This window comes from Haliaeetus leucocephalus, unplaced genomic scaffold (assembly GCF_000737465.1).
Source record: "Haliaeetus leucocephalus isolate CR32 unplaced genomic scaffold, Haliaeetus_leucocephalus-4.0 Scaffold555, whole genome shotgun sequence".
Lineage (NCBI taxonomy): Eukaryota > Metazoa > Chordata > Aves > Accipitriformes > Accipitridae > Haliaeetus > Haliaeetus leucocephalus.
The window spans coordinates 14,419,975-14,492,063 of NW_010972991.1; the positions used below are offsets into that span (position 1 = coordinate 14,419,975).

At 38.4% G+C, this 72,089-nt stretch overlaps 1 protein-coding gene across 1 annotated transcript; it reads left to right on the forward strand.

The window, feature by feature from the left end:
* The first annotated feature begins 2,301 nt into the window (after nucleotides 1-2,301).
* On the forward strand, nucleotides 2,302-56,141 carry RSPO2 (R-spondin 2). The gene is made up of 4 exons (XM_010576999.1): nucleotides 2,302-2,486; nucleotides 13,070-13,213; nucleotides 14,237-14,425; nucleotides 55,301-56,141. Exons 1-4 carry the CDS (start codon nucleotides 2,405-2,407, stop codon nucleotides 55,408-55,410), a joined length of 525 nt encoding a protein of 174 aa, XP_010575301.1. The 5' UTR covers nucleotides 2,302-2,404; the 3' UTR covers nucleotides 55,411-56,141.
* Nucleotides 56,142-72,089: the final 15,948 nt, after the last annotated feature.

Below are 72,089 nucleotides of genomic sequence, written 5' to 3' on the forward strand. Positions count from 1 at the left end.
TAATGGAGGTCAGTGAGGGAAGGTGGACATGAGACTTACCTGGATACTACAAATGTATCTGCTCCAGAGCCTAATCCCTCCTCCCCAAGCCACACTATTGAGAATAGTTGCCTTTAGCTATATCCATGCTGTTCAGCAATGGGCAGGCCCTATGTAACAATCCTAAACATACTGCCTATGAGACCCTGACTTTAGCTGATTCAAACTCCAAAAAACATTTTGAGTGGTGAATAAATACAGGCATCTCGCATCTTTACTTTTGCTTTGCTCCTTTTAATTCTCTTCTTATAGTACAGGCTTCTATGAGGAACCTTGAATAAGCTGGAGGTACAGATTTACTGAGAGTGAGATGCAAGGAGACTAAAAGGGGATTCAGAAGTCTACAGGATTGCCCACCATGTGTTAAGCAACAATTGTTTTGGAGTACATGGTCACGTATTATTTGATGTGGTTACAGATAGGCAATCCCTGCCGACAGTGAGATGAGGGATGCATCCAAGCCTAGCTCATCATCTGTTTGTTTCTTTTCTTGTATGTCTTTGAAGATGTGGATTGTGAATGAGAATAGTTGCAAGATGAACCGTAGGAAAAGTTATATCTGAGTTCTTGTGGGCAACAGGAGATGGGAACTTGTGTAGGAGTATAAGGCAGTTGGTCTGGTAGGGTGTGTCATTACAAAAGGGTTAACAGAGAGCCAAAGAATCGTACATATACTGTAGAGGGTAAGGATGCTATTCCCATTAAGAGGGTCTCACCAGGTGAGCCTGGTGCCAGAGGACTCCAGCGCTCAGAAAGTCTCCCACTGGCTGAGCTGTTTCACACTGGATCACTTGGCTTCTCATCCTGCCTGCCACCCACTAGGATTATTTTGTACAAGATCGGAGTTGAATGCTGTCGTGCTGAACTTGATGAGGCATGTGTGGGGAACGGGAGCAGAGAGGGAGTGGGAATGTGGTGTGCAGATGTGTGAAGGTGAGAGTAAAGCTTATCAGCTACTGGTTCCGGCGGGTGGTGGGCTTTTCCTTTTTTCTTTTCCTGGCTCCGCTGGTGAAGTCATTCATTGAACAACCTCAATTATCCATTCATACAAGATAAAAGTACCAGAGTACTATGTTAGGGTGCGAATACTTTTAAATGCTTTAAAATAGAACAATTAAACATAGTCCTTGTCCTTTTGGCCAGCTGCTCACAGGGTGGCCTCTACTAAAAGCTTGAGACCCCAAAGACACTTTCCTTCTATTGCATATTTTTCTTTTGTTTCCAGTAAACCAGGTTTGAACTGGCAAATTTCTGTGAAGTCCTGCAGCCAAGTTAATATTTAAAGCAGACCTGTTAAGTTATGCTGGTTTCAGGAATGTCTTGAGACATCCTCCCTCTGCTAACCTGCTGTGCTGACTCAGCACCTGAGAAGTTGACAGCCCATGGGGACAAGGGAGTGTTCTGCAACTCTGCAGAAATGCAGGATACTAAAAACTCATAGGGGCAAAAAGTGATGCCGCTAAAGTTTGTTGCAGTTATCAGTCAAGTAATTTAAAAGAAAAAAAGAAAACACAAACCAAAACCAGAGAACAGAATTGAAGGTACAGCAGCTGGTAGCCTAAAATGGTAATCTGCACTAAATGCCCTCCTTTTGTAATGTCTGTGCATATGATTTTTCAGCCTATTTTGGGTAGAAACTTGCAGAGAAAGGCTCTTATAAGAACTGCTACTCTTCTTTTCCAAATAGTTGTCTTGACATTCTCATTAGAAAGACCAAGAAAAGACTGCAAGACGACAGCTGTTCTAGAACCCTGAGAGCTATGGGTTGCTAGTGCTGTACCTGTTCTGCAGAGAGTTCTTTACTCTTAATATTGCTCTCTTCAGAAGTCAGAAATTGCATTAGTGTGGTTGCTGGAGTTCCATGGACATATTCCAGCTGTATATATCAGGCTGCTGATGTTCTTATATTTTGTTGCTGTTGTGTGGTTATGTTCCCAGCTTCAAACTAGAATTCAGCACCTGGGTTTTACTTATGTTGTACTGGTAAACTTTATATAGCTTGGTCTCTGCTTGCCTCTACCTTTATTTTAAATGTGTGTAAATTCATTAAATTGCCCTACATACAGTTATAAATATAGAGATTGCATTTCTTTCACTTGCCGCTGCAGATGTATGAGAGCGAGTGTACTTTCAGAACCTTCCTTTCAAAATTACTTGTAATAATGCAGTAGATAAGTAACACTTTAGAGGGAAGAGGACCTCCAGCCTAAATAATTTCCAAATGATCTTAAAGTGTAATTTATCTTCTTATTTTGCAGCTAGCTATGGACCAAATCCAATTTGCAAAGGCTGTTTATCTTGTTCAAAGGATAATGGGTGCATCAGATGCCAACACAAGTTATTCTTCTTCCTACGAAGAGAAGGAATGAGACAATATGGTGAATGCTTGCATTCCTGCCCATCGGGGTACTATGGACTCCGAACGCCAGATATGAACAGATGTTCAAGTGAGTTTTTTTTGAACCCTTACATTCAGTTTTGTAGGAAGGCCATAATTCATGCTCAGTTCTTAAGATGATATGTTGTGGAACATGGTGATACTTTCACAGATGTCTTAAGATCATCATAAAACTTCTTTGCTAAAGAACATCCTAACTCATTCCAAGATATGTAACATTCAGCAGATTAAATAGTTGATGCATTAACCTAGTTTTTGTTGTTGTAATTTTTATTGTTATTATTGCTTTAGTTAGAAGGGAAACGTAGGAAAGAATGATGCTTTAAGCAGATATTCATAGTTTTAACAAACAAATTCCCAGTATATGAAAACAAAAAGGATTAAGTATTAATTTAACGGTGCCTCATGTAGGTACTAGTCAGTATATGCACTAATGTATGGGTGGGCTTCTTGTCATGCTTTTTGTTCCCACACAAATTTCAGCTGACCAGACACCTCACACCAGACATGCTTTAATATGTCAGTGTTGCTATTTTAATAAAACAGATGTACTATTAAAAACAAACAAACAACCTTTCACTTTTAGTACTGCATTTTATTTGGAAATTTACAACCTGCTAATGTTCAACAAGATTCCCTGTTTGCATGTTTGTGCCTAGAAGCACAACTGTTAAAATCAACGAGTGCTCTGGTATCTCTACACATTATTTCACCACTGTCTGGCAGTTGTGTCGCTTAGTATTGATTTTTCCATAAGCTCATATGTGGAGTATTGCCCATACGGATTATTAATCATTGCTATTACCTCTAATTCATATTTATGTGGGGGGTTGTGTGTGTGTCATAGTCTAACCAGAATTAGGTCACTGAACCTAAGAACCTGAAGTGAGAAATAGCTTTTCTTTGCTTCCTGGCATAATCAGGTGTCTGTTAAATGTACAGCACTCTCCCCGCAGTACTGTGGCATGTCACTGGGACGCAGCGCGTTGTGAGAAAGCAGGTGCTGGCTTCCACATCACCTTAATCTTGAGACCCACGTGAGGTCGCTCTGTGGCAGTCCGGGCTGGAGCAGGAGCGCTCACGGCTCTGCTTGGACCCGTCCCAGCCCACGCAGTGACGTCCCACCTCTTCCCCCCGTTCCCTGCGCGGGCTCTGTGGATATGGTGTTCTTCACGTTGTGTTTCCAACTGCTGTGTAATATTGCTGAGTGCTGCCTAATCTATACCAGGTGGCTAGGTTTTGATGAAAAATTAAACAAGACCAGTATATGGTTTATGCATCCCTTTTGTAAAGTAATTTAGGATTTTGGCCTTAATTTTTGTAACGTGTTTGTGAATTCAGCAACTTCTCCACTTTAAACCTTTCAGAACTGGGCTGTAAAAACTTGCCCACGTAAAAATGTTTTTTAGTATAGTTACAGCTTTGGGAAATAGATGAATCTATCTATATTAGCCTGTACTGTGCTTGTGAGATAGGAAAAGTAGTCCGTACTGGCAGTCTTTGTTTACTTTCTTAAAAAGAAAAAAAAACTATTTGCAGAAGGTGGATGGTGAATTCAGTATGACTTTTTTTCATTTTTACCACTTACAGAAAGTGGCCTTTTTCCCTGAATTACAGGATTGGTTTTGAAAAGCATAAATCCGAGTTGTGTCCAACCTGTATTGGCACGTGTTGAGAGCTGGATATTTAACTCACCCTCATGCATTTGACAGTCTCCCCCTGTGAGAATAATGATGCAGTTGCATTTACCGACCAGTCCTGGTTCTCCTCTAATGATTTTTGTATTGTATATTTTTATTTTAGTGTAACTGCCAACTCGTGTATTTATAAATCACATCTTCATTTTTTTTTGCTTGGTTTGGTGGTCTTGCATGGCATGTACGTTGCATTGTGGACACACAGACATTTTGTGGATTGAAGTTGAGTTAAAATAAATATTCTTAAAAAATAGAATAGGTTTCTTCCTACTTGATATTAGATACTTTTAAGTATGCTTAGTGACAGACTCCATTGCTCAGATAGTATTATCTCAGCTAAAAATAATAAAAATTCTGGCTGTGTTAAAATCCTTCTGGGAGTTACAGTGCTTGAATTACATAAGTTGAAATGATTTCTGCCCTATTAATGTCTTTATAGGCACAAAAGCTGTTTAACATTTTATTACTGGAACACTTGCCCATTTTTGTTAGAGAAGCTATAGAACATATTTTTATGGAAAATGTTGACATGATTTTAAAAGCCAAACATAGTTAGTGCCAAATGTAACACAATAAATACCACAGCCAAGTGCAGCAGCTCTAAAATGATGGAAATTTTGAATTTCAAGACTAATTTTCTTTTCTACATGTAAGCAGTATGTGTGTCTTGAATTTGCTAAGTGGTTCTAGGCTGTTTTTCTAGTAACAGTGAATAATGTAATTTTGAGACTGCTTGTCTCTAGAAATCGATGTAGAGTTTCCTGCTGGAGATGATTTTCATCTTGAACACTGCAGTATGAGAGTGCAGTACATTTGGACATGAAATTGGAAAGTGCTGAGTCTCTTCTGTAGAAGAATGCTCAAGAGTTACACTTTGTTAATTTTCCAAGAAATTTTAATAATGAGTTTGAACTGAACAGCTCCAACAAGAAATAATCTCATGAGAAAAAAAACCCAAAACTGAATTAAAGAATAAGAGGTAACCTGTCACCTGGGTGGTTGGTTTAACATTGTTCTGATTAATGGATCAAGCCTATCTTGAACCTTTCAACTTAGTCTGTATCCATAGTAACCTCTACAATATTAGGGGGAGGAAGCACTCAGAGTTTAGAAATTACAGCTCCCTTCAGCTTTGATTGGCTACTCCAGTTGTTTAGGTTCACCTTCTTTCTGACAGGAGGGCCTGACATTGCTAAAATTGTAATTTCCCCTTCCATGCACCTTCAGTAAAGACAAGATAAAGAGAATCTTTTAAACAAATTGAGCATTTATTAAACACATGTAGTTAATTCAGTGTATTAAGAAAGGTAATTTTTTTCAAAATTTTTTTCAAAATAGCAATACATCATTAATATATCATGGCTTGACTCTTTCTTACGTAGTATAGCAGAGCATATGACCTTCTGAAACTGTTGTAGTCAGTACGATTGTAACAGTCTGTCAGGGGGTTCATTTACCACAGGGACAGCGCTATTTGCTTTAAATAAAATAATTTTTCTGACTTTTTAGAAATAGTTTTCATTACATCTGTGTTTTTTTCCTTCAAATATGGCTTTATCTTTTAAAAACAAGCTTAATATTGCATTCGGGATTTTGAAAATGAAGTTGGATGGCCAGAAATTGAGATCTGCCTATCATTATTTTATACGCATTTATTTTTTTTCCTTATCTCTTCCACTCTCTTTTCCTCCTTCAAATGGATTTTTTTTTTTAATTTGGAATTTTTTTATTTTTGGCCTTTGTATTTTGACGGAAGAGTTTTGTTCCATCTGTCTGGCAACAAAAATCATCTTAGTACTTTGAATTAAGGTTTATTAAATCTATAGTCAATTTAGATTTAATAGGGCAATTGTATATTTGTAAAGTACTAATTGAAAACACTGTGGTTTGGCATTTATTTAAAAGATCTCAACTAATAATGAATCAAGATTAGAACATATTGGAAATGTATCGCTAAGTGTTTATTAAGTGAATTTATTTTAAAAAATATCCTCACTATGGTATTTTATAATTAGGATGTTGTATTTCAAACATTGCTCGCCATGAAATGGTAGACCTGTGGTAAACTTCAGGACCTGTTACGGCCAAGTGACTGTGCGTATCATTCTCTAGTGCTCATGTTCAGCCCCTGCCAAAGTTGCAGCTTAAAAATCTTTATTTGTAATAATAATAATAATAAAAAACCCTGCAACTACCAAAGCCACATCTGTTTAGGAGATTAAATAGCTAGCTATTATAGATATTCCCTTGTAGGCTAAAGCTCTTTTGCTTATGATTTTCCTCCTCTCCTTACTGTCTCCTCAGTGACTTTCCTGAAAGTTTTGATCTCTCTTCTCTTTCCATTGGTTTTTCAGCTGATACTCCATCCACTGTAAGAACTGCTCACATCATAGCTTTTCTCATAGGAGCATCTTGCCTCTGTCTCCTGCTCTTCTTGGCACTAGCACAGTCTTTGTCCCTTATGTGCCCTTGTGTCCTCAAGGTGTAAGCTGCCTGGATTTTTGAGGTCTCTCCCATCTTGGGAAATTCTGGAGAGGATTAGCACAGGAGGTGGTGCTGGTTGATGACAGATCGGTGCGCAGTGCCAGCGGACACATCAGGATGGCAGCGTGAAGTTAAGTCTGTGGCACCAATGCTGTTTTACTGAGCAGCAGAGGGATGGGAGCACGAGTTGGACGGAGTGAGTGTGATGGGCATGGGGACAGTCTGGGCATAGGTGGAGTTAGGAGGTTCTGGGGTAGAAGAGGCAGAGAGATCTGAGGCAGGAAGAGTAGGGTGCTATGAGTCGGAGCTCAGTGTGAAAGACCAAAGTATTAGGTGCTTTGGACCAAGCAACCGTTGTCACTCCCCAGGATAACTAACCTCACAAGTTACAGGCCCAGAGGCTCCTCTGGAATGATGCCTCAATGGAAAGACTGGTTTTGACCTTCAAAAGGAAAGCACGAACTGTAGTGAATCATCACCTCTGACTTCTTAAACACAAGGGGATGCCTCAAGCAAGGACCCGATTTCAGTGCAAAGATTACCAAGCCCTTCAATTTAGGAATGCCACGTTTCCTTCCCTGGCTTGAGTCTGCAGCATCCCTTTGCAAAATCTGATCATTAGCTCTCCGTCTCGAAGGTGTTCAGTACAGTTCTCTTTCTTATGCCGGTGGTTGCTGGTTTCCACTCATGCAGATGCCCTCACGTGTTCTCACTTCCCTTCCCCATGCTCAACTCTCTTCACTGGTGTCTGCGTTTCATGGGGAGCAGAACTTAACTGCGCATCGTCATTGTTATTAACATTACTAGGAACTGACCAGCTGTCTTTTCCACTACGTGCACTACAAGGTAGCTTTGTTATGAAGGGGGTTATGGATGGATAGTCAATCACATTGATTATGTTTAGAAAAGGACAATGTGACAATGGAAATGCTACAGAACATGAATCTTTCACAAAGGCAAAATAAGGCTCGTGTAAAATTTTCAAGATTATGCATATCAGTAAAAATACTTTACAAATGAGTAACTACTTTTTACAGTTGAGGTAGACATCTTTTGACCTTAAAGATTCATCATATTGCACTTAGTATGAGAAACTAATATAGTAAACCTTCTTTTTGTTAAGGTATGAAGCACATGCATCTCAATATGGAGCATTTTATGCTTTATTTTGAGCTTCAAAGGCATTATATTTCCCTACAATTTAGCTTATTCAGCATCACCTTATAAGCTGGTGATAAATTTACTATGGAAGGGTAGTATTTGTTTTGGTAACGTTATGCTTTCTGTAATTATAGTACAGAAAGAAGCTGTTTAAAGGAGCATATACTCTTTTTTTACAATAACAGGCACATGCACCTGAGTCTAAATTTAATTCAATATCTGAATTTGTTTGAACTCCTGGGTTTTTGATTCCTTCTCTAAAATGTAAGTCTGTCAATTCTTTAATACTTACTTTAAAAGGAGAATGAGTAGGAGTGGCTTATCATGACTGTCAGGAAGCCAAAGCAGGTCACAAAAATCTTTTAATATCACTGTGGTTCATCTGCTTAAAGTGTATCTCTAATTTGGGCATGATTTGTAATCCGGGCTTTCTCCTTCCACAGTTCTTTAATGCACCGTTTATGTATTTTTCTATAAATATTGTAAATTTCATCCATGTCAATCAGATTTGGTTTTTTGTGATAGTCATGTAAGTAGCAGAGGAATGTTTCGGTCAATATAAATGAGATTATAAAGCCTAAATGCAAATGTTTTATTGCTGGCTAGCTAAATGCAATTCTTATAGATCAGATTGGTTGCCCTAACCTTGACTGAAACATGGCTCATAGCTATTACTTTTTTTGAAAATCTGGTGTATGTGCAAAAACGCTTCAGAAGAAAATTATTTCTGAAGTGCCACAGGGTGCTAGAGCTCACTGAAAATTAAGGAAAAAGGGACTTTGGCTGCAAAGTCCTGTATATAACTTATCTTCTGCCACTCTGTTTCAGTAAGCAAAGTCAAAGATGTTATAAATTTCTGTCTCCGGATTCTTTTCTGATAATGGCCTTTTTTAAGGGAGATATTATGATCCTTTTTCTTTTTCTCGAACCAAAGAATTTGGTCCTTCAGTTTGGTAGGTTTCCTGGCCATTGACTGAGGAGTGGCACAGTACTAGTTCACGGAGTTATGTTTCTTTCTTGAGCGTATTCTGTAACTGCTCTCAAGCACGGAGGCACTTTTACATACTATAATCTACCCTCATGCTCTACTGAAATGTCAGTCATTCAAGTTCTTACTCTCTTGTCAGCCTAAATTAAGAGATTGTACAGTATCATTAGACTTTCCATTGAGGAAGTTATATATCTTGTCCCATAAATCAACATTTCAGAACTCTGTCAAAGGGATGAGTTTTTGTTTCTCTTTGTTTTGTCTGAACGCTGAAGATACTTGAGCAAAAGCACTTCTGTCTAATTTCAGTCCAGCTTAGCTTCACCAGACAAAGTAGTGATTTCTCTTCCACCCATTCCCTTGGGAGGTGAAGTCATGGAGCACTGAATTTATAACCACTCCTGTGACAGCTTGTGATTGAAAATAGACTTCTAGAAAGTTAGCTTTTCTAACTTTTGGAGTACTGCTCTTTTTCAGTTCTCACTTTTCACTTCATAAATATGTATTTATCATGAAAGATTGTGTCTCTTTAGGGTTTTTAATATTAATTTTGCTCATTAAAGTCATTGCAGTGGGCTGTTGTCTATCTGATGGGGTAAGAAAGTTACTAGTTTAAAACTGCCCTTGCTGAAGCAATTAGGACCTTTGCCATGGATTTCAGTGAGGTGAGAATGGTGTTCTTTTACCATCTACATCCAACTCTTGTGGGAAGTATGGTGTAACATTTTAAAAAGTGTCAACTCTTTAGAAATGGGCCGTGCTAATCGGACATACCAGCAGATTTCTCTGGGCCTCCCTGAGTGCTTTTTGAAGTCCACTTATGTGAGGATGGTACCAGAGGAAGATGTGTGGTCTTCATATGGGGGTGGCTTTCTGGGGTGTTTTTTACCTTTCAAGGGGAAGGATGGAAGCAAATATTTGACTTTCTGACTTTCGCAAGACAGAATCACTGGAAAGAAGATATGATACTGTGCTAGAAGAGTTGCGGTAAGAGTGTTATGAAGTCTGAGGGGTCCTGGCTATGAGTAGAGGGTAGTAGGGCCAGGGGGATATAAGGAGACGTGGTGCTGAGCAGGAATAAAAGGGGTTTGAGGTCTGGTAGGAAGCACGCCCTTGATGAGACACTGCAAATTGAATACAAGGGAAGGAAGAGGTAGGGACTTAAATGTCTGCCCCTGACCTACAGACCTCTTGTTGCCAGCTAAATGGGAACAGCAGCAGTGAGGCACCCTTTACTGCTTCACTCCCAGGTTCTGAAGATTAGGTTTCCAACTCTGTCGTTGTTGCCCTGCAAGTATGGTAGGCCTGCCAAAGGGAGGTGACTGCTCTTTGGGGTTCTTCTGCCAGGCTGAATTTATCAACTCTTCCTCCCCTCAACACCAGTCTTATCTTTCTCTGTGCCCCCAGAGCTTCCACTTCCAGGCTCCTCCTCCTTACTGCTTCTAAAATTTTCCAGGTAGTTACCCTTGTCTATCTGGAAACCTCCATTGGGCACTATTTTCTGTTTATTTCTAAAGGAAAAAAAAAAGGCATTTCTGAAGAATACTGTTGGTTATGCATTTTCTACTTCTTTCCTCTAAAGAGCTCCTTGGGTCTAAAATCTTAGCTATGTTTAGCTCAAGTTTTTTGGTCTTGTTTCCTTTGGGGGTTTTTCTGGTGTAAACTTCTAAGTAGTCTTTTAAGTGGAATAAAAGGAATACACTGGTCGCATGGTTTAGCTGCTGAAGTGATACAGAAAATGAAACCACTGAACTGGTGAGAAAAGCAATTGGATCCATGGCTAATAAATTGAAGTAATAAAATTGCTTTTGACAAGAACCTTTTCCAGATGAAAAAAGAATCTCTGTCTTGTTCCAGTTTATTATAATTATACCAGTAAGCTAACTAGTTAATTTAAAGGGAATTTAAAAGGATTGAGATAGGAATTTTTAAAAGTAGGAAAGATATTGCTTTCCTTCTCCAGAGTTAGGCATAAGATGCTGAGATCAGAAAATTCAAAGGGTTGAAAACCATGGCAATCAGAAGAAAGCAGTTCAGGTCATTAACTTTAAACATTTTTTCCTTGGTTTTTATTATATTATTTTGTGTAAAGGATAAAACAATTTTTTAAAATGCTGGTTTTCTTAATTATTGACTATTACATCAAACAGCTCTTCTGTAGATTTCATACTAGATTATTCTTTTATTATCAAATTTATTATTTAAATAATAGAATGCAAAACATTTTAGGAATCTGCAATATACTTCCATTAAGACCTAAATAAAGTTTACATAGATAATGATGCTGATTAACAAAAAGAAATACAAAATTTGACACAGTTATATTTATTTCCAAACCAAGGTATCTTAATATTCGTAATGGAGTATCAACTTTCTTTAGGAGTCCAACTAAAGATGTGTACTCTTTCATTATCTGTCCACATTGGTATATTTATCTTTAAAAGCAAAAGAAATTAAAGAATTCATTTATTCTAATTTACTAACCTCAGTCACAGTTAAAAGAATTAATTAATAGCACTTTTATTTAAAAAAGAAAAGAAAATTTGCCCTGAAAGCATTTAAACTGTGTAATAAGATGAATCTGGGCACCAAAAGTAAAAAACTCTGTAAAATTTTCTTTATTTTCTAACTACTGCTGTGACAGTTTGTGACTGAAAATAGACTTCTAGAAAGTTAGCTTTTCTAACTTTTGGAGTACTGCTCTTCTTTAGCTTTTTAGTTTAGTTCATTTTAAATTTTATAAAAAAATCCATGCAAGGCTTAGCTTCATGATTTGAGAGTGAGCATATGGAGGACATCAAAAAGGAGTTGTTGTCACTCCCAGTTGATCTTCAGCTATAGTGTGGTCTGTTACCGAGTTAAATTATCATTACAATTAGCACCCAGTAACCCCAAGCATTGTGCTGAATATCACTCCAGTGAATTAATGTTTTAATTTCAGAATTCTTAAAGTATTCCTAATATTCTTTCAGTATTTTCCCCTAAATTGCATCTGATACAGATTAAATAATAGGCATTTCATGTTTAGAGTAATTTAACCTCATAGGAGAAAATTGAAAATAAACTGCCTGCTGAACTTCAAGACTAAATACTAAAATCTGTTTTATAAAGATTAGCTAAATTTGAAGTGTTGTTAGGGGATATTTACCAATATCTGTTTCATAAGTCCTTATGGTTTGTAATTTTTTTTTTTTTAGAAAAGAATCAAGAATAAATGAATGACATAAGTGACCAAAAAGATTAGTATATTGTTGCATGACATGAATAACAAATGCTTCCTGCTGTGACTTCAGATAGCTGAAGAAAGGATACAGTTAATGTAGTTTATATAAATTAAATATGTTAGCTGAAGGATTAGATTTTTTAAAATTAATTTTAAAGTGTTCATTACTGTTCCAAATATAAAGGCTTTTACTTTTTAATCTTTGGAACATTTTTCCCTGGTGTTTTTTTGTAGGTATGTATGACTGACTTTCATAAGCCCCCATGTAAGTATTTCTCCTTTTCAGGTGTGTGTGTGGTTGTTGGTATCTAGTTAATTTCCGAGTTGCAGTGTTTTAGTATGGAATAGGATGTTTCTGAACAGTCTGCTTCTGAGTCTGTAATCTATTGTGGACAATATTTCTCTTAAATTTTCAGAGAAATCCAATATTTCAAAAGGCAATAGTTGTTTGGGCTTTTTTTGCTACTGATGATAGCTTTATGTCTTTTAGTCATTTAATAATGGTTATTTTTTATGGATTAACTGCCTTAATAATAGAAATGAATTATATCCAGAAAAATTGGGGCTTTTTGCATGGTAGCAGATGCATATGTGTAGATACGGACATCAGATATAATAGATGAAAGCATTCGTTCAGCTATTTATAGGGTCAACTCATGGAAGAAAAAAACATATCCTGCTTTTAATGACAAATAAAAAAGTGAAGACGGTACATATAATACATGCATACTTCCCCAAATAATTTGTTGCATCTTAGTTTCCTCAAAATTACTTAAACACAGTAATAGTTTACATTGAACGTTTTTCCTCCCAAAAGATGTAATTAACTCAAATATCACTCAACTAGAGGTTTTATCTACAGTTTTGATTAAAAAAATAGGATTTAAAGGATGTAGGGTTAAATGTGGTAAATAATGATTACATTTAACTGTAATTTCTCTTATAGAGCAGATGGATTTAAGGATGACAGTATTCCTCATCATAGCACTTCTGGGTTTGCTATTTTATTGCTTTCCTTTCATTTTTAGTCTTACCCTAACTTAGTTGTCTCATTGTTTCTTACGATCCTTTTGATTCAGGATGCAGAATAGAAAACTGCGACTCCTGCTTTAGCAGAGACTTTTGTACCAAATGCAAAACGGGCTTTTACTCGCACAGAGGCCGCTGCTTCCGAGGATGCCCCCCTGGATTTGCCGCCTTGGAAGAGCTTATGGAATGTGTGGGTGAGTCTTCTAGCACAGCAATGCTGCTGAAGCAGCTCTTTTACAAGGTGGCAGGGTTCAAATATGGCGCTATTTTTAAGCTGATGCTTAGCATTTCCTATCAAGAAATATTCACTAACGAATTGTGTCTGGATTTCTTTAATAATAATAATAATAATAGTAATAACAGTTTTTTCCAAACTTTGAAATATTGCATTATTGGGAATGCCACTCTGTTCTGCATCAGAAGGTTCTGTCCTCTTAACTGTAAATCACCTTGTATGAGGATTTATAACTCAGAATTTGTAAGATTTCAGGAAGGCCAGTTTTTTGCATTAGAACTTTAAGTCAGTGATGTACTTGTCAGATTCTTGCCCTCGTAAAACTACCTGCTCATTTTAACCCAGAGGCAGGACAGACTGAATTCCTGTAACATCTGGGCTTCAAATTCACTTTTAGTTTCCCTGTTGCTCCCTACTTTTCCATTAGCAAGTAACAAATATAAACCACCAAGTAAGTGTTTTTCGTAGAAATTTACTTTATACCTCTGAGCCAGCGTTGGCTGTTCTCACAATATTTGTCGAGTCTCACAGTTTGGTGTTTTATCTTGAAGCCTGGGAACTGTGTTAGAACAGACTTTCTTTCAAGAGTATTCCTTGCATTTCCTGGTGGATAGGACCTGGAAATGTGAACTCTTGAGCTTTGCAAATCCAGGTGACAACCAAATAGAATTTATTTATTAAAAAGAGAACAATTTAAATCAATCTTATGATTTTAGGAGGGTTTTTGAATATTTGGGACTGACAGGATGTCTATACATACAGATTGATAGTCTGATGGTTTTATGCTCAGGTTGAAGTTGGCTAAAAGGATTCTTTCAGGTGCTGTAAGAGATTTTAATTTTGTTTCTAAGTTTTTGCCTGTTAACAGTAAAACTTTCAAGTGGTGCTTTCTAATAGTGTATTCTAATTTTAAAAAAAATGAAAACAAAGAAAAGCAAAACCCAGAAGAATTGCTTACTCATGTTTTCTTTTGCTTTATCAGAAGGCTGTGAAGTGGGTCAGTGGAGTGAGTGGGGAACTTGCAGCAGAAATAACAAAACCTGTGGATTTAAGTGGGGCCTGGAAACGAGGACAAGACAAATTGTGAAGAAGCCAGCAAAAGACACAATACCATGCCCAACCATTGCAGAATCCAGACGCTGTAAAATGGCCATGAGGCATTGTCCAGGAGGTAAGCGTAGTCCATGCCACAAGAATCTTTATGAGCTTTCCTTAACTGAAATCCTATTTCTAACTTGAAAAAAGAGCTATTTCATCTTAGCTGAAGGGGAAATCCTGTCTCTGCTCTGCCAGCCACGGCTGAAAAGCATTTTTGGTCCTAATTTGTGCAGCAAGACTCCAGGGAGAGGCTCAGCGTGGGAGTGATCAGTCTCTCAGTAGACTGTGAAACTGTGTTTTTCCTGGCGTGATGCTGAGGCTTTTTCAAAGAGGTGCCTCGTGAAAGAACCGTAACAGGTTGCAGTTTGAGCTTCAGCATGAAAATGATAGTGATGGTGGAATAACTAATTGCTCTGCGCATGGCAGGAAAGATTACGATTCTAAACCTTGCTGCAGGTGGCACACCCAGTGCTGGTGTGATGGGTGTTTAAATTAAATGAAGTTGGTTACACATGGCATTGTTAGCTGGAACTATTAGCTGGAGTGTGTTACTTGTTCTGAATATTGCAGATCAAGGCCAGACTATGATAGATGTGATACAAGCAGAAGAGTGATAGATATCAAGCTTTTCAGCATGAGACCAGCTTATGGCAATTACCACAAGTAGATAAAATAAATGATGAAATTTCTTTATCATAGTGTTCCAAGACTTAAGTAGTGATGCTGATTTGAAAAAGCAAATGGAGTTTCAAATTTGTGTTCAGTTTTGTAGACCACGAAGTGGAGACATGTCACTGGTAGAGAAGAGATTTTGTTATCTTTTAAATTGAAGTGATTAATCTTTCACTTGTGCAGACTAAACACTTACTGAGTTTTCAGAATTTGTAGGAGAGGTGCGTGATCAACAAGTGATAAAGATGCCACTCCTTCTGAAATCATAGGATTAAAGAAAGATTGAGGCTTTAAGGGACTTCAGGAGTTCTCTCGTCCAACCTTCTACTGCAAGCTGGGTCAATCGTGAGATCAGGCAAATAAAAAAGGAATAAAGGGTTGCAGAGTCCTGAGAAAAGCCATAACCTGATGAATAAGCTAAAACTGAAATAATCTTAGAATAGGTACATAAATAAGTTTGCTTTGTGTTCTGGGATTGTTGAATATGACTCTCTTGGCTTGAACATACTGCCCAGCAATATGTGTGCAAATTATACGTGAAGTTTTAGTTTACAGATTAAATCTGTGCAAGCTTCATTTTTGTCTCTAGCACCCTGACACAATCTGGAAGAGAATATAAAGTTGATTCTCTGTTATCCAGGTTAACTGAAGCTGTTATGCACTCTTCCTCCCTGTCCTACTCCCTATACTCATACACATGTGCATGCACACACAGCGCATAGTCATAGTGGAACTGGGGTGCATTGTACAGGACAGCTAATCTGCAACCTAAATAAACTTCTCAAAGACATTGAGGAGTGGAACCTACAAAATGAACATCTCTATAGGAAGGAAGAAGAAAAGGTAAAAATCAAGGCTGATTTGGGCTGCCATGGTGTATGTCTCATGGTATCTTTGAATGCGAGTCAGCTGCATCTACCTCAGGGTAGCTAGACTTACTAGTGCTTGCAGCCTGCTGGTGGGTGAGCTGTTCCAGTTACTTCTAGCAAACTCTGAAGCCCACATGAGGTTAGTGATCAGATCAACTGGGGAAATGTTTTACTGCTAAAATGGAAGGAAGAAAAAAGAGCTTGTGTGAAGTCCTACAAAATCTCCAATCAATATTTTCTTTTTTTGCTGTTGAGATGCATGAAGTTTAGCTTGTAGTAGAAAATTTGAAAAAACTGCAGAATATTTTCAATTCAACTCCATGTGGTAGAGATTTAGTCATTTACGTACCCAATGTGCATAGATAGGGAGGTATGTCATGGATGAAATGTCCAGCTTCTATATAAACTCCTGGCAAGTAGAAATTTACAGGTGTGGGTTTAGTCTGGATAATTTAGTTAGGATACAAATTATTCAAATTGTTGTAAAGAGTTTGGGAAGTGTGCTTAAGTGGACCACAATATTTATGAAAGCTGTAGGATGCTTATGTAACTGTGGTAATCTGGAGCTATTGAACGTTCATACCTTTTTGTAGCAGATTGTCTTAGGTTGTTTCAAATTTTCTAGTCCAGCAATTCAGGTCACTGATTAAAGAATTACCTTGCAAATTTTATCTTTTCAAAGGCACAGTGATGGGCTTTCCTAAGAGTTAGGAAGTTTATTGCCTACTTTACATCAAGGTCTTTGATAAATCTCTGCATTTTTTTCACTACGTATCAGGAAAGTTCTTGCTGCAAATACAAATTCAGTGTGAAAGGCTTGTACTCTTTCATAACCATGGGCTCCAGTAAATCCTAAAGATGCCAATCCTTTCCTGTCCTCCCATGGTGTGGAATTCCCTGCCTGTGTTTTCAGAGACAAAAATAAATATGTACAAAACTGCAGGTTTGAACTCTTCACACTAAATGCTGAGGCTTAATACTGTTTCTGTGCCATCATATAAAACACCAGCCAGCGTATAAACTCCTTTTTCTCTCCTAAGAAACTCCTGGGAGGGAGTGTGTTAGTGGTGTTTAAGTGCCTCGGGTAGGCCTTCCCCAGGCCTGGTTATCTCTACAGGCAAGGAAGCCACTGAGATTGTCCTGTTCGAAACTCCTGCTTCGTAGTTTGTTTTAATTATGATTATATAAACGGCTGGTCTAAGATCCCATATCTTTTATCATATTTAATTTAGTTAGCAGGTTGCCCCATTAGACACTCATAATGTTCTGTTGCTTATTTATTCACTGTGAAGTAGTGGGAGGCAGAGACTCTGGTTACGGGGAAGCTCAAATCAAGCAGGTCCTGGCTGCGAAGGAAGAGAGTCTGTGTTTTTAAAAATATGGTGTTTTCCTATTAGAAATTTTGTAATTCAACTTTTAAACTGAGGAAATAAGAGAAAAATTTAAGGTTAGCACTAGGGGGGGACTGAAGAACCGTAATCACTGTAAATGTCAGTTGAGAGGCTGTTAATAAATCCTTTCTTCTTAATGTTCTCAGTACATAAACTCACACAAATGTGTAGGATAAGTATTGGATTATATAGCTAAGATTGTTGTAGATTGTGATGGATTAAACTGAGCAGAGGAAGTAAGGATATTTTTGGTAGAACAGGGTCAAATATAGTGCTTTTGACACACGCTTTCTACTTCTGCACATTTTACAGTTACTATTTATGGTCCACACTACAGAAAAGCTTCCAAAACAGATTTTTACATGTTTGCACAAGTGGAGTTAGATTCAGTTTTCCTACCAAGTACTTCAGTTTCATATTTATCAGGGGTTGAGATGTTACCCATCTGGCCATATGGCTGTAGTACAAATCTAGTTGATGAAGAATTCTTCATTTTCCCAGTATTTGCAGAGTTGTAGAGATACAAGCTGGAATGCAAGTGAAAGATGATTTCACTTCTTTCCAGCTGAAGCCAGTAACATGAGAGGATACTCTACTTGATTTCAAATATGTTACTCAGTGATATTTTCTTATTGTCAGTACTACTTGATTGAACTGTTATTACCAGATAGGAATGTCACATTTGTGTATCTGTTCACGTTATGTATGTTACCCTGTGGCTCGGGTGTAACATGACTTATACAGTGAGATGTTAGACTTAGAAAAAGATGACTTGGATCATTCAGGACACCTTCTACCCATGTTGGTCTTTTCCTGATAAGGAATTTTCTCCTTTTTAGCTCAAAAAGAAAAAAAAGGAATTTTTAAAAAGAGTGATTGCATTACAACCAATGGAGAAATTAGCAGGCAGAAATGTTCCATGGACTGATAAATCTTGCTGTCTTGAAGTTTTCCCATATATTTATAATAAATATTCTCTTTTTACCTCTTATTTTTATATGTTCCCCGTGTTCATCTCAGTAATTACTCCTCTTTTGTTTGTAGCCTTGAGGAATTTGAAGATTGCTGTCATGTTTCACATTAAGTATTACACAGGCAAGGAAAGCAGCTCTCTGCTTCTTTTAGTCTTCCATCACACTGTGTTCTTTAAGCTGTCTGATACATGAATATTACTCTATGCCAAAGTCTATTATTTCTAGTACAAATCACAATGCCATTTATGAATGCTCATTTCAGACATGAAGAAAGAGAAATGAAGATGGGACATATGTCTGCATTAATGTCCTGAGCTCAAAAGGGGGAAGGCAGTAGGACAGGTCATGAGGCTACAGTGGGAGGGAGTTCTTGCCTTGACATGGGCAAGTGTGCTTGGATGGACTTCATGCTGGTTGATTGGATTTGAGGGGCTTTTTATGCAGTAAGCTTTCTTCTCTCTATTGCTGCAATAGAATTTCAGACTTCTGGAAGAGCAACAGTAGAATGACCCAATCAGACTTTCTGTTGTTATACTGCAGTTACATTTCATTATTAATACTCAGAAATTATGATTGAAAAGACTAAAAAATAAAAGAATATATACTTAAATACAGAAAGCTAATAAATATGCAAGGCTGCAAAATGCATGTTAACTAAGTAGTGTGATTTTTTTTTTTTTTTTTTTTTTTTTTTTTTTTAGTCTGATAAGCTACTAGGGATATGGCAAACAGGGAGTTAATGATCCTGCTTTGCAAAAAAATATTTAAGGTAGGATAGACAATATTTAGAGTAAAACTGTACATAAACTTTGGTGAAGACACTACCTATACACTTAGAGTATACTAAACTTAATTACTTACTAAGCATAATTTCTGATAGAAGCCACATTACAGGTATAGATATCTCCAGTAGGTAAGTATTTTTCCCTTCTTTAAAATGACATATTTTGTCTCAGAGTGAATGTTTTAAAATTTCTGGCTTTAACTTGACAACCTCCAGTAAAAAGGGTCAAAAATGTTCTTATGTCATCCCCCCACTCCTCCCAGAAGTTTTCTTTTATTTTCTTTTGAAACCTGTCAAAGGAAATCTGGATTTCTCTCTAAATATAAACAAAGATTTATTCAGAAGAGGCTGAGGAATTTTTTGATTGCACAAAACCCAAAATCATAGAACTATTGAATAATACAGGTTGGAAGGGACTTAAGGAGGTTGCATTATCCAACCTCCTGCTCAAAGCAGGGTCAGGCAAGGTGGTGTTGAAAATCCCCAAGAGTGGAGCCTGCACAATCTTTCTACACCAATGTGTTGCAGTGCTTTACGGTCGTCATGGTGAGAAAGTTTTTCTTTATATCCAATCTGAACTACTCTTGTTTCAATTTGTCTGATGTCTCTCATCCTCCTCCCATGCACCATCATGCAGAGCCCAGCTCTGTGTTCTTGATGACCTCCTCATAAGTACTGGAAAGCTCACCAAAGCCTTCTGTTCTCCAGGCTCAACAAACCCAGTTCCTTCAGTCTCTCTTCACAGGGCAAGTGCTCCAGCTCCCAACCGTGTTGGTGGCTCTGTGCTAAAGTCTATCAGTATCTTTCTTGAGCTGGGGGACCCAAAGCTGCATATGGTGTTCCAGATGTGGTCTGATGAATGTCAGATAAAGGGAGATGATCACTTCCCTTAATCTGCTGTCAGGCTGTATTAACAGGTCAGAAGATTGAGGGAAGTGATCATTGCTGCCAGGGCACACAGCAGGGTCACATTTAGCTCAAGTTTCATCAGGACCCCTCAGGTCCTTCCCAGCAGAGCTGCTCCCCAGCCAGTCAGTGCCCAGCCCATATGTTTTCAGGGAGTACTTCCTTCCCAGATGCAGGACTTTGCATTTGCCTTTCTTGAATTTCATAATGTTCCTTTCAGCTACAATGAATCTCTTGATAAGTGTGAAAAAAACCCCACCCCAAAAACCCAAACCTCAAAATAAATGTAGCACCAGAACTGAGTGATCTTTTTGATCTGACAAATTATTATGTTCTTTTGAGCTTTTTGACTACATCTACACTGCAGTGCTCGATGTTGAAAAGTTTGTAAGCCATGATGCTTTTGAGACCTTCATTTATACAATGCACTTGTAGTTAGTCTCAGTGCACAATACCTACAAACACCATCTGCCCTTTGAGAGTCAATGCTAGGTCTTTCTCTAAGTGGTTCTCAGTAAACGTACCACCATATTTCTGTCTCCTGTTGGTCATGTTATGTTGCCACAAGAACAGCCTAAGGGGCAAAGACTGGTCCAGGAACAGCAAAAACTGTTGCCCCCTCCATGAGGACAGTCGAGCACTTGGCTAGATTGGTCCAGTAGACTGTGCAATCACCATCCTTGAAAGTTTCTAAGACCTGACTCAACAAAGCCCTGGACAATCTGGTCTTGAATGGTCCTGATCCTACTGAGAGCAGGAAGTCGCTCTGGGGACCAACCTGGATGATTCTGTGGCTGTGAATGGCAGAATGTGCTGTGCGTTTAGGCTGAAAGAACACCGTTCTTCCTGTTTGGGCTTTGCAAAATTTCTGGTATCTTCTACTCCCAATTAGAGAGAAACTGGAATGACTGGTCATAGGGAAAAGGAAAAAAACAAGTATTTACCATGTTTGTTATAGTGCTGAGATCTCTTCATTTGGCCTATTTTATTGATGTTGTAATAATATGCAGAGTATGTCTAATGTTTTGAATATAATGCTAACTGTTGTTTCATGCATTTCCAAGTTTAGCTTTAATCAGGATGAAAGCTTAGTTGGAAGTGCTGATTTCTTAATTTACTTTATTATTATTTGACCTGTTCACTTAATTGTCTTTGAATGCTGCTCACTTGTAATTTCAAAATCTTATGTCAGATCTAAAAGATATATAGCATAATGTAACTTTATTTTAAGTTAATGGACTATAGCAGTCTAAGAAAATATTGAAAGACCAGCAGAGGAACTATAGAGATGCAGATATAGAAGTGTATTGGAGTTTTAGAGTTCCTTTGACTTTTCAAATCTTAAAGAAAAGTCCAGTCTAACTTGTTGACATTTTTAGTAGCTTGAGAATTTAATTCCATTGTTAGTTAAGTCATGACATAAATGTATGATGTGGCAAGTTATAGATAAAAGAAAATGATCCTACTTAGAAAACATTGTCTTATAAGTTGAGGCATGATCTGAAGAGGGATGGTAACAAACAGAAAGCATTGTGGTTTTGGGAAAGATGACAAGATTTAAAAACAGTAAGATCTTACTGCTTTGGTTAGTACTGCATGAATCTTGAAGACATTAGAATATTATTATCATAATACTAGAAACTAGGGTTTACAAGTCTTATCAGCATTTTAAATGAGGCTGTAGTACATAGAATTTACAACAATATACTGTCATTGCCTACTGCAGCTCTATTAATTTTAAGGTAGCATTGGATCAAATCTGCCCTTTTTTGCCCTCAGCAAAAAGGTAGAAACTGCATTAAGTGTAGCTCCACTGAGTACTGGCTCTGCTAGAATATTGGTATCACCAAGCAGGCTTGCCTCCTTGATGTATTTTTTGAGCACCTATTACACTCTGACCAAGAAGGCTTGGTCTTAGCTTGTCTGAAAATACAACCCATAATTTTCAGTTACAAAGCATGACTCAAAGCTTCTGAAGGAAAAAAGGAAAAACCATTTCAGCATCAGCAGAGAGCTTACAAGAAGTAAACTCCACCAAAGACACTTATTTGCATGGTGCGGGTTGGGAACACAGTACTAATGAGCAAATATTTTTGTGAGTATTTTAGTTGGTGGCCATTGTGCACATTTTGTGAAGGAGCTAGCAAGTGGGAGCAAGAAGGGACAAGATGAATGTAGTTTGGAGGCTTTCCAGAAAACAATAACTGTTTTATAGTGTGGCTTAACCCTCAGAGCCTGGCATTCTTGTTAGTACGTTTGTTCAGGAAACAAGCTTTTGTCAGCTGCAGAATCTGCTCGTCTGGATTGTCAACATCTGGTTCATACAGAGAATGTTGTGCTGAGAGTATTAAAATTATTTTTTTTTCCTACCCTTTAGCTGATCACATTGAGACTGCAATCACATTGACTGCTGCAAGTAAAAACTAATAGTAAAGGATATCTGAACACGAAGGAAAATGAAACCCATAATACTGCTCATTTCAGTGAGAATGCCTGCAACTAGACTTTAAGTATTTTGAATTAAGGTACATAGGCAAGAGGTATAGTTATATTATCAATAGCCAATAAGTTTGTGCCAGCTTCTAAAAAGAGCACAAAGGTTGTAATCTGTTTGGTAATAATAAAAAAAAAATCAAAATTGAATCCTAAGTAGTTCAGGTTGGAAAGGACCGCAGAAGGTCATCTGGTCCAGCCTCCTGCTCAAATCAGGTCAACTGTGAGAAAACCAGGATAAGCTATTGCTCTGACAATCCTCAGAGATTAAATGTTTTCCCTTTTTTGGTCATAACTCTATTCCTCTTCGTATGCTTATTTGTGAGATGATGGTTTATAAATTATAGGAAAAATGGTGTTGTTTTTATTTGTTTCAAAGTGAAAAATACAGAAATGCACAGCAAATTTGTAATTACAGTTTCCAGACTTAGCTGTGCGTGCACGTATGTACCTGTATTGGAGCACTGCTATGCCTGATGCTGCTTAGATATGCAGATAAATGTTAGGCAGTGTACCTCTCAGCCAACACGATTCTATAAAGTAACTGAGATATAGCAAGGAACTCTGATTTTTCTTTTCTGCATTAAAATATAGTATTTTATATTATTTTTTTTCTTAGAAACAAAAAACCTATACTGCTATTTATTGTGTGTTTGTCTTCTTTTTCCCTCCTGCAGCAGGGATAGGGAAATCAGGAATCTGTTGATGGAGGAGTGTTCTTCTCCATACTTTCATATCAAAGCAGTAAAGAAAATTAAGGTGTGTTAATGATGAAACATGAACAGATAAGATCTTTCCTTAAGGCTGATGAATAACAAATCTGTCGGCTCCCGACAACCCAGTATGACATGTTAATGATCACAGCTATAGGACAGAGATACAGAAAGATTAATATAAGTGTTATTTTTACAGTATAATTTGCGTGTTATTTGGTCATATGAATGAGGAAATATGTGATTGAATGAGTCTATTTCACTCAAAATGTTTCAGCTGAACTTGTGTTGCAGCACTTGTTGCTCAGGTGGAGGGTTGTTTTTTTAAAACAAAACCCCTGAATACATGCAGAAAAGAAAATGCCTAAACATTTGTGAGCTAAGAGATTAAATAACTGTATTACACATGCATTTGATTCATATTCATTAAAACAAGTTCAAGTATAAACTTAGTGTGACTTTTAAAATATTGCTGTTATTTTTCTATTACGTTGTTGGAAGCAATCCATTTTTTAGTTATTTTCTAAAGGGAAAATGGAATCCGATTAGACTTGTATCTGAGAAGTAGTTAGAAATAGTTTTTATAAGCTACATAAACTTGAACATCAGTTTGAGTAGCAGTTCTGTTAAATTCTAAACCCAAGTACTACCTGGCAAGGACCAGCATCCAGGTTTCCTTTGCAGATTTTATAGGAATGACTCCTTTTCACTGTTGTTATATTACATCACGTTGCTTGACGGTCCAGGTGGCTCTCAAAGCTCTGTGAATAAGATACGGCTGTTGACTCATCCTCCTCCATTTTCCGTGTGTTTGAAATAAGATCAGTTAAATTAAGCAGCTAAGCAATTAAGTGCTCTGAAAAATATCAACACTTACTGAAAATAACCCTTCCAAGATTTAGGTAATTTAGGTAACTGTTCAGTATTTGGGTTGGTAGTTTCCTTGAAACTGGTATGATGGATCTTGCATGGGGGTTGAGGCAGCTTGATATTAAGTCACATTGCTCCTACAAAACTTCTTTGCTGCTTTAGTCCAGATAAAATATTACTATTGGGTTACAATTGCAATTATCAAAACTTGTGCGTTTGTGTGAATATGGTGAAATAATACATTACTTATACTGAAACCTGTAACTTAGCTTAGATAGACATAAGTAGCCTAAATTTCCTTGGAGTGCTATTGTAGTGAAGTGTGGTGTTGGTTTGTTTGCTTATTTAACTGATGGGTCAGGTTTTTAAAGGTTTTAAGATGCTTAGTTCTCTTTGACTTAAGCAGAATTTAAAAATGCATTGTTCTTCAGACTAGAAATAAAATCTGTCTGAAGTGACCTTTAGATGGTACCTTTCACAACATTAGCAAAACACTTTTTGTGGAAAAGTGTTGTTATCTGATTTCAGGTTTAGTTTTCTTTCTTCAGTACCACTGTCCAAAGCATATCTTGTAATGGACTATACGTACCCGAGTGCAACATTTTAGCTCTGCGTACCTTATCAGGATAATTCAGCCTGTGGAATTTTATGTGTTGTTTTATCATATTGCAGCATGATACATTTTCAACTTTTTTCAAAGGATTGTCAGGGAATTACTGGCAGTGCAGAAGAGCCAACTCAAGCGCATTTTTCCCTTCTTCTGAATATAAATTATCCTTCAATCCTACTTTTTAGTTAAAGTAATAGGAAGTATTTTCTTGGGAAGACTTTCGCATAGCTTAGGCCAGATAAGTACTTTCAACATCTGTGTTTCCTTAACTATATTGTATTTCAGAAGTAGCATGAATATCATGTGATACAGTATCTCCTAGGGGAGTTATCTGTTTTTAATGAATAGCTGAGTGTACCAGAGTGAAAATCCTCGTAAATGACCAGAGTGTGAGGTAGAACTGTCCCATGGCAATTATACAGTTCAGGGTTGTTTAAAAATGCTGAAGGAGAGCCAGCTGCTAATCCACATGGAAATACAAATACTGAAAAGAGCTGTAGTTGGTCCAAGCGCACAGATTGAATTTGTCCATAAAAGGTACTTGACAAATTTTATTGTACATGCCCTTATGAAGTAACTCCTGTTGTTTTTTATCTTTTGCTCATTCTAAAACTACAGTCCACCTGTAGGAGGAAAAGCCATACACTTACTCATTTCTGATTCTCAACCAGAGAGCTATTTTTGTACATTTTAGTGTCAGCCATTTCAGTCACAGCAGAGAAACCAGCAAACGCTCACCTACCTGAGATTATATTTTCCTCTCCGAGGATCAAACAGTAAGGCACAGGTCTATTCGTACCCTCTCCCAAACCACAGGCCTGGGTATGGCAGGTCTGGAGAGCCAGCTGCTTCAGGCGTGGCACGACTAGAGAGCAATCAGCCTCGCTCATTTTTTAAGGATTCACTAAGGCTTTCCTTGCACAGAAGTCTCTTCTTAAGTAATAAACCTATTAGGCTACACAGATATTGTTTTCACAACATTGATACAAGGGCCACATCCTAACACAATCCTGGCAGGATTTCTGGTTGGGTGTTTCTGATACACCTCATCTTTTGTACAGTTCATCTCTCCAGCAGAACATGTACTAACAATGGCAGCGTTTGGATATTGGAAGTTATTACATAAATAATGTCAACTGTGACTGAAGTAGAAAGACTTCACCATACTATAATATTTAGAAAATACGCAGTATTTGTATGCAATATTTAGATTCTATCTGCCTCATCATCCTTAAGGATGCTATAAGAAAACACATGTATGACTTTGAATGTTGGGCCTTACTCTGCAGGACTTGCTTGGTGCTCTCTAACTGACTGTGACAGAAATGAGATTCTTTGGATGCACAGGTGACTACCAACAGTTAAATTATCAGTTTAAGTAGACAAACCTTTTCAGCTGAGACATAACTGGGTGCATACTCCTTGCACAGTACCAATGCAAAGCAAATTACCTAAGTATACATCACCCTCTGATTGCAGTAGGCTAGCAGTGTACATACAGCTAATTACAGCTGCTTGGCTGTTAAGCTAGGGACTCATTACACTGCTGTAACTTGATTGATTATGATGGCCTGCCTGTACCCTTTACAATAACTTTCTTCCTCTGGACAATCATTTTGAATGCTCTGCAGCCTGCTTGCTTGATAGCTAGTGGCAACCTAAGGTAGCCTAGGAGGGGAGCCTCATGAATTCAGGACGAATTCAGCAGAAATTGTTTGCTCCTATCCCATAACCAGTCAGGGTAAATCTGGAGAGTAAAGAATCCAGCAAAGAGGAGGAAAGAATCTGAGAAATAGATAGTTATGGCTTATTCCTGTTCTTTGGCTCTTTAGACAGAAAAAAAATCACATAGGGACATTTGAGTCCTAATTAATGGCTTTGCTAGCTGAGTGCAAAAGGTACCGCCTATCCATGCATGCTGCTTCACAGGCTGGTTTCCAAAGCTGTGCAGATATAATGTTTTAAGGCCATGACGTACTATGTTTGTGATAAAGAACTGTGATATGCTGTATGAGTGCGTAGCTTGCATGTGCTAACTTGGGGGGCCCATTCTTTTGTGGAGTTTATTCCTGTCAAACAAATTATCACAGAAGGGCTCACAAAAATTCTGGAAAGGGACACTGCTCAATTTGTAAATGCAACAGCTTCCAGTACTCTGCTGTAGGCCAGATTTAATTAAATTAACTTGCATCAGCTGTCTACAGGAGTCAAGGGGAAATGCCAACAGGGAATACGTGGAAGAGCAATCTCCCCAGCTGCTCTCACTTGATCAGGTCTCTGCCAGTGTTAGAACTAGGCTGGAGTCAACTGCACTGGTTTTTGAGGATGTGCTGTGGAAATCCCTCATAGAGAGCTTCTACGTATGTCTGCATCTTTACCTCTCATGAGCATCGCAGAAGGAGGGGAATGGAGGAAAAGATTTGCTGCTTTTTTTTATTGTTGCTTGGTTTTGCTTGGGTGTTTTTTTTGGTTTTGTTGTTTTGTTTTTTTTTTTATAGCATTCTCAGATATTGAGATACTTTTACCTCAGATTGGAAAGCTTGGACACCACTGATTCCTGTAGTACTTTTTGCTTTGCACCTCAGAGGTGAATGAAAAGAACTTCCTCTTGAACAGTTTGAATTCCAGGTTCATTCTGAAGAACTACAAACATGACTGCAGATAATGTTTGGAAAAGGAATGGGAACGTGAGCAGAGAAAAAGAGCAATAGAAAGCAAGAACTGCTCACAATGAACAGGGCATCCCTACTCTGCATTATTTTACATGGCATTATAGCCTCACATTAAAAATGGGTAGAGTTAAATAACTTTCTGGGCACAGTCTTAAGAATGAATTGGCCTAAAATGAGTAGTAACATATAAAATAGCAATGCAATACCACAGAGGTAACTCAGTATTGTACCTGTGTCAGTATAACATTCTGCACCAAATGATCAAGCATAGAAGCAGTATGAATTATGATGGACACAATACTGCACCAATATATTTGATTTCCAAAGGGGCTTCTTTATGCCTTTGTGCAGTAAGTCCTCTTTCTTAAACATATTTATTTTGAACCCCAGCTGGCAACTAAGCACCACACAGCTGCTCGCTCACCTCCCTCACAGTGGAATGGGGGAGAGAATCAGAAGGGTAAAGGTGAGAAAACTCAGGGATGGGCTGAGATAAGGACAGTTTAACAGGTAAAGCAAAAGCTGCACACGCAAGCGAGGCGAAACAAGGAATTCATTCACCACTTCCCATGGGCAGGCAGGTGTTCAGCCATCTCCAGGAAAGCAGGGCTCCCTCACACCTAACGGTTACTTGGGAAGACAAACGCCATCGCTCCGAATGTCCCCCCCCTCCTTCTTGTTCCCCCAGCTTTATATGCTGAGCATGACATCCTATGGTCTGGAATATCCATGTGGTCAGTTGCGGTCAGCTGTCCCAGCTGTGTCCCCTCCCAACTCCTTGTGCCCCCCCAGCCTCCTCGCTGGTGGGGTGGGGTGAGGAGCAGAAAAGGCCTTGACTCTGTGTAAGCGCTGCTCAGCAATAACTAAAACATCTCTGTATTATCAACACTGTTTCCAGCCCAAACCCCAAACATGGCCCCATATCAGCTACTATGAAGAAAATTAACTCTATCCCACCCAAAACGAGCACAGTGTCTAAGTGACACAGCTTAGATTTTGAAGAGGCCCCAGAAATCTAATGTAAAGTGTCCTCCACCAAATTACAATCTTACCTCATCTTTGCCATTTAATGTGTTTATCAGTTTGTTTCTTTATACAGTGTGAATCAGGAAGAAGACTATTGGGGTTCAAATGAAGGCTGAGTTTATACAGCCTTACATATCATCTCCACATTTAACACTTTAATCTTTACGGCATATAAATATTGGACAGTAGCAAACTGTTAGCTCATCTTTTAAGACTATTCCTTTGAGACCTTTCTTCTTGTAGAACCTAGTTAGCCTGGGTGTTCATATGTTTGTCCATTTTAAGCCTTTTTACTCAAATTATAATTTATTGGTTTCCTATGAGCATTCCTTGGCATTCTTAGCTGATCAGACATGTAAGTCTGATGACTTATGCGAACTGGTACCAAGTCAGACTCTGCTGGAGAGCAGAGCAGTGTGCAGGTATCTAGCTGCAAAGAGCAGCAGCAGTAGGACACCAGTAAGAGTAGGTGCTTTACAACACATCAGATTTATTAAGAACTTTGTTTAAGAAGTTCAAACAAGCGGCATGACTTTCAAGCACCTATGTTTGAGTTGCACTATCATGTAGCATAAAGATCACAGGTATTTCATTTCCAGTGACATTAGTATCCCATGATAACACTATGGTACACATTGTAGTGAACTCCTGATGAAAATGACAGCCAGCTCGTGAATTATTCTGCTTCTCTGTCAGATAAAAATGTGAACATCTTGAATGGGTTGCCAGCCATACTGATACAAATAGTTCAGCACAGTAGAAAGAGTACTGTAAAAACTGTCAAACTTCTTTGCTTAATTCACCGCTTTTAAAGTTGCACAAAGAAACCTTAGCTGTTGACTAGATGCGAGTGCCAAGCAGCTTTGATAAGATTGAGCATAACTTTCTTGAAGCTAGATTGCATTTAGCTTTAATACTAAAGTATCTTCAATACTGACAAAAGTGCTACATTTGTCTGCTACTTTAAATGATGAATGCCTAAAGGGTTTCTAAAACAAAGGTAATTAAAAACTACCACAAAGATGGTTAAATTCCAGCTTTGTATTTTTGCTGTAAATTTATGTACCAGATTATTTTGTTAACTCCTGATTTACCATCTGTTCCTTACAATATCTAGACTAGAACAACTTTTTTGAGGCCTAGCAAAGAAAACCCATAATTTGGCCAAATATAGAGAATAAATTTTAAGCATTGCAAAAGATTGTGCAGGAGAGGCGCACTACAAATCAGTTCACAACTCTGCCGTATAGCACTAAGAGCGATAGACGAGTAGGACTATTTGAGTCTATTTACAACAGAAGAAGAGAGATTGTATTTGATAACTGATGGCTGAAGAAACTTCTGGGCCATAAAAACTCTACAAATAAAAAATATCTACTGAGCAAGTCCTGCGTCAGGCTTCAAATCATTGCTCTGGTTAGATAGTTAGATATAGCTGGTGGAAGGTTTCTAGCTAAAAGAAAGTACCGTGGCAGAATACAGGGAGATAAGTCTTGAAGCAAGAGGAAGCTGGTTTCAAGATCATTACAGACTGTGCCAGTTTGATAATACAAAGTACTGACATTCTGATGTAATTGTCAGAATCAATTTTTCATAAGCATTGAAGGTTTTAAAATACATGTTCTCTGCAGGACTTAGATGCTATCAGCTGTAATTCGTAGCACTCAGTACATGATTATTCTGCCACCAGACTTTCATAAGCAGCTCTGCAATCCAATGCCAGCTTGAGCATAGGTTGCAGTAACACCGCTTTTGAGAGCACGGAAGCCGGTGGATCATGAGTCCTAGACATACAAATGGAAAAATCCTGGGAGACAAGGTTCGTTTTTTCTTGCAGCTGTGGCAAGGGAAAGGAGAAGAGGGTTTTACCATTTCTGCAGAACTCAGTAATAGAGATGGCCCAAAAACCAGCAAAGTGTTTCGTAAGAAGTTTTATAACATGCTGAATATTTCTTTCAACTGAAGTTTTTTATTAAATAAGTAATTGTCCTTAAAATTTCAAGCACTAAGAAAAAGTTGATTCATATGTCTTTTCTAGAATAATGTTTTTTGGGTGGAGTATGTTGTGAAAGAACAATATATTACTTTCCTCTTACTTTTCTTCCAACCCTCTGAATTATTTTTTCAGGGAGATAAAAGAAATTCCATTTCTTTGGAGGGAAACATCCCCCGCCTTTTATTACAGTGTCATAGGTTTACAGGATCTCAAACTGACTCAAGCTTATAAACCATTCACATCCTAGTTCTTTGGGTGAGATGCTTATCTGGGAAAGGTCAGTGTTGTTCTATAGATGTGCTATTGATCTCTCATAGCATTGATGAGCGTGAGCTTCTTGATGGTTATTGCCGAAAGTCAAAAGTTCCATCAAAGCCAGCAAAATTTTGTTGCTTGTTTGGTTTAAATGAGAAGCAAATCTGGCAGTTTTGTGATCAGTACCTGTTCCACAAAGTAACAGGATCTCAGAACTTAAAAGTGAACTTAAAATAGGAGCCAGAATATAACTAGAGTCCTTCTGACTTCATTGAGCAATTTTGGAACCTCTCTTCAATTCAGGGAAGGTTGTCCTAGAAGAAATGATTTAAAAGAAACAAACAAACAAAAAAGATACACTTTCCCCAACCAACTGAGTATAGTATAAGAATTTAAATAGCATTGCTGGACTTGGAGTTATAACTGGCTGCATCAGTGGGTGCACTTCAAAGCTGGGAGCAGCATGTTGCAAAAGAACCACTTAAAATTTGTCTTTATTTTTAGACAGTCGTCCAAGTCAGCACCTCCGCATCATCTTTCAGGGCTATTGGAACAGGGTGTGGATCTATTGATAGGGGTGTGTTTTATTTTTCTATGTGAACCAAAATTTCATCTAATTGTACAATTAACTGTGTAAACTCTCTAGAACTGTTCAGTATGTGGTAAATGCATCATATCAGCTCACCAGCAATTGAATTGTTTTGTCTACCTTTTATACAACTTATACTAATTTTTCTAATGGTTTTGTTCTAAGACGATAATAAGCAAGAGAACAGGAGAAGGCCTTTTTACTGAGAACAGTGTGATGTTGAAACTTGGGGCTTTTCCCTTAGTCAAAAATGACTGATTTTTGGAAAGACACTTTTTCAGGAAGTGAAACTCTCATACTGTCAGCATGGCAATGCTTCAGCTACCAAAGGAAAGGTACAAATGCCCCGAAATCTGTAAGAGTATTCGCCCCCATGGACGCTTGGAGAAGGCTCCGGTACTTCCTTCAGCAGAACTCTTTGAACTGTGGAAGTTACCATGCATCGCTTGCAGGAATTGTTATAAAAAGGCTTTACCTTATTACATCCTAAGATGATTAAGTGAAGGGAATAAAGTAGTAATGAGGACATTAATGGGAGTTCCCCGTATTGCCTTCTTGTGTGATTTTTGTGACCAGTTTCCTGATTTCTTAAAGCTCAGCTGCGGGAACTACCGCATAATAACAGTTTTCGTGTTTTAGCTGTTTTTCCAATCTTTGTAGCTGCAGGCAAAAGTCTGAAAACACAGACACCCTGAATGTTTCAACACCAGAAATTAAATTAAAAGCACTGAAATTTAATTATTGCTTTAAAATCTAGTGGTTTTAAATTTTACTTGTGACTGGCTCATGATTTTTGACTCAATGTGGATGTCAAGCTTGTACCTGACATCCAGCCCCAAAAGGAACATATTTAAAGGTGCTGGTTTAGAGTTTTCAATGTTTGCTAAAACTCTGTGTCTCATTTAGGTATTCATGTGAAAACTGATGTATTTCCATATAAAAACATTGGCATATAATTTGTGAAGAAGAGAATGTTGTCCTGTAGGACTATAGATTTGGCATATTTCCAAAGAGCTTGCTTTCATGGTATTTACATAAAACCTAGTCAGCAGCAAAAAAATCAAGCGTTATTAGTGAAGGAACAATTCAATACAATGATCTAGCATGCTAATTTGAGGAGATTATAAATTCATTTTCTAGTTTAGGGTCTGAAAAATGGGCTAACGCAATGCATTGTGACCGAGCAAAATAATAGCTGGTAATTTACTTCCTTGGTTCCTGTCAGCAGTTTCATTTGTGTTGAATAGGTATAATTGTGTGTCCTCAAAGAGATTGCACTAAACCTGCTTATGATATAGTCAGACTGTCCAAATCCTTTGTTAAGCACAGCAATTTCCTGCTACAGATAAAAATACTTCAATCTTTAGTTATATTTACATTCTGCTAGTAAAAAGTAGCTTTCTTTTAAAAATGTGTTACTTGTGGTCTTCAGAGTTGAGTTGATTGAAGTTATCCCATTACATTGGTGTTTGTGTGAATATGGTGTTCAGCTGAGCCAAATTTAAAATCAAAAAAGCACATTTTAAAAGGCCGTTGAATGGTAGTGATGCCACCATGCTACTACACATATTAGATTTTGAAGGCAAGCGCTTTCTGATTGTTTAACAGTCCAGAGTAGTCACAAGGGGGAAATCTGGGAGGTTTCAAGACTAAGCCATTTTACAGAAAATGAAGTGATAATAGTTGCTGCTGTTAGCCATGTGACTTAGTAGTAACTTGGAGAAATATTGTTTATGCTTGGCAGAAGTTAATACTAAACAAGCTCCATAATCTCATTTTTGCTAGCAAACCTATTTTCCCATTTAAAAGGAGCTAAAATGTACTTATGGTGATCTTATACTTCTGAAGATAAGTGCAAGAGGTACTTCATCTAGTTTGGAAGTTTTGGAGTGTTTTTCTGCCAAATTTAAAAAAATAATAATCAGATCTAGATCTTCCTTGCTTGAACCTTCATACAGTGTTTATTACAGTCTAGCTTTATTTTGATGGAAAAGTAACAGGAAATTGAGTATTTAATTGTGTATATAATGTTAAAATTTGGAAACATTTTTGTTTGAGTTCCTGTAGCTCAAGAGCCAACATTTATTATTCTGCTTTGATTTTTATAACTCTCAACACATTTGCCTAAGATATGGAAACTTAGATTTTGTGTGTGCTTAATTTTTTTCTAAATAGGTTTGACATCTCTTATGTTTTTCACTTATACCTAAAACTCACCATGTTACCCCCAAAAGCTAATGCTCCACATTAGAGAGATTGGGACAATAGTTTGTTTATATATAATACGAATACTAACATGTATGTGTGTATGTGTAGAAATAGAAGTGTTTGTATGCTTCCATGCTTGCTAGTATTTCCTAAATCCAGAAGGCACTTGCAGCTAGAATAATTTGAATCTTTAGCTATTGGTACTTCTTTTAATACACAGCTGTTGTTGTTCAGGCTTTCAAAAATTTCTTCAATAACAATTTTGTTATTAGTAGGCCCTACTGAGTGCTGAGCACTTTTGAACGTTTGCTGCTAAAGAGTATTCTTTCAGAAGGATGAGTGTGTTTTAAGAGATTTCTCTGGCTTTTTTCAAAATGCCTTACTGACTTCTAGTCGGACTTGCTGTTCTGAATCCCTGGGGGTTTGTGAAAATGTCCATCGTAAAGTTAGTCTTTTTCTGCCCAAAGTAATGGAGTTGTAGAGCATGCTGTGAGATATTTGCAGTCTTATATTTCTCCATACTAAAATTCAAGATTGTAAAATGCTAGATTACAAATAGTCCCATAGAATCATGTTTTCTTTTTTATTCAGAAGCAGTGACGTAATTTATGTAATATTCCTGATGATGTTGCAGTTACACTTATTAGCCCAAATGGGACAAAATAATCTAGCATTCACATGTGCTTGAACACTCCTCAAGGAGCCCTCCATGACTTTGATTTAGAAATGGAGTTTGAAACAATTTGGCAGTGAAACTTCTGCACTATTCTTGGAATTGCTTGGTATCAGTGAAAATATACTCAATTTATTTTCAAGTATTTAAAACCTTATTTTTACAAGAGGTGAATCAAGGGGTGGAATAATGAAAGGAAGAGTAAGGGACAGAGATGTCTTTATTTGTAGGTACCTGTGAATTACTTATTAGTTTGGAATAATGATAGCACAGTATGTCTTTGAATACTCTCTGGATATTAACCCACATCCCTAGAGTCCTAACCGTGACCTCAAGAATATTTAGCTTTCTATATCATTGCAAAAATTCTTGACCATCACTGAATTTATCTTACCCTTAAAAAGGGATGTAAAATCTCTCCTTGAAATCATGCCATAAGAACAATCTTTCTTCCAGTGTTTTGGTAGGAACTGTAGAAGCATATGAAAATATTCAAATTGTGGTTAACGGATTGTGTTTTGTTTTGTATGATTATATTGTTATTGTACTGTGTATAATTGTGTTACTTGATATACAGCTATTTTTCTAACTGTCAAGATGTGGCTAGTAAATAACCTTAAAACTCCATTTCATGGTTACTATAATAAAGGAGTTTCAATGGAATAATGCAGTTTGGAGAGGAGACATAGCTGTTGTGCATGCTGTGCATTTTTGTTGGGACATTTCTTTTACTTTTTTTTTTTTCTTTTACTTAGCTCTCTAACATAGCCACGAAAAATTTGATATGTTTTTTTAAGTCACTTGAGGGGAAAAAAAATGTCCGATAGTATTTCATAACATTCTGTTCAAATCTTATTCATAATTTGTCAGTCCTGTATTGTGACAAGATTTGATATTCTTGTTTGATGGAGCAACTCTGCACTCAGGGTGCTCGTACAAAGACAGATCTGCTCTTGTTCAGGTGTTTGCATAGTGCATATTGAAAATCACAACTCCAGGTATACATCAGACTGTAGTAGCTTTACCAAAAACTGAATTTTCAAAGTTGCTGAGCTTAGCAGAAATGTATAACGCTATCGGTTTTCTGTCCTTCCATAAAAGAATTACAGTACTTTATTTTAAAACTAATTTATTAAATAAGTAATTCATTTTGAGGGTGATTACAAAAAGCATCACTTAAATTCACCAGAATATCTACATGTCATTCCCTCTGCCTTTGTTTATGCCTAATGACTACCAGGCTCCTAGCACATTTCAAAACTATTTCCGGATATCTCCAGTTCCCCTGCATGCTTTCTTCTTCCTTCTGTCTTTGACACAGTTTTCCCTGTTTAACTGTATTCCTCCCCCCTTCCCTGGTTTCCTTCTGCTTCCTGTGCTTGCATTTGATATTTTTTTTTAATAACCAGGGGTTTCCAGTCTGTATGCCTCTTCTATTTACTCATTAACACTGTAATTCACTCTTTCAATTTTGCAAGGTATCTTTCATTCAGTGTGAAATAAATTCATTGATGTAAATAATCTAGACTGATAATATCCTTTTTGTTAGCCTACCAGATAATTTTGGTGTTTAGTAATGATACCATTTTGTGTTTAATAGGTAATCTAAGTAAGTAAATGGGATATATTTGTACAACCTTTAAATAAGAAATCTCAATATATTTATGTATTTGAGCCAGCAATATGCCATTACAGCAAAGGTGGCCGACGGTGTCCTAGGATGCATTAGGAGGAGTGTTGCCAGCAGGTTGAGGGAGGTGATCCTGCCCCTCCACTCAGCACTGGTGAGGTCACACCTGGAGTACTCTGTCCATCTCTGGGCTCCTCCATACAAGGGAGACATGGACATACTGGAGAGAGTTCAGCAGAGGGCCACAGAGATGGTTAAAGGGACTGGACCGTCTCTCCTATGAAGAAAAGTTGAGGCAGCTGGGACCGTTCAGCCTGGAGAAGAGAGGGCTCAGGGGGATCTTACTAATGTGTGTAAATACCTGAAGGGAGGGTGTAAAGAGGATCAGGCCAGGCTCTTTTCAGTGGTGCCAGTGGCAGGACCAGAGGCAATCGGCACAAACTGCAGCACAGGAGGTTCCCTCTAAACATCAGGAAACAGTTTTTTACAGTGGGGGTGACTGAGCACTGGCACAGGCTGCCCAGGGAGGTTGTGGAGTCTCCATCCTTGGAGACAGTCAAAAGCCACCTGGACATAGCCATGGACAAATGGCTACGTGTGGTCCTGCTTGAGGAGGAGGGGTTAGACCAGATGACCTTCGGAGCTTCCTTCCAACTTCAGCCATTCTCTGATAGGCATAGTTTGATTTCAGAATACAAGTTAAAGTGATGGTAACCTAACCATAAACTGTTATACTATCTTTAAAAGCAAGAATGTTGCCAGAGGCAGAAAGTTAATTGTCTTTTATTAATTAAATGGTTCTCCATTAATAAGAGAAAAACAAGTGATGCAATATGTGCCTTGGTGCTATGTAGTTTAGAGCACCTGATGTTTTAGTCCAGGTGTGGGCATTGCTGTACTGGGCAGGGGCAACTTATATGACTAGATGAGTGATGGGAAGCTGTACACCTCACTGAAACATTGAGGGTGATTGTGGATAAAATTTCTGAAACCTGTGGAGGACTATGTAAAGAAAACTTCTAGTGAGAACTGACCTAAGATATAGCGATGCCAGCAAAATATCTGCAGCTTATTTGATGTATCTGAAGGTAGAATATCATTCTTTGTTACACTGTGGATGCTCTTTTCTTACAACTGAGACACTAGGACCATTTTTGTCTCTTTTTTACTATGTAAAATACTTCCTCTATTTTACAGTCACTCTTATCAATCTCTGTCTCTCTGCTACAACAATAATAATAATAAATATGATAAGTGACTGTAAAACCTAAAAAGATTCCTTCTGCCTTGAAATGTCAATATTAAAGTCTGAAATCCATTAGCCACTTGTACTTTGATTTCTAAGCCACCCTCCGTCTTAATCTTCTCAAAATAACATTTACAACTGAAAGTTTGCAGTTTTGGTGGTTGAGGAAAGGGGCATCGACAGGAAGGCATTGTGCTTACAATTCTCTTTTAAAATGCTTATTGAACCCACCATCATCTTCTGCCTGTAGTTTCTTACTGCAGAAAGCCCAGATGATTTGGCTACATTATATTCAGCTGCACATCTGCAACAAACTGTTATCATTTGCATTAGCACAATAGTTGGCTGAATAAGCTTGTCTCAACGCAGAATATTAACAGATGCGTTTCTCTCTTCTGACCCCATTTAAGCACAGGGAAAATAATTTTCTGTTTCCTTTCCCAGAGATGATAGAGCTCTTACTTCAGAGTGTTGTCTGATGTAGTCAGCTTATAAGAGAGGGAATCTTAACCAGTCATTTTATGAGAAATTAGTGTCTCCACATGCTTTCATCTTCTGTAACTACCATTCTGGGCCAGTCTTTCAAAACTGTGAGGAATTGGAAGCCATATGCAAATATATGTAATCACTTTCTATAGTAATAAATATAGGATAACGGAAATGCAGACATTATGGTGCCTGATTTGTAAGGCTTTTAAATTAGAGGTGGAGCGATGCACACGTTTTTGGATGATTTACTGTGGAGCTACAAGTTTTTCAGTGGCAACCTCTGATGATGTAGCAACTCCATGATGCTGTAGGTTGGCATTGCAAAAGAAGTAGATTCATGTCCTATCATGTCAGGAGCGGACCTGATGTGCAGGGCTATAAGATAAACAAATATCCTGATTTTAGCATGAAAGCACTGTCATGGTCAGCTGTAACTCCACACTTTTTTCTACTCTCTATTAGTCTAATCTCATACAGCAGTTCAGATTTTCCTTTATCATTTCTGGTTTCTCACGTCTCAGGCAGTACATGTGAGACTTGCAGGTTCAATGCATGCCTCATGCTTTTTCCCTCAATAAGCCTAGATTTCGTGCATTTTCAGTGTTATGCAGATTCTGCTGTCCCTTCTGTGCAAAAGAAGCTTGGCCTGATCTATTTTCAGCTGAGAAATTATGAGCCAAAATGTCATAATAGCATGATCCTAACTAGCTTTGCAGGATTAGGATCATGAAGTGGCAAAGAAGTTACCGAGTGGCAGAAGGGCAGACAGTGGGGCTTTCACTTACAAGGGTTCTACCAGAAAACACACTCCCCAGTAAAAACCTGTTTGCAAGCCCTACCATCGTAAGTGCCTCTGTATGGCCGGCCATGCATGGTAGTGAAGTTTCCTGTGAAAGGGAGTACATATTTTTGTCTTCCTCTTATACTGTTACCACCATGTTAGTTTTGGGCTACTCTTACAATAGTGGTTTGGGTGGATCCTTCGTTGACCCAGAGCAGGCGCTTTCGTTTTTTTGTATTCTGATGCTACCAGCTGACTATCTCAGCCCGTAACATTACGCACATAAGCTTTTAAGGATTTGTGAAATTTGAGGGTCAGTGCATTGTTCAAGACTTATTGGCAGCATGGAATGAACAAAATTCTGCTAGCAATAATAAGTTGTATCTGACCTGTTGTTTGAAAGCTCAGTTATATTCCCAAGCAGTAATTCTTGCATGTAAGAAGAGAATAAATCAGTTCTTCCACGATGACCGTATTTTCATTGCCAGATGAAATTTCAGAACAGAATCACTTATCAAAACAATGTTTTTGAGAAATTATGAGATCGGGCCAGTTAAGTTCTTCATTATGTAAATTATGGGTTGAAATCAATCCCACCTATTGTAATACACAAAAGAAAAAAAAAGCTATCGTCCCACTTTGTAACATATTGTGTTGTTCAGTGTTAGCTTCTGTTCTTGGCCTATTCATAGATCTGCAGCCCATTACAGTGGCGCCTGTTAGAGCGAATACTGTGAAAGTTTTGCCAGTTTTTCTATGATAAACCATGTTTTCCAGGAATTCCTACTTATAAAAAATCCCTCACAGTTGAGACTTGGCATGGAAAGTCTTGATTCACAAAGATTTTGCTTGTATATTTATCCAGATTTTCAAAAATAAATCAGTCATCTAATTTATTAAGTCAGAAGGATTTCAAAATAATATATTGTTTGAGGATCATAGAATTGTATATGTTTCCAACAAATACAATTCTGATCACTTAATCTAAATGACATATTTCCTGACAATGAATGATTGCTTTGTTGCTCTTACCTCACAAATCACTCTTAAATGTTTCTGTGTGTTTTGTCTGTTGAGTAGCTCCATGCAGAAACTGGTAAGTAGTTTAAAATGGTCAAATTATTTTCAGTATTCTAGAAATACTCAAATGGCTAAGGTATTTTTCTTTGAAAAGCTAACCGTGTATCAATGAAAATTTAACTGTATAAATAACTCTTTAACTTACAGTATGATATTGATATTGCATCCTAATGTGCATTTTAAAACTTATTTTTTCTATATGTCATGCTTATTTTATAGGTGGCAGGATTATTCCATTTAGTTAATTACATGTAAATAACTATTAATGCACATTATGAAAGTTCATCATGGACATACGAGAGTCAGTCTGCTTCGTGACTCTTCACTAGGATGTTTCCATAGTTCTGATAGAGACAAACTATAACACTGGCAATTTCTAACTAATAATCCATATAATTGTGCAGATTTTAATTGTCTGCATAGACAGCCAAACCAGGGAAAAATACTTATTCTGTATTGCAAACATTTCTTTTTGACTGCATATTAGTACTTTATGTTTCCTGTTGAAATCAGGTCTGGGGAAAGAGCTATTATCTAAAGTTTATTTACACAGAAATTAACAACAACAGAAATCACATGTTCGAAGCCTGTATGTGTGAAAAGAAGTTTAAAGAATAACTGGGTAACATTAGGGAGGTAAGTATTTATTCAGCTACACAGAAGGAAACTGAAAGATGTTAAGCATAACTGGAAGGAGAATAAATTCAAACAGGATTTTGAAAGGAATCCCCTGAAGTCAGCAAATGAGAGGAAGAAAATGCTACCTTCCAGTCTGAATTAGAGAGAAGGATTAATGTGGATTAATTGTCTCAGTAGAGGAAATAAACAGTTGAGTGGATACTTGTAACTAATTTGATAAGTATGTCACACTCTAAGTGATCCAGTTGTCACCCGCTATTAATCTTACAGGACAGTTAATTCAACACATGGAACAGATTGTGATGAAGGCACTGACCAAGAAACGAGTATTTGCTAACATGATGAAATAATTAGCATTCAGTAGAGATCAACTGTACTTCAATGTGAGAAGCTGATAATCACTTAGCTGAGCTTGGTTCAAATAAATACTTCCTTTCAGCATTCAAAGCAGTATCAGCCAGCCCAAGTACGTAGCCAGTTATGCACTTGCATGTCTGCTTTTTAGGTTCATGTATTCCGGTCTGTGGGCTTATCACGTACGCATCTAAAATCAGAACTGTGAAAAATGTTCAGCTTGAAAAACAGCTGCTAATTTGAAATGAGTGAAGTCTAAAGGGTTCAGGTAAATGTTTCGTTCATCATCTCTTGATCTTCTGCAAAGAATGTACAGATAGGAACGTACCATTCTTGGGAGAAGTACTAGTTGGCACTGGTCAGAAACATGCCAGAAACCTGCTCGTGTTTCAGAGCAATGTTCAAACCTGTGCTCTGTCTCTTTTTATTTTATTCATAAGGTGTAGGTCTTGCAGCTGGCCACCAGTTTAGCAAGGATTGTGGTTTGTGCTACTGTACCCACTGTACCATACTGCAGGATGGGTTCTCTATGACTGCCGGTCTCAATATCTACTGGTGGAAATACCTCTGGCCCACAAAGAATTAGTAGCCTCAGGCACTTCTAGGCAAAAAATCAATAGATCGTGAACAATTTCAGTTATGCAAAGTCTTTAAGCTAATACTGTCACAAAATAATGAAGCCAAGATCTCATATCCGTCAGAAGCTCACCCAAAGTTGCCATAAGAATGTGATGATGTGGAACAGGAATAGCATATACATTTATATTTTTCATATGGTTAATTAAACCCATAGAATCATTCTGTACATACTAAGGTTTTATTGGTATTAGAATAAAGAATTTCTTTTTTGAAAAAAATTACTGATAATTACTTCTCTCTGTGCTTCTAATCAACAGTCTTTGATGTGCATCTGTTTTTTAAGTACATCTGTAACTTCCAGTCAGGAAAAGCCTTTTATGGCAAGTAGCCTTTAAGCTACATGCTGTGTTTATTTCATATATTCTTTTTCCTTTTCTCCTTAAGAAAGCATTCACACATTTTTCTTCAACTTTATCAGTGAATATATACTTTAGAACATTTTAAGCAGGAAAAAACTTCAATTTTCAATTTAGTTTAGACTGTTTGTTTAAACTGATGGTCGAGATTGGAGTGCCGTCTTTCTTGCAGATGTGTATCAGAATAAGAAAAGAAGCTGATGTGTCCACTCCACATGTATTATTAGATGCCGTGTTATACCACTTCTTATAATCAAGCGATGCCAAGGCTGTGTCCAGCCGCTGCATATATGAGGGGGGAAGACATCCCCCTGTGGTGCTGAGAGCATCTGCAGCAATAGGCTGGCAGAAGAGAGATGCTGCAGACCATTCACACCCCTAGCAAATCAACGTCTCTTACCTCTGGGAAGGGAAAAAAGTATTTTTGTTGTTGTTCTTCGGGTCAGTGCTAAATACAAAAAATACATGGTTTTAAATACGTGTTTAAACACTGATGCACTTCGGTTTGCAATACATACTCATTATTTAGTCTGTTTAGGCATGTGAAGCAGCTCATGTGGATAAATTTTTTGTCAAGGGCTTACTTCAGTTTAGTGAAATAAATTTCAAGTAAGCCTTTGTTCAGTCTGCGTGGCTGCTCCACGTGAAGCCAGCGCTGCCCCACTGTCGGTGTTCCCGCAGGTGGGCTGGGGGAAGGAACGCGCGGGTGCTGCTCACCCAGCCCTGCAGCCCTCGCCCAGTCTGCAGGGTGGCCTTCAGCACCACGGGAGGCAGTCTGAGCCTTCCTGCAGGCACGATTTTGTACTTTGGTGGATGAGCAGCCGTTAATACGGCCTCTTCTGCCTGCAGAGCTGCGGCTGGTAATTGCCAGGTGGTGGGCACCGAGGAATAGCTGGGGCAAAAATGTCAGCCGCTCCAGCTGCATCCAGAAAAGGGGCATTCCCCATAACCGCAGTGATACTGATTTCGTTCTGGAAATACACTCTATTCAGGCTTCTCATGGCTCTTCCTAGACATGTTTTTATGGTGAAGGTGAATAACAAGTCTAGGCTGTACAGCACTCCCCTGACAGATCACGTTTTGTTATTTGCTTATTGCAGCATCTGATGTAAAATTTATTAGAGGCGTACGGTTTAGTACAGCCAGTGTTGGGGTTTGAGTTCTTTTTGGTTTTGTCATACCATCAGCAGATAAGTTTATCCAAACAGAATTCCTTTCAAAGTAAAATTTCTTTGTGTGAGGACTAAGCGTGTACATTCATATGTGGAAAGCTTCTGGAAAGTCAGTTCCTTTTGGATTTATAATTGCAGCTGTAAAATGAAGCTAACAGAAGCATCACAGAAGTCATGGGCAGGACTCGCTACCATACTCAGAAATGTTCAGACTTGGGACTTCTATAGATCTATAAAGTTTTCTTATCTTTACCACAAAGTAAAGTTAAAGCATGTGCTGGCTGGTTATCCAGGAAAAAGTGATGATGGCCTTAATATGGTTCTGTAAACATTGCTATTTGTTTCACTCAATTATGTAAACATTTTTTTAAAAAAGCAATAACCTGAGGATAATGGTAAACAATACTCTGGAGTAAACCTAAAGAAAAATCCAGGTTGCTTTGTAAAGTGGTCCCATTCAAACACAATTAGTTTTCATTTAGTTAAATGTAAAGTTATCTTGGCGGATCAAAGAGTTATAGACAAGGAATGCATACCTGCAGGATGAGGAATGGCATCTAAAAAACAGTGTTTCTCAGAAGAAATCACTTGAGTCCACTACAAAGTAGAGAGAAAAATTTCAAATATAATTCTTGGCTGTTTAACTTCCATAATAAGGAAAAAGCGCAAGAAATCAATTTTATCCTATGTATGAGCAGAACTCTGACATCCAGTCTGAGACCTGGATTTTATAGAAGGTATTGGAAAACTGAACAGCTAGTTCAGTTGGAAACTCTGCAGAGTCAAAAACTTTATGTGAGGGCTACAAAATAAGAAAGGTGCACAAAGACTGCCGTATGTTTAACTTCTCAGAAAGATGATGAGCAGAGATTTATCTATAACGCATAAAGAGAAAAGTCTGATCTAGGACAGAAAGGCATAATGAGAAATAATAGCTGGATATTAAAATTTAAGTTAGGAATTGGGCAGATATTTCTGGCAGTGGAATGATTAACAATTACCAGAGGAAGTGGTGGATCCTCTGTCTCCTCTTGTCTTCAGATCCAGACCGGATGCATTTCTCCAACAAGTTAACCTCAACAGCATATGAGAATAATGTTTGATTTCTCATGTTTATGCAAGAGATCTCACTAGAAGTTCTCTTGACCACACTTCTCACTTGCAATCACTGCATCATCTTAAGTTTTAAGGAATAAAACATGTTTTCAATTACATTAATATAAAGTGTAAGCATTCTTAGAGAGACATGCATTATCTAATTTTCCTATCTAGATATTTATTATTTAATTTACAGACCTTGGAAAGGTATGCAGGTTTGAGACAATCTTGATGCAGTGAACTTCAGATAAGAACTGGTTCACCTGGCTTCAAGGCAAAGAAGACACTTTAAGTTGTTAAGTCTAATAACAAACTTTGAGAAATCACAGGTTATTTGGCTTGTGGTTTGTCCTTACTACGCTCCCATGTGCATCTGCAGTAAAATATAGGACACATATTTAATGCTGCTATTACATGCAGACTTGAATTTATTTGGAAAAGTTGTAGAGCATAATTTAAAGAAAATTTAGAGAAAGTACAGCATAAATTGTTTGTTTCTATGTGAACTTCCATTTTAAATAACCATAACTTTGAAACCACCTCATTTATTTCCTCAAATGCGACTCTTTCAGTATGGAAACCTCCAAGCATATCAGATTGAATTTTCTGCTTTTGGCTGTTTTACACTGTATTCTGATTAACATTTTTAAAAAAGGGAAAAAAATGCCTATCAATAACTCAATATCAGCAATACAAAAAAAAAATTAAATATTTTGCAACCCATTCACTGAAACCCACTAACTATGATATTTTTTAAAGGCTCATGATACCTTGAGCAAAATTATTTTTCTAGGGAACAAGAAATTAATGAGTGGTATACACCAGTTTAGTGGTGGTGGTCCCATGGTCTGTTTATGCATTACTTTGGGAAAGCCGAAAAGAGATACTTTTAAACTCAGTTTACCTTAGGTCCTTGATCCTGATTTACTGATATTTCCTCCTGTCATGTCCAAGCCTCAAGTGCTAGTTGGTCAAAAAAGTTTAGTTAACATTTCACAGCAATGCGGGAACATCTAAAGAGCCGCTCGCGTGGGGTTTTTGTGGGGGTCGGGGTGCAAAATTTTTCCTGTGGCAAGAATTATGCAGAGAGTTGAACCAAACATTGCTCAAAAAAGTCAGAAAAAAAGTCCAGCAGGAAGTTTGAAGAAAATGCGTTCAGTAGTTTTAAATTAACGATGAATGGTTGTACAGTTTCATGGTTCAGAGTTTGAGATGCCCCCCCTCCAGACACTGTCTGTGCGCCAGAAACACGGCCAGGCTGGGAGCCAGGGGTACAGCAAAGCTCTAGGTGCATGGTGCGTGAAAATGAAAGTAGGTTTAATGGTATTTTATAAAAGAAAATAGACAATAACACAAATAGCTGATGGTCATACAACTTCTCTTTCTTTCATGTTCCAGGCCAAGTCTGTCAGGCAGCATGAAACAGTCAGTGTCTGATATTTTAGTCTGAATAAGGCTCCTTTAAAACCAAAGAAGTTACACACTGTGTATGCGCTGATGAATGTACGGTAGTTGTGTACCTGTCTGAATACTAGTTTTGGGGTATGGAGGGAGCTGTGTTTTTCCCTGGAGTGCTGAAACTCACCGTTTAGTCCACCTGTTTCTTTCCACAGCTCTCTCCATAATGTGTTTGAAGTGGAAAAAAATAGGATCAACATCCCAGGAGAGCTGTGCTGCCACTTCCCACAGAGGCAGCGGAGGGGCTCAGGTGCAGCGTGACTTCTGTTACGGAGGGACCGTGACCCTGGTGCCTTTTCGCTTCCTTGCAGAGCTCCTCATGCACTCCTTTTCAAAAAATAATAGCAGAAAGCCGGTCCAGATCATAGTTAACAGAACCCAGTCAGGTGATTTTAGGATCCCAACTTCATTGTAAAGTAGACTCTATATAAGCAACAGACTTCCAAAAAAGTTCCATGGGCCATAAAGCTGCTTCTAAAGTTCTGACAGTGGTTTGATGATACTAGTACACAAACAAAAGCTTTAGTAAGCTAAAACGCCATATCAGATACTATATGTATCCATTTTTTATAAATGGCTGTGCAGTATTGATTTCAATATCCATGAAAAACTGGTGTGTGACTACTGGGAAACAAGTACGATTTAAGGTGAAAAGTGTCCTTTCTCCTGCTTCTGATAGTGAATAAACTTCCTGTAGCTATACGATGTGGAATTAACTGGTTACAGCGTTAAGTCAGCCTGGCATGCATATGGGTATTAGGTGCTCGTAGGCAGTCTTGGGAAAGTGCTTCTCTTTAAGCCAGCAAGAAAGCTGCTGGAATACGTTTAGGGACAAAGCCAGGTAACTCGGGACATCTTTTAAATCCTGACTGGCTACAGCTCAAAGATAGTGACTGTATAGTAGTTAACTAAATATGCTGGGGTGTTATCTGGCACTGCCTTGAGTGGCACAGGTTGGTCCACATCTGTATTGCTCTGCTTAGAGCTCCCAAGCCAGGGACATGCCCGAGGGGGCAGCCCTGGCCTCTGCTGTCTCCCTGGGAAGGGCAAGGGCTGCGGCAGGTCAAAACCTGACAGACGATTGAGGTACAGTACTTGGGGGTATTCTCTAACGCTGTTTAATTTAGTAATGCAGGTGTAGCATTACTGTGGAGAAGTCCGTGGCCGTAGCGTGTGGGATGTGCAGGTAAAAGAAGGTCCTGAAAGCTGAATTTAGATCACTAGGAATAAAGAGTACGTCACACTCTATCAGCAGAGGGGAAATATCAGAAAAGATAATATCTTAACTGGAAGAGCAAGACAGCGACTCCATCGTGACCATAGCACAGATAGTAAAAGTTCTGAGTGTGGGTTTGGTGAAGAAAACAAGTGCGTGTGCTTCATCTCGCTGCGCCAGAAAAATGTCTGAGGAGAAGGGAAAAGTGTACGCGGTATACACCAATGTAGTTACGGATAAACAGAGACTAACCTGACCAAATTTAGGTAGGCAGTATGAATACCTTCTGTTTCAGCACCTTCTCAAGTACAAATCAAATGAATACCTGCAAGCAATGCAGGTGCAGCAGTTAATCTGGTACGCCATTCCTGATGAGCAGACTGAGGTAATAATTTTACATCATATTATTAGAAATAATACATTCATCTTCACTTTCAGTTGTTATTCAGTAGGAGTCTTCCTGCTGGATCGTACTGTATTCTGTTGTCTGGTGTTCAATTTAGTCTCTTTTCTTACTGAACTTCAATAGGATTACCTGTGCATTACTTAAGAGAGGCAGAAGTGATAACTAAAACTATCTTCTGAGCTGTTTCAGTTAACAAAAAGAAAAAGAGAAATAAAGAAAAAGGTCCTGAAACAAAATTGTTCCTCAGTTCTTGACCAGAATCCCTAAAAAGAATTAAAAAACCCAAACCCTTCACAAGTAAATAGGATTTCACAGAAGAAAAAAACTCTAAAAAAATATCAACTGCCCAGTATAATCTCTCTCTATTTTTAAGAAACCCTTAATTTTAAGAACAAAATGCAGTTTCCAGTATGAAATTAAACCTCGCAGGTGCCACAAATAAATGTTGTCTCAATAGAATTTATTTTCTATTTCCTATATGGTGAGATAAAAATCAAATTAATTAAATTGGCTAGAAAAAGGAGAAATGGAAGAAAAATAAAGAATCTGTTTTGAAATACTGGACAGAGGGAGTTTTAAGTCAGATTAGTGTCCAATCAGACCTAGAGAAGTTCAAAGCCAACTAGTTCTTAGCGATAATCATTGCCTATAGAGTTAAAATATATTTACATGTATATGCATACTCTTGACTGTGTATAAATATTTTTTTATTATTATTTTGAAATTTACTTTATATTGCACTGTGAAAGGAAGGAAAATAAACAAACCCAAACCTTTCATTGGAAATATTTTGCTTGGCTCTGCTTGCAAAGCATCTGATCTGACATGGTGTTGACTAAGATAAGAATTGTGAGTACCCTGTATGCAACTGATACTCATATCATTTGAATTCTGAGCTAAATCTACATCAGATAAACATTTTGGCTGCAATGGAGACCCACCTGTTTTCACACAACTGTGACTGAAAGGACAACAGGACTGAACATTTAAATATCTGTACTATTCAGTTAAACATAGGTCTTCTATCAGAGTTTTCTGAGAGTTTCCATGTCACCTTGAGTGTGCTAGTTTTCCTCTTCCCCTAGTATGCTTTCTTTTGCTTTCTTCTCTGAGTGTGTATGTGTGAATTTTTATTTTTGCACTTTTTATATACATTAATGAATAGAATGGCTTATGTTCTAGGCAGAGTAATGGGTACTTCTACAAAGAAAAATTAATAGTCTTTGAAATGATGGAAGTGCAAGCCAGTTTTCAGTTAATATCTCACTGCCATCTACTGTATACGTTGGAAAACTGCACTGTGGTAAATGGATTGCATATCAGCAATGTAAGATGACTCTTTTCCCAGTGAATTTGCCCTAAAGTTGAGGAAAAAATCCACTGAACACTCAATAGGCTGTGACACGTAAATTCCATTCTTTGTGGAGGAATCAGTATTTCTTAAACAGATGACAATGTCTGATGATACTTAGTATTGTCCAGAAGGAAAGAACATCAGATTTTAGTATTGCTTAGTTAGTTTGTGTTAAGGCCAGATGAAAAGTAGATATGTACTTTGGGAGAAAAAGAGTACTTTGCTTGGCTTATTCTTGCCCTAAATAGTAAAACTTCTCATTTCTTAGTGGATGTGTCAAAACAAAAAAAGCTAGTGGGATTAAGATACAGAAACTTGGGATAAGATAAACTAAGATTTCTTTTAGTTGAGGAATTATTCTTTTATTCTTTTAAATTAGCTTTCATCTAGTAGCTGATGCCCAGTGTGTACAAACACCAAGTATATGCAATGTTAAGTGTTGGTTAGGGTGTAATAATTTACCAAAGTTGTGAAATTATTAAGTTGAAAAGAAAATATCAGGATTCTGGCTCTCAGGGACTGAATAAGATATCATGCAAGTTAGCTCTGGACTACCAGTGCTTTTGTAATGATTTGTGTAGAAATTACAAGGTTTACTCAAGACAGAAATTTCCTTGATTTTCATCAGGAAAGCTGACATCAAATAGACAAGAATGTGTGAAAAGCATCAAACTGTGCATTTACATAAAGGACCTCATTTTCTTAGTCTATTATTCATTTCAATAGGCCAGGAATACATACTATTTATACCATTAGCTATTAGTATTGCACCAAAAAGTGCAAAACAAGACCAGTAAGCTTGCAAACTCAAGCACTTCAAAGCTGACGAAGTGCCTTCATTTGCTCCTTCTTTGTAGCAGTTGTGATAAAGTCTATGATTATGGTATGGTCTTTTTCTATTTTTATTCAGTATTTGTTCTAAGACCTCATTTGCTCAACATTATTCAACCCTTTCAAATGAAGAAAGAATGATAAAATCATTCATTACATTTCTATGGTGTCCCTTGTTACCATGTTTCAGTGCTTTAGAAACACTAATTAACCCACCTTTACAAATTCTGGTATTTTTGGATTTGAAATGGTGTTGTGGGCAGCTGATGTACTCTATGTGATCATACCATCCCTTCTGTTGTCTTCAGAGGCAAATATGTGTTCGCAGGATTTCTTCAAATGATATTAGAAATTCACCGAGGAAAACAAGGAACTGGTTTCTGACACTTGACCCTTTCTGTCCCATCTCCTCAACCTTCTTACTTCTTTTCCAGTGTCACCATCCAAGTCCCGATGTCTTTCACTCTCTGTCCAAAAAGGCTATTTTACTTTGGCTGATTTCCCCCAAGTCATATTCTTCCTGTAGCACATATTGAGCACAGCCAATTTCAGCCTGAATTTGATGATGTTAAAAAAAACCAACAGCAAACTGGCTTAGGAAACCTGTCATGAATTCAGTAGCAGGTGACATTGGTAGAGATGCCCACGATGTGCAGTTTGCTAAGTTATTAAAGCTCTTTGCATCCTTTTACCGTGGGCCACTTGTCAGCATTGGTTTGTAAATCGTGCTTTGGGAAGAGGTTGACTTTGTAGCAGTGGGGAAATTTTTTCTTTCATTGAGTGTGTGTTTATAAGATTTCTTAACAATTTGTGCATTTCTCTGGCAGTTTCAGTATCCAAAATTTTTAACCCGACTGAAAGCCCCAGGAAATAAATTACCTCTGGGGAATAATTTCTGGACCGAATCCTTTGTTTGCTTGGTGGTTGGATTTTTGCAGTCACTGTTTATGTGTAGTTTGATGTGCGGTGCAAATGGGGAGTAAATGATGAGGCATCTGCTGGTCTGTGTAGGACAGAAGTTGTCCTGCCAGAGAGGGCTCCTCCAGAAGCTTACATCTGTCATCTTTCTCTTGTGTTGATCTGACTGTTTAATCATCGAGTACCTCTATCAGCTTTCCATTGCTGTCATTAGTTCCCTGGTGCCTGCCATCCTTCAGTGACACGACTTGAGTGTAATAACTTTTCTAGCTTACCACGCAGATGAGATGCTGCCACGCATGGGGTCTATGATGGAACTGCAGCAGTAGAATGATGTACAGGTGTGCAACATTTACCTCCTAAAAGGACAAATGAAAGGGAAGAAAAGATTAAAAGATGTATTTAGCAAGGTCTGCTGGTATCCCAGGACACCATTGTGCCTTTGCTGCTAGCAGTGAAAGTTCTGTGTACAAAAATCCAGGGAAGCAGGCAGACACCTCTAAATCCCATTACTCAATAATCATCAATAGAAGAGAAAAATGTTTTAAAGAAAGAAGAGAGTATTAAACATTCTGATATCTCTAAAAGAATAATTTGCATGTGAGAACACTGAAAATTTGTGAGGGAATTGCACTATGAAATAAAGCTTCAGATAGTTGTTGGTTTTTTTTCTTTTATTAAATGTTTTAAATTTACATCCTTGCTGCCCTCGTGTGGATATGTACTGTGTGTCCTCCGTCTGTTGAAACTAGCAATGGACAGATTTTGTTAGAAGAGCAGTACATACAACAGTATTTACACAGCAGATGAAGGACAGTTCAGATACTGAACTGATGCTGTCTGTCGGAGCCAAGGATCTTGAGCAAAGTGGCTCAGAGTGTCTGTGAATACATTTGCTGCATTTTAGTTCTGGAGAACCAGGAGTGCCCTGACTGTTAGGAATCTGCTGCCCAAACTCTGCGTGGAGAAAGCTGCCTTTGCAGCTGACAGAAAGTGATGAAGTCTCATTCTGAACCAGCTAGTGTGTATCCTGAATTGACCAGGTGGGTCCATCCAGAAGGAACATGCAGTATTTCCAAACACCTTTCAGCTCAAGGTATGAGACAAACCAGAGTACTGACCACAAGTCTCTAATATACCAGCATGCAGCAGCTGTAGGAGCAACACTGGTAAAATGATACAAAAAAAAGGAGGAAAAATAATCCAGCAGGAGCCAAGTTAAATAATTATTTTTGTAGCTGTCACTTGCTGGTGTACAGACAATTGCTGTGTATATTAGCATAATTAATGTTTTTTTCAGGAATTCATGTTGGAATTGCATTATTACCCATATGTTATTGTACCATTACCTATATGTTATCATACCATTAGAAGCTGTGGTACATTCTTAGCCAACAATAATGTTTCATTGCATAGCGTATTAGTTGCCCATCTATCTACCAGAACCAAGTGGTCCAAACAAAAGTTTAATGAATAATACTGTAAAGATACCAACCGTTGGGATAAGTTACTTTTAGAAAATTAGGACTTACTCGTTGCTAATTTATAAAGCAAATAGCAAAACTGAATTTTATAACATTACAATAAAGGGTTTGAATGAATGGCTTTGGCAATCTTGCTTCTGTAAAATAACTTGTGGAGAAATATGAGATACAGAATCATAGATAAGCTTTTAAGGCTTTTATTTGCTAGATAATTGAACACCGGGTCTAGCCAAGTTTCAGATCTTTCTTAGGTGCTATACATTTCAGTATATACATACGACTTCTTTATAGAGTATTAAACAAATTCTCTAAATTATGTTCAGAGCTGACTCTGATAATAAAAATTGAGGAGCCCTTTTTTAGACAGTCAGAGATAAAAAGTGTGTTTCAAAGAAAAGTTAGTTAGTTAGTTTGCTTGGGAAAATACAATCAAAATAAAAACAGGAGTACAGTAACCTGAACAGTGCTCAGATATCCTGCTCTTTGCATGGACTATTTATGTTTGCTCCCATTGCTGTTAACACCAAAGGCTTTCACAAACAGATTGTCTGCAGGCCTAAAATAAAGACGGAAGATGAGACCTGAGGTGGAGGCCCGTGGCTTGGAAAGGAGAAGCGAGGCGCCTGGCTATCTGCCAGATGACAAGCAGGCGAGTTGTCACTCGGAAGGATGTAAGGTCGCTTAAAGAGTGGTGCTGGCTGCGGATCCCAGGTGGCTGCGCTGGACGATTTGCTCACTTGGGTGCTGTTTCTGAGCAGGAGGTGTTTATAGGCTAGGTGGATCAGACTTAATATCTCAGATATCGTCACTTTCTGTCCTGTGCAGTAATACTATAACCTGTTATTGATAGCGGTAAAACCCCTCTAGAGAGGCAGAGTCCTTTTGCTTTCCCTCCTTCTTTGCTTCAGCCAGGGATTGCCTTCTGTGTGCAACAGCAAGTTCTGGGCTCTAATACACCGCGGCTAAAAGCCCACTCCTTTTCAACTGCCCCAGCAAAGCCGCGCACAGCAGAGCCCTGCTGCTTCCTATGGAGAGGTGGCTGGGGGTCCGGGCTCTTGCTCTCGGGAGCAGCGAGCATGGCAAGGCATGGGGGGCCATGCAAGGCTCCCTGCGGACGAGGTTCTCCACACCCGCCCCATGGCACAGGGCGGAGGGAGCCGCTGCCGTCCCAGCCCTGGGGGAGCATCCTCCCTGGGCCGTCTTTGCCCCACTGCCCTCCAGTTGGGGAACTGGGAGTTTGGCTCCCAGATCCTCTTTGAGGATTTACTTTCCGTATCATAAACATCATGTTCTTCAAAAGACATCTGTAGCAAGATACTCAGAAGTTACTTCTGTTCACTGTGCTTCTGCTGACAAAATAAGCGCTGTAATTGAAATCTGAATTTAATAAAAGTTCTCACGCGTGGGGACTTCAGCAGCATACTTTGTTTGAACTCTCTAGTCTTTATAGTCACTTTTTTCTTGCTAATCTCTGTTGCATTCTAGTAACAATATGGGAACCGATGGTTAGCCAAGAAATACCTTTTATATTCAGTTTTCTGGTTAAAATGACAGTTGGAATTTGGGACTCTTAGCATCACCAGCCATCTGGTTTTTCTCTGTGTGGTTTAATATTGTCCTGAAAATACTGAAACTTATTCTGTACAACAGGGCACGTGGAAATATAGTGAGCAGCCAAAGAGTTCACTAACAGGAGAACAAATTATCAGGTATCAACACCTCAGTGGTACTGCCTCCACATGAGTTGCTATTCCATGGCACATGTAAAAGAAGGTAATTTACTTTTGGTGTGCCTTGGGGCAAAAGCAAGTATGGGGATGATTGCTGCAGAGCAGCAGAAGCACTGTAATGTGTTTGTTGCACAACGACATGTCAAGTCACTGAAATTTACTCCAGTTCCTTTCTATTTTAAGGATATTGTATGAGGAGCGTGCTGGCAATTTGATTTGACGCTTGTGTTACAGGAGCTATTATGTAAGGCTTCGACAAAGATACCAAGTGGGTTGTGTGTCATTTTACCTGTGCATCTCAGAGTTTTCAGAGGAAAAATAATAGGATCTTTCACTACCTTAAACTTACAGTAAACATTTACTCTAGTTCTCTGGAGGAGGTTGTAGAGAAAACTAGATGAGTCACTCACTAGAGTTTATATTTCTTTTACTAATTGGTATGTACAGTGAAAAAGCTCAGAAAGTAAGATCACTGAGCAAACAGGATAGCAAAGCTCTAATTGATTCTGCTGGTGTTCTAAGAATCAATTGACCAGCAGCATTGGTCACTCGTTTCAAATTGTTTCCCCTCATCTACTCCTTCCTTAAAAATATTTTGAAGATTTGGGTTAAAAAAGTTAGAATATTTAAGGTGCAAGTCAGAACACAGTGTTGAACTATACATTCATCCCAGTTCTGATGCCTTACTATATACCAACTAGTAGAATCATGTAATAAAATTTTGATATGGAAATTTCTGTAATTCAAACCATCTTGTAATGCCACTTTGTGTCAAGTATTCCTTCTGTCTGACCTCATTAGGTGTGCCAAGTCATTAGATACAGTGTTACTAAAGAGTTTTAACTTAAAAGCTGCTTTGATTAATGATTGGCTGGACTGAGGTTTTACTGTGTAGGATTAACTAGATTTAAAAATGGCAAAATGCCATTTTTGCATTAATGCCAGACGTTAATGAGAAGCAGAAGTAAACTCCAAGGACCCTTCTGATTTTAATATGGACTAAACTCATGTGCTCATTACCTTAATGTCCTGTCCTATTTTATAAACAAGTATTCCAGTAATTCCAAGAGAATAGTAGCCTAGACAGCATATTAAAAATATGTAATCTGAAGTATATAACCCTATATTTTTAATGAATCATAAATTTTTATAATTTTAGAATCGGATTTGTTCAGTGTTATTATCAAATAGGGAAAAATGCTTCATACTGGTTTGGGCCTTTTTAACTAAGAAACAAAAAGGAAGTAAGGCACAGCCAGACTGGCAAACATTTCTCCCAACTAATAATGTACTGACAATGTAGATGAGAAATGCATTTTCACATTTTTATGTTGTCTGCTACTTGAATTTCCTTTTACTGTTTTCTTAAGTTCGTTTAGTTCTCCTGAAAGTTTACGAAGTTGGCACTTCTAGAGATTAATAACCTTAATTTATTACCGTTGATCATGTATTTCAATATATGATACTGCCAAGAAAACCCAGACTGTTCTCACTCCAGACAGCATTCAGTCATCTCCTTAAATCCTTATAGACTTGATAGGGTTTAAGCATATACTTAAAAGGTAATACATTACTGAATGAGGGCCTTTGTATCTAGAATTTTTTCAGGCCATGGTGTCTTTGCTGAGATAATCAAAGGGCACTGATTTATTCTTAGAGCTGAACACGAAAAACTTTCCCATCGCCGGAGCCTGAGAATTTTTTTCCTGCATTGATCCCGATTTCCCAATTTTGGTTATTTTCCAGTGAACTTCCAGTAGTAAGAAGTGTGTAATGAAATTTTTGTTTCTGCATAGTAATATGCTGTGAGAATTAAGCACAGTGTGCTAATAAGCAATAACAACAGTTCTTCGCAGAGGCGACACTGTTTCTGCCAAAGCATGTAGGATGACATCCAACCAAATACTTGGGCTGTAATGCCTAATTTCTCATTGAAATCACGGATGTATTGGACTTGACATAAATAGGATTACTCATTCACGCAAATTTACGTAAGGGTCCAAGGCACGTATCCAGCTTTCAGTGAGTTAGGAGTCTACGTACTTGTTTGGCTCAGGGCCCCAGGCACTTGCATAACGTTGCTTGTATGAGTTACCCCGCTGAAGTGAGACCTACATCAACGTGGTTACTCACACCAGCAAAATTGTGCCTGTGGACAAGTGATGACAGTCAGGGATCCTGCTTCCTCCTGTATCGCATTGAGAACTTCTGTTCTCACTGATGATCGAAGCTCACTAACCAGCATTACCTTTGCAGTCCCCATCGATAATTTCCGTGCCACTGAGTTTTTCAGCTACAGTCTAATACCACTTCTGTATTCTTTACTTAGTTGACTCATTGATATTATTTGTTTTTCCTTTTTTTAGGGAGAAGGCCAACAAAAACAAAGGACAAGAAAAAGAACAAGAAGAATTTGATGGAAAGGGCTCAGAAGCAGCACAGCATCTTTTTAGCGACAGATAAAACAAGCCAGTAAAGACTTGATTTTCTTTAATATATTTTTTGCGAAGTGCACAAAAGCTGCTATATGCTCCTGCCCATGGATGCACTACAATTCAGCTGCTTTGACAGTATTGGTGGCAAATAACTTGTGAAAAAAAAGCCCACAAGCTTGTTTGTTTTATTTATATATTTTTTTATTTTATTTTTTTCCTCTCATTTTTGACCTGAAGACTTCAAGGTCAGGAGTGCACTGAGTTGAATCAGTGAAAGTGGTGCTGAAGTATGTCAAAGATTTGTCCTGAGTGCCTGGTCAACATGTTGACACGGAAGGGAAGCAGGAAAGAAACCTATGTATCACCATTAGGCGGACTTGTGCATATTTAAATAAAAAAAAAAAGGAAGTCTTGGAGGTGTAGGTACTATTGCATTTATGGCCTTTGTTTCCTATATTTGTACATTTCAAGAGTAAATGGATATGACTTACCTACATAGCGTTAATGTACATTGTTCTCAGCACCTGCTACATTGAAACAGTTGTGTAATAAAACTGCTTTAAGATAATATACCACAGGAATTACTGCTTAGACTTACAGAAGCACAACAGACCCTATGTGTACATATTAATCTGTCTACATATAAATGAACATATTTACTGTACATCTATGCATTTTTATGTATAATACTTTATACATGTTTAAAGTTATGTCCTGTTGGTTCTAGTAATATACTTTAAAATAACCCAGTAAATGTTTACTTTTTACTATGTTTTAAGTATCTTCTCATATTTCTCAATAGTTACAAACTGGATTTTTTTTCTCATTTGTAAAGCACATTCAGATGACTAAACTACCTTGTACTGACACTCGCAATGGAGTGTCAGCTCTGAAGTATACTTGCCAGAGTAGTAAACCACAAATCTTTTCTGCTATTCTGTACTACTATCTCAGCCCCAGTGTATTTGTCTCAGAAAAAAGAAGTGTAACTTTTTTAAGAAGAGGCACGATGATAGGTTTTTTTGAGTGTCAGGAGAGAAATGACATGGGAAGTTCTTGGTATCTAAGATTGTATGTGTAGTTTTTTTCAAATATAATCCACAGTGTTTAATTTCTGTTAGTCCTGGTCCAGTCAGATACAGCAAACAAATACCTGAATAGGGGAGAAATAAAAGAAAAAGCTATGTGAGTTCAGTCATTCAAAAGTATAGCAAACACCAGTGTCCTGGTGTTGCCAGTTATTTGTGGAAGTTTAGCAAATTTAATCTGCATCTGGTGTTTGTTTTGGGTGTTTTTTGGGGAGGGGTGGAGAGAATTTTCTGTGTAGGAAGTTAAAATGGCTCGGGATGTGTAATTTGGTAATCCAGCATTATTGGGCTTGCATTCAAGGAGATTTTTTTAATATCTCCTGGGAAAAGCCCATGCTAAAATGGCTGTCATTTATGCTGTCACTTAGAGAAGTTATTCCAGATCTAGGACTAAAAATTGCATAGGACCTACCCAAAGCAAGGAAAAGGTAAAACAGACCCCAGACCCGTGCAGAACTCTTTTTGACATATACTTTAGAAAAATCCCACAAATCTCAGTTTTAGTTTTATGGGTTATATGCTTTACAAATAAACTAGGGGAAAAAAGCATCTGTAAGCACAAATATATACATATTTAGCTAGGACAAGTGTTGCTACAAAAATGTGCGGTAGTTAGGCACATATGAATGTTCCATGAAACCGCTTGTGGACTTCCAGTTAACCATGATGTTTTCACCATCTTTCATTTAGAATATGTTCATATTTACCTAGAACATAATAATGTTAAGGACAGTAAGATTGTTCTGATCCTGGGCTGCTATTTTGGACATCAAATGCTCACTTAAAAAAAAAAAAAAAAAAAGACAATAAGAACTGTAGCTGCCTGTTTGCTTACTGGTTATCAAATTTGGCTGTAAGTGCAGTGAAAGCCCTTATACAATCCTTCTAGTAGTGGTTACAAATATTGTATTAGGCATGTCATGGAAAGAATGCTACAAAATACAATAAAATGATGTCACAAGCTTCTGAGTAAAATATTTTTGGTCCTTTTTAATTCAAAGAATGTGTTCCTTTGGAATGGCATACACATAGAAGAATTGGAGAAGGTGTGTGGATGCAGATTTTCTCCTATTGGAGTGGAAAATTTGAGGGTTTTCCAAACAACTATTTTGTTGACACTCAACAACACGTTTAAAAAGGCTTTGTACATTAGATATACATTGATTTCTCTTGTCCCAGTCACCTTCATATTCAGAGTTTCCTTGAGAGCGTAAATGCAAGAAAGTCATCTCTAAGTAGAAGTGGCCTCATGTAGTTTCTTCTTTGTCCTAGACATCTGTTTTTATCTTGACTTTGCATGGTGGATCCTATCAATGTATTCATAGCACTGGGGTTTTTGTAGGATCATACTTCTCCTGAGGTTAGAAAGGACCATTCCTTGGACATTAGGACAAGGTTCTTCACTGAGAGGGTGGTTGGTCACTGGAACAGGCTGCCCAGGGAAATGGTCACAGCACCAAGCCTGTCAGAGTTCAAGGAGCGTCTGGATAATGCTCCTAGTCATATGGTTTAGTTTTATGTGGTCCTGTGAGAAGCAGGGAGTTGGACTTGATGATCTTTATGGGTCCCTTCCAACTTGAGACATTCTATGATTCTATGACCTTGAGAGATCATCAAGTCCCACTCTCTGCTTGAAACAGGGATAACCTTGAAATTATATCAAATGTGCCTGAGGTGGAGGATTTAACAGCCTCTCTAGTCTGTGTTGCCACGTTTGACGACCTTCACAGGGAATTTTTGTTGCTGTGATTTGTGTACATTGCCCCTTGTCTTTTTGCTGTGCACCTCTGAGAAGAGTTGAGCTCAGTCTTCTCTGTAAGCCCTGATCAGGTAGCTGAAGGCTGCTGCTAGATTTTCCTTTAGCCTCCTCTTCTCCAGGTGAAACACCCACAGTGTCTTTGGCCCCTCCTTGGATGTTTTGTGCTCCAGCCCCCTATTTTAGTGACCCTCCGGTGGACTTACTCCATTCCTCTCTCATACAGAGTATCCCAAACCAGGCACAGTACCCCAGTGGTGGCCTCCTGAGTGCTGAGTAGAGGAGGTCCAGCCTCTCCTGGACTACTCCGTTTTGGGATTCCAGAGGTGATCCTCACAACAGTAGCTTTCATACTTCTGCTGGGATGCTTCAAGAACTGGGGACAGCTCTGGGAGAGGACTGGTTTATGCTACTGCATCAAGATGTTCAAACAGATACTATTTCTTGGTAAAGTGAAGAAGATCAGGCTGTCAAAGCTGGATATCATGAAAATAGCCTATGCCCACTATGCCTCTTATTTCCATTAAATTTGATCAGAAGCAGGCTTGTAAAGGTTGTCTTTTCTGGTAGGCAACTGACCAGGTACAAATGCCACCTTTTTCCCCTTTCAGAGCTGTCATTACTTTTTGACTCTTCAAAGAGTGGAAGAATTCAGAGCAGCGGAGCTTCTGTGTTCACGAGGTTTTTATGCACCAAGTTTAATGACTAGCTATTGGAAATTTGTTTAAAACTAGGAAAGATTCAAGTTAGTAGGATAAAGAACTTTCCATGCTGTAATCATTGGTAAAGTGTTACATTGCTATGATCTGCAAGAAGTTCTTTTTTGAAAGCATAAATTCCTTTATATCGTATTCACTTGTCCCAGAAGAGACAATTGCATAGCCCCACTCTGCATTTAGGATCTCTCTGTCCTCAGTGTGCCTTACCTTATCCTGACCTCCTAGCATCTGTCTCTTTAAATTAAAAAAAAAGCAAACCCAAACCCTAAAAAAAACAGGTGAAAGCTTAAAGCAATTATTTTGTGGGTGACTGGTCTTTACTGCATCTCAGCTGTTCCTGCTAGTGAGCAATTATTGTTACATGTCTCTTTTCTTATTCCTGGGGGGGGAAAAATGTTGCATTCCACATTATGGCAATGCAAACCTTCCATATTACAAATGTCAGTATTAGGAAATTGTTCTCCTCTTACGCCTATATGCCTAACATAAAGATACCTATGAAAGAAAAGTGAACACTTGTAGAACTTATATGATGTGTCTCCCTTTATCAGTATGAGTTTTTATTACAGAAAATTGCAGAGCAGAAAAATATATGAAGCAGATTTTCATTTGAGTTAGCTAAAAATAAAGCAAAAATCTATTAAATGCCATCTTAACTTTATTTTTTCTTTTTTTTAAAGAAAAAAAGAAATGTTGGTAAAATCTTGATTGAAAGTTTATAAATTGAGAAGACTTTTCCAGACAGATTAAGATCAAAGTTAGTGCTTCAACTGTGTTATGTTGATGAACTAGAATATAGAATAAAAATAACTGGATACTACCAGCACAAATGCCATGCTTTTTTAAGTGGGTGATGCTACTGAAGACTGATGCTACCACCTACCAGAGGGAATGAGAGCCTTTTGAATTCAAACTGCACATCTCTTTCCCTTCACCAGCAAAATATACTCGTCTCTTGACACTAGTTCACTTTCCCTTCCGACGGTGTAAGCCAGCATAAATTCCAGTAAACTTTAGACTGATGTTATTTTGGACTGACACCAACAAGAACAAAATGTACCCTTCTGAAAGTGTAACTCACAAACCACTGTCAGCTTTTTGTTTCGTTCTTTACCGAAAGCTCTGCACGGAACCTGGCATCATTTCTTTCATGAGAAGCCTCTGTCCAGGAGTGAGGAAAGGGCATTAACTTTAGGAAGTATTAGAGCAGCCTGATGTACAGGATGCCTGAGAGAAGGGCAGGCCACTGTTTGAAGTGCAGTTCCTCTCGGGAGTGAAAAATGCTATAAGGCAAGTATGACTAGAAAGAGCATCCTAAGTGAGCCCAGCCTTTAGCCCATTGTCTAACTCTTCTAGACTTCAACTGATATTTTTTAATGCATACTAGCTCTGTTTATGTCTAATGAACATATGTCCTCAAGCTCAGTGAAGTTGGACCCTTACTTAAACTGGCCAGTAGTGTGTCTGTGGTCAAGCCCGCTGTGAAAGAGCTGCCCAGCCTCCTTGTTTTCAAATTGTGTCTTCAGTAACGCTCATGTAATCTTGTTGATTTTAATTGGGCAATACCAATGAAACTAACTAATAGTTCATAGACCACAAATGAATAAACACTGAAAATGAGGCTGTTTCTTTTTTTGCCAGTCACTTTTCAAAACAGAAATTTAGCTCAAGAGAGCAAACAGTGGCAGATAGAGAATATATCTTGGCTTGCAGCTATGCCTTAGCTTCCCTGTCAGACTTTAAGGGGGCTTTATGGGAAAGACAAGACTTGTGGAGGTTTTTTTTCCCCTGAAGTCTTCTTTTTATCAGAAACTTTGGTGAGAGGTTATGTTTGCTTTCTCCTTCTGGGTGGACTTGGAGGTATGGGTTGCCATCTACAGAAGCTAAGGCCCTCAACTGCCGGGGAGCTCCTGATCTTTGCTCTGGAATTGTTTTAGTCTTTTATTTAGTTGCTGTCTAGTGATACATAACACAAAAAAATCTCAGGATGTGGAGTGCAGCCACACGATTTCTCTGTCAGTTTGGTACTCCTCTTTTGGCCTCGTGTTTCTTGTTATGCTGTGGCCTGTCTTCAGCAGGAGCAGTGAAGAGCCCTTCTACCACAAATGTCTTCTAGTCTGCTTATTCTCTTGGCTAGGGCATGTGGATTCAAACTCTAAGGCTGATCCTAGTAATTTATTTTGTGATCAGGTATTTTGTCTCTAGAGAGTTAAAGAGAAATTCATGGGCTAGAAGTCTTTAAACAGACGATGAGAGGAATAGGCAAGTATGTATCCTCTCACATCCATAATCTAAAACAGGAATAGGTAAGTATATAGGCAAGTATAATGTCCATCCCTGATCCAATGATTGCAGATGCTGAGGGAGTATGAGATGAATGGACTGCAGATAATGGCTCACGGGCTCACCTTACACAGTACTGCCAATTGCCACTGCTGGAGGCAGAATATTGAACTATTGATTTGACTTGTTACAGCCTCTTTTTAGGTTTTTATATGAAAGCATATAGTGTCTGTTGCTTTACTAAGACAGTTTAGATGATAACAGTTTTTCTGCCTTTTTTCCCCCCCTTCATCATGCACCCATCATGAATTTGTAAATTCAAATCAGTTCAATGCCAGTTCAGTGGGATTGTTCAAAATCAGTGCCTTTGATCGATTCTGTTGGGACAATTGATAAATACAGTGGGTGTCTTTGGCAGGGAAGGTACAAGGTTCTTAACACCTAACGGTATATTTGACTTTGAACTAAAACCATGAAGAAATTTCCAGTTTATGACAAGGTGATAGTTCATAGATTTGCAACAATAAGGATGAATGTGGAAGAAACATTTTCAGTGTGTATTTTGTATGCAGTTATGAAAATGATGCATGAATGCTGAATAATAGTATTTTAAAAATCTGTACTGAGATGACCAAAATTGTATTTCTTCTGATCATAAATGAGCTGCAGTTCTGCAATGATGATTAGTTGAATGAGGCAATCATTCTTCATCCTTACTCTCATTTTGTTATTATTTTTCTTTCATGCAAACAGTGCAGCACAAGGATTTGGGGGTTTTGCCTGGTCTTTCTTCCCCTTCCCTCCTGCTCCCTGGTCCTCCCTATACCATAATTCAAGGAATTCCCGTGAGCTCTAAGCTGCAGATGCTTTGCAGTATGTAGCTGACTTGCAGATGTTTTGGCATGTATTTTTGAGTTACACAGCCAGCCACTCTGAAGAAAATCCAGATGTTATTCAGAGAGAGAAAGTAGGTAGCACGTGCGTTCTGGAGAAATATATTAATTCTTATGATTTCTCTGGTCAACTTAATTTTTTGAGGTGTGATGTAAGAAGAAAGGGCAGATGTATTATATGGGAAGCCTCCAAATCCATTTCTTAGAAAAGAGATCTTTCACCATACTGGCACTGAAGAACATTGGTGTGTTTTTAAGCAGAATGCTAGCATCACTGTGCTGAATACACAGAGGGGATGGAGAACTCGGCTGTACAACAGAACTTCCTGCCACAAACAATAACCTTATCATAAACCCAAATTACCTTTTCCCTAATAAAATGGCTAATTAACAGATATATAGATGAATGCTTCTTGAGCAAATACAGGTCATTTAAGGCTGGTGGACCCTTTGTTAACAATGAAGATGTGGTGTGTGTTTCAGCATGGCCTATTGTATCACCACGTGTTAAACCATGACAAAGGCATTATTTAAGACCAGTCCTGAAACCCAGCATATATTTCTTAAGATCCGGAGTAAGACTTGAAACCTAGAACAGGACAATTTTGATTCCTAAGCAGAATTTCTTCTGTGGAATATAACAGGTTATAGAACATAATTCCTAAAATGTGTGTTTTCTTCCATCATCTGAGTTAGTCTTAAAAAGAGCAAGCGATTCATTCTCTGCACATCAAGTTTCTGGTGGGAGTGCCTTCCTTCAGCCTGTTTTCAGCTGCCTAATTATTCCAGTGGCAAAATTGTCCACCAGCTTAGCCCATTTTGAATGCTACATTTGCCAAGCAGAAGTCACTTTCCTTTCCTGTAGAAAATTTTATGCCACTTCTGTCCTTTATAAATAATTTAAAGGTTTTGAGAGTAGATCATGGTCCAGAGTGCAGCAGTCCTGAGGCTGATCAACAGCAACGAGGTCTTTTGTGTACACAGTACGGTGTGTACTTTGTGCCTTCTTGGGAACTCGGCAAGGGTGGGTTGATTAGGCAGATTGAAATATCTGGAGAAACCTGTATAAGTGAGAGTCTAAATTTTACTGTGGTGGTGTTAGTTTTAATTAATTTCTTTCTCACTTACAAGTTATAGTCAATGCTAAGCATGTGTCCTTTGCTCTGTTGGTTATGTGCTATTCTAGTTCCCTTCTGTCGCACTAATCCTAAAGTCCTCTTATGCTGATTTTTGCTATCGTCTGTTGTTTGTAAAAATGCTTTTTCTAAATATTCACTGAAGAAAAGAGTTGCACTGAAAGTTTTATTGATGAAAGATCTCACACAGGACCAAACTGTTTCGAACATGACACCCACACATTTTCCACAAGGCATCTGCTATGCAAATACACCTGGATCAGTAAATTGTAGTTTTAAAACTCTCAAAATTATACAGATGCTTCTGTAGGAAATGAAGAATACATGTCCAAGTGAATCTTAATAGAAAATCCACCTCAGTACATATACAATCTTAACTTGTTAGAGCTTGGCTTAGCCTGGCCTAGCCTATTAACAACACTTTTTCCATCCGTTGGACATAGAAACCCAGCTAAGTATGAGCTAAGCCGTTTGTAAGGGAGCATAGCTACCTGAAAGCAATACATGATACCTCTGCATGTATTTATTGTTCTGAAGGACTAGATGTGCATATGGCCAGAAAGAAGGGCAGTGCACAGCCAGTAATTAATTTTTAATTCTTGTATAAATGTGCCTGTACAGTTGAGGTGGTACTGCTGAGGACTGACTCACAAGCCTTCTGTCCTGGTTTCAGCTGGGATGTAGTTAGCTGTCTTCCTAGTAGCTGGTACAGTGCTATGTTTTGAGTTCAGTATGTGAAGAATGTTGATAACACTGATGTTTTCAGTTGTTGCTCAGTAGCGTTTAGACTACAGTCAAGGATTTTTCAGCTTCTCATGCCCAGCCAGGGCACCTGACCCAAACTGGCCAACAGTGTATTCCATACCATGGGACGCCCCATCTAGTTTAGGAACTGGGAAGGGGGGGGCAGGGTTTTTTTTTCGCCGCTCGGGGACTGGCTGGGTGTCGGTCGGCGGGTGGTGAGCAGTTGCCCTGCGCATCATTTGTACATTTCAATCCTTTTATTACTACTGTTGTCATTTTATTAGTGTTATCATTATCATTATTAGTCTCTTCTTTTCTGTTCTATTAAATCGTTCTTATCTCAACCCAGGAGTTTTACTTCTTTTCCTGATTTTCTCCCCCATCCCACTGGATGGGGGGGAGTGAGTGAGCGGCTGCGTGGTGCTTAGTTGCTGGCTGGGGTTAAACCACGACACTTCCTTAACTCAACTGCTGGCAGCCAGACACTTTAGAGCTCCCACCCGTCTTCTCCACAGACTGCCAGGGGTCATCATCACCAGCCTTTCTCCTCAGCTATGCTTGTTGAGAGCCATGCATATTCATCTACATTGAAATAGATGGAAATGTATCTGTGTTTAGGAGTTTATAAATTACGGCAGCCCAGAAACAAGCATTCCACTGTGTAACATACTGCTATGTTGCATTAATCTTCAGAGTGGAGCTGAGACAGACTTCTAGGTGCAGGAGCTTCGTTAGGTCTTGAAGCTGAATCTGTAGAATTTGCTGAGATGAAGCTATTGGACACCGCTATGTTCATCTTGCTTGTGAGCTCCCAGAAGGCCCATAGAGACTTCAGTCAACCACCATGAGTTTGAGCAGGCACAAATCTGTAAAAATACAGACTTGGCTGGTGTCTAAAATGTCATCCCATTTTTTTGAGAAAATTCATATCGGTATTCAGTCAGATGCAGATAAAGACAAAACCAAACACATTCCAAAAATTTTCTGCCCAAGCTGAAGAACAGTATAATCTTAAGCTAGCAAGAATCCTACCCTTAAACTTTTCAGAAGTTAAGATCAGATGTGATCAGAGGCACAGGCTCACAAATGCTATTTGTCAGTGAAGTCTATCCATGGGTAGACAGATACTATTCAGCTTCAGACCTTCAAAGCAAAGTATGCCTAAAATGTGTGTTGTACTCACATCTTTAATAACTGTTTAATAGTGGCAGAAATAAAGACAGACATGATATTGTACATATATTGAACTAAAAAATGGCAGTTGCACAGGACACTGAGATCTTAAGAGGAAGGGAGGCCATCTCACAGGCTATGACCAGCTGTTATCTGTACAGTTGTTCAAACTATGTGCCATATGGGATAGCATATGACATCTTTAGATAAGTAGTTGAAGATCTGACACATGGATGAATCTGGGCAATATTTTCCTTGTAAATGGGAACACAAAAATACTATTTAATTTTTAAAAGCTGGCCTTGTAGATGAGATATTCTTTACCTCTTTCCATTCAGTGTGTTTAGATAACCTATTGCCTTCTGGGGGAATAAATCCTTTTTCTGGTCTTCATGAAAAAGTATAACTGCAAAGGCAGTTTTTAATCAGTGGGGGACAGCAACAACTGAAAATCTAGTATAAGCTTAATAAGCCCTCAAGCTTCTGAAAATGCCCTCATTTCTTCCAAGAGTATTATTTTAACCAATCCTGGTATCTCTGGATCATGGGAGAGATAGAAAGCACGTGTGCAAATACCAACTTCTCAACAGCATGGGAAGCCATTGGCTTGGACCCAATGTCTTGCATTTTCAATGCCAGTTCAATGCCAGTTATGCAAATTGCTATTTAGAAGACTGTAAGCTTCATAATTTTGACTTAGCTTTTTAAAGTAAATGCCAGGCCTTTAATTTTTGCTCTTTTTTTTGAGAAAAAAGGAGAAAATATTACTTCTACCATGAGGTTTTTATTTCAGTAAATGAGTCAAAGGAAGATGATTACAAATTGCTAACCAGAATTGAGGTACGATTGGTATCTGTCAATTGGCAAAACTACTTTCTAAATAAAAGAACTAAACTTAAACATCTACTTTATATACAAATTACAAGTTCAGAGGATTCTTTTGATGAGAAATATTTGATAGTGTGAAACATAAGAGTACAACATAAATATCTGAGGTATTAGAAATTCAGTGCTATTTTCACAATACCTTGTCAAATGTGGCCATTTTATTTTTCAGCACACACTATTTTTTTCCAAATTTATATTTGGCATATAGGTATAAGCGTGCATAAGTTATGATTTTAAGTCACAGGGGGAGGCAGTGGTGACCAGCGTGGGGAGACCATGGACAACTCTGTGATGGTCACAGCTGCTTCCAGCTGGCTCTGAAACAAGTGTTGTCAACAGCAGGAAAACCCATGCCTGATCAAAATGTCAGCTGAACCCAGACGTGCCCAGTGCTGCTGCTCAAAAATATTTTAGAAGGACATCGGCAACTGCTGGGGTCTGGAGATGCACACTTGGAGCAGGAGACGGTCCATGTTGAAGTGGGTATAGACACCTTGATGGGCCTGTGGGTGACGCACGCTGGCGCAGGTATCCCTCTGAGGGACTGCAGCTGTGGGTAACCGATGCCAGGGCAGGGGCATGCCTGAAGGGCTGTGGCTCACCATCTCACTGGATGGGTTTTGATGGATTTAGTGTAATCCATGGCAGAAAGAAGGAAAATAGAGACTGAAGATGGAGGAGGATAGGGGTTTATGTGAAGTTGGTTTTGTTTTTTTTTTAAATATGTGTGTTCTTTTTCTCAATACCAAAGTTGGTAAGCAGAGTTTTGTGTTTGTTGGCACTCCAGCAAAATTCCCCGAATCTAGACTGCTTTGCCCACAACAGTGCAGGTTGAAGTAGACTGGTAGAACTGATAGTGCTGAGGTCCCAATTTCATATGCAAAATTCTTCTTTGTGTATGTATTTGGTTTGCAATATTCCTAAAAACTATTTTTCAAGTTTGCTGAGTGCTTGTGGGAAATGCTGAAGGCAGTCTATTTAGAAAAATTAGTGCCCATCAGATGAAAAGTGATTTATAAATCTCTGGCTTGTGGTGTTGTGCCAGCCTGGGAGAGCTTTCAGAACTGGTCCTAAGGTGCGTGGTCTCTTGCTCAGGATCAAAGAAACAGAAATATATATCAAAAAGGCGGTAGCAGGAGAAAAAAGGCAGGTTGAGCTAATGCTGTGATGCTACAGAGAGAATCATGGCAGAATGTTTGTCATATTTCAAAGAAATTTAGCAGAACTGCAGTTTTAGTTTAAAAAGTCTCCATACCCTCAGATGTTTGGCATAAGAAATAGTGCCAAGCTGAGGGAATTGCTAACAACATTCAGGTTAGAGAAGTAATAAAAAGATCCTGAACAGATTAGAACTTTGGACAAGACAATCTGAAAAAAAACATAAAGCTACCTTTATAAGAAGGCAGTAAAAGAAATGAACTGTGTTGGATTTGTTGGCAGCTTAGCATTTATTTTGGTTCTTTGCTTCCTTGAAATTGTATCAGAGGTTGTGTGCAAATATTTCCAGGTAATTTACTGTCTAAAATGATGCATTTGGCAAGAGTGCTGCAGAAACCAATGAGTTGCAATCTCTGATTGGAAATGGAACAGCAGTATTTAAAATTAAAAAAAACCTAAAGTGCTTTTAATAAGGAACTCATTTAGTGGTTCCATTTCATTTTCTCATACTTTGTGTCAAGTGGTAGCCAGTAATATTTTTTGCAGACAGTAGTGGAGACCTAGAATAGAAACAGATGCTTCACTTCACAAAAATTGGTGTTCTCAAATGCTCCTGTGTTACAGGATCTCTGATGTTACCCTTCTGTCTCTTAGGTAAGAGTCAATTCAAATCCATTTAACCCATAAGCCTGGGTTTTTCAGGGGGCCTTGGCTGAACATGCCATACTTGAGGCACATGCAACAGCAGAGCCAGTCCAAATCAGTGCTTCTGCAGCCCGTGAGCAGTCACTTGAACAGATGAGCTGACACTGCAGGTTTTGCTGGCTCAACAAGTAGGAATTACCGTAACTTGCCACAGCTGTGGGTATTGCAGTGTTAATCCTCTTCTCCAGGATAAGTCACTTGGGTGAGCACTGAGGCCACAGTGTTCAGCAAGGATTGCACAGAGCTGGCATTTTATTTAACAGTCTACATTAGAAAGCAGTTAGAGAGAGGTGTGTCGTTAGAGGGAATCGCATGAGGGAAAGTGGTTTTCCCATCAAGAAGATTTTCACGACTGGCTTTCTTCCTCAGCTCTGTGGGTGAGATTTTGCAAAAAACTGGGGCCTAAAGATTGATGTGGCTGCATCCCAAGCATTGTTCTCTAGCACTTTTCCAATTGCTTGCTTGACCTCTGTGTGTGGATCACTTTGACTAGATGTCATCATTCGGATTAAAAACTAGTTAAACGCCAGGAGTTTCTCTTCTTGATGCTAAGAAATAGTAACATCACACAACGAGTGGTGCAGCCATTCTCTTGGCTTCTGCTACTTCTGTTGGGAACGCTTCAGAGATCCTGTGCTTAGTGCCTTTGAGGGAGAGACTCATGTTCAACTCTAGCTGGAGAACTGTCAGAGAATGCCCATATCTACATGACACTTTCTTGTCATGCACTTGCAAGGAGAGAGGGCAGAGACAAAATTGTCCCCAGTGCTAAAACAAATGAAAGGATCACTGGCAGAAATACCTTCAGGAGAAAAAGCCAAAGCAAGACCTCTGGTCACGCTGCTGTCTGCCCACACAACGATAAAATGGAGTGCGTCCTTGCATGTCTGTGAAGAGGAAGTGGATGGTCATCAAAATGTCGTAGACAGTACTTTTCATCACTGAATCTCCACCTCTCTCCTCCATGAGATCTGGAGAGGATGAGACTTACCAAAGCAACCAGGTACATTTGAGCAGACTGCTGCTCAGGCACCAGTGCTGTGCACACTGTAAAGGAGGAGTTCAGCCGCTCTGGAATTGCTGCGGAGGGAATCCTTCGTTCTGTTCACTTCTGCACAGGAGACACCAAGATTACCCTCTTCTGCATATCAGCTGCCTGCTATAATACTTAGCAAAGCTGAGATCCTGCTTTAGAATTAATGCCACATAGTCAAGCAGCTGCCAAGTCTGAAGAATTTAAAATTTTCAAAATCTTCAGTTTCTGCATGAAATCTTCAGTCATGGCTCATGTTTGTTGCCTTCATGCATTTTCCCTGACTTGCTGTCTGCTCATAAAATCCTCCTACCCCATGCTGTCCTTTAATTGAGGCTCTCTGCACAAAGCAAGTGGAAATACTCAGGCGTTGCACAACAAAACTGTTTATAATAGTGGAAGATACCAAGAATGTAACTAAAACAATAGGAAAGATGTATTAGCTCAAAGATGCATTAATAAATTTAATGTTAAATAAAGCTGAACCTTCAAGAGGTAAATATTTAAATCAAGCCACAGAGATGGCTCAAATTGTATAAAGCTTTGAGGACATATGGAGTATTTTGTTGAACAGAGTTCTGCAATGCAAATGCTAAAATTTGCATTAAACTTTATGCAGATTTCTTTGTATCATAAAACTGAAGAGAAGCCAAAGAAGATGTTTTGCTTTGTTGTGTAAATTGGAAGTCAAAGCAATGCTCAGAGGGCTCGACTGACTGTTGTTTACCCTCCATGCCTGTACTAAATGTTGCCAAGCGAATAGCAGCACTTCATTTCTTTCTAGTTTGTCCAGGCCTTTCTGGACAAGACCCTTGAAAGAAAAGCCACCCCAGAGGAGAAGAAGGAGGGCAACAGCATTCCAAAACTCTGAGCAGAAACATTTTTATCCTTGTTAGCATGAAAACTAAGAGCAGCCCAACACGTTCTTGGGCTTTTTATCTTTTCCCTTAGCAATTGCAGAACTACAGCCCATATGAAGAAGGGAACTGTCACCCAGAGAGAGGCTGACAAGTCTTCAAAGAAAACTGAAAAGGGAACAGAAGCTTCAGCTCCATCCCTGCAGAAGGCCACTGACTGTCCAGGGACTTCAGTGGAGCATGTGACTGGAGAGGGGCAAGATGCAGATGGTGCAGCAGCAAAGAGCTGTGCTGGAGGCCCTTCTGTTACAAAAATGTCAAATACCGCCTCCAAGAAATGTGGAAAATGATTCTTTTTTAATAACTGTCCTTGCTGCAACAATCTCCTCTATTTCCTTCAGAGAGATGGAGAAGGGGACTGCTTTGAGCACATCACCTCCTAGGATTTTCTGAACACCCCTTCATCTGGCTGTGCCTCAGTTCCTCTGATCTTAATTTCTACCATAACTTTGTTTAATTATCACTCTTTTGTTTCAAAGGTAGTATGTTGCCTGCTGGTTTTGTATTAATGCAATAGTATTCCATTGCTGAAAGAGTTGTTTGAAAAGTTTAGTATTTTACTATTATTTTCCATTTTGAGCAAGCAGATTTCCATACAGTGTGTTCCTTATGCACAGCCACCTCTGCTTAGGTAGGAATAAAAAACACTCAGTGTTTCTGATTGCCTGGGATTTCTTCTTCCTTAATCTCAAGCCCTGTGAAAAATACTGCTGTATCCATCTACCATACAAGGCTCTTAATTAGAAACATATTATCTTTTAATAAGATATTATCATCTACCCATTAATAGCTCCGCTGTTTTTCTATTGCACAAAAGGAGAAAATGTTCTACTGCCTTGCCTAAATTTTCGGTGGAAAGCTTCATAAACTGGGTATTACGGAGCAGGAACTATGCTGTGCTGATATTTATGGTCCTCATAACAGTAAACTTAGATTTTGCCAACAGTGTACATTGGGCAAGGGGGCAAGATAATACCATCAGGCACTCAGGTGCACCATCAGACACTGTGCATGTTAGCATATATGACTAGTCAACTCGGTTGTTGTTACCTCCTAGTGAGGGACATTTTGGACAGGGCTCCTCCTCTTATCTACCTGTCACATGATTTTATTCATGCATAGATGGAAGATGCAGCAATAAACTGTCTTCTGCATGTTGTGATTCATGCACTTGTGGGTGCTTGCTGAGGAACAAAGCTTGCCAACCTTCCTTTTCCTGGAATATCACCAAGGTTGCCCAAAGCTTCTGGTCTGTGGCTTGTGTCCACGCCATACAGACTTTGGGCTCTGATGCCAGCTCCGAGTTGCTCTTGAAACACGGTGTTATTAGGTATAGTCCTGTCCTGTTCATTTCCAGTTAACTGACCTGCTTTTCTAAATACCCTTTCATCATACACTTTTCTGCATCAGCGGCCCTCCAGCCCCACTGTGCTGATTTGCTGTTATCTTCCACAGGAATAAATCAGGACTATCAGCACAGTGGAGGAAGACTCCTACTAGTCTTTCAGGCTTAGTCAAGAGGAGTCAATTACTTTATTGTCTTCATCCCATCTGTAATCGCTAAACAGTCTGTCACTGTTCCGCAGGGTCTAATAGAACATTATTATCTAACAACTGTTATGTTCATGTATGACTTCTTGCTAACAGCTTAACAGGTTTGCATCAGAAGAAGATTAACAGATTAGATTTCACAAAGAACCCACATCACACAAATCTTCAAAAGATCTTCTCAAAGGAACAAGAACCAAAATAAACACTTTTTGAAAATAAGGCAGTTGATCAAAATTGACCACTGCTTCCTTTGAAAGTAATCAAATGAAGATTTGTGGGTACAAGGCATCCTCTGGAGGCAGCGAGAGTGTTTGATTTTTTAATGAAAATTTACCTATTAATAAAGAATTTAAAGTACTTCACTCTGCCTAAATTCAGATCAGAAGGGGCTCTTCATATGCAAGTGATAACGAGTACAGAGCACTTTTTTCCTTGTTTTTCACATCATAAAAGATACTGTAAAGACAGCAGCTACATATGCCAAATGTGATTTAGACTTTAGATTCTTCTCCTAATTTGGATTGAGTTTATGCACAAAATAAAGGACAGTTTCTACTTCCCTCATATTAAACATTACCTGGCTAATCAGGTACTATGTGATTGAAGAAAAATGGTGTGCAGCTTGAATAAAGATGAGAGATTTTGCTGTCATAGCTTTTAGTAACCAAACAGCGTC

What these genes read in the sequence shown, in the direction of transcription:
- RSPO2 (XM_010576999.1), top strand. Translation starts at nt 2,405, where the DNA reads ATGAGACAATATGGTGAATGCTTGCATTCCTGCCCATCGGGGTACTAT. An exon ending in AGATATGAACAGATGTTCAA is followed by an intron (nt 2,487 to 13,069) that starts GTGAGTTTTTTT and finishes CTTTTGATTCAG; the next exon opens with GATGCAGAATAGAAAACTGC. An exon ending in CATGAGGCATTGTCCAGGAG is followed by an intron (nt 14,426 to 55,300) that starts GTAAGCGTAGTC and finishes TCCTTTTTTTAG; the next exon opens with GGAGAAGGCCAACAAAAACA.